Raw genomic sequence first — 72,089 nt, 5'->3', positions numbered from 1 at the left:
CTCTCCTGGGTCTCCAGCCTACAGGCTACCCTGCAGATTTTGGGCTAGCCAGCCTCCATAATTGTGTGAGCCATTTCCTTAAAAGAAACCTCCCCTTGTACCCTCTCTGTATATACACATCCTACTGGTTCTATTTTTCTGGAGAACCTGGACTAGTTTAGAGGCTTAGTTACAGCAACTCCACAGATTTCTAGTACCTCCATTCTTGGGACTACACCCAGGCAGGAGGAGAAACCAGCTGGAGCAGACAGACCTTTCAGAGCTAGTAGCCCTTGGTGAAGCCATTTTATTGCTCCTGCTTGCCATTGGTTTTGTATGCTACTAGGAAAACATGGTTTGGCTCAAGTCATAGACAATTCCAAGCATGCTAAAAATTCAGAGAGAGGTATTTGCTACATTTACAAGGGGATGTTTGAATGTTATTTAGAGAAGGCAGAGCATGATAATTACTTGCCAAGTAGGATTCCCTTGACTCAACATTAAAAATCAGATATGAAACAGAAGGCCCAGTGTTAGAACAACATTTCTCTTGAATAATGAACTTTACTCTGAAGTAGATGGTTAACCCTCAAGGATTCTAGTTTATCTTCATATTCTGGCCCAACAAAATTTCAGCCAATTGGCATTCTCGACTTGGTATAATGCAATGCATAGCTTTATGATTTGGACCATGTTTGTTAAATGCAGTAGATGTCTCAACCATTCAGACTGAGCAGGAACCATGGCCAGATCAATCAAGTAGAGAGCATAGAGTAGAGAGTAGATAGCATAAAGATTCAATGGAGAAAATAAAGCACGTCTTTCCGGCTGGAAGTCATTTCTGAGAAACAAAGAAATGTGTCCATCTGGTCCAAGATTCATTTCCATATTGGTGACTGTGAATCCCCAAAGAGTGCCAGTCATGATAAGACCCAAGGTTACCAGGGGGCCAAGAAGTGAGCTGGACCTCAGCGAATAGAAGAGGCACTGAAGGACCAGTCTTGGCTCCAACTCTTTTAGTGCTGAAAGAAAATTTTGTGCTAATTGGTTACTCTTGAATCCTGACATTTGGGCTGAGGGTTGGGGGTATTAGGAGAAGAAGATGGGAGAAGGAGGGAGACATTTCTAGCCAATTCCAGACATTTTCACTGCAATAACAGCATTAAAACACTGTCCAAATGCTCGATGTGAAAATGAAACATTGAACAGTGAGATTTTAATGGGAGGAAAGTGGACTTCGTATGACATACACCCTGTCCTTGCTAAATGACTTGCTAAACTCCTAAAATGCCATGTTCTCTCCCCATTCTGGGTCTTGCCACATATTTGCTGGAGACTACCTATTCATCCACCTAACTTCTCCTTGAGCATGAGGTCTTTATGCAGAATCACTTCTAGAAGCCTTTCTCATTCTTCCTGTGTGCCGCCATAGCCCTGCCATGTGGTAAAATAACTGCCTCCTCGACTGTATGATTCTTGAAGGCAGGGATGTGATTTGCACACAGTTATATCTACTGTGCCTTGAACAGGACATTAAGTGGACTCCTTCCTTCTTCCTAAAGTTTGGAGGAGAGCCCCGTGGATCTGATTTAATCCCAAAGCGGGGACACTATAGGGCTTACCTATTCTTATCTAGCTGATCCCATTTTTGGACCTGCTTTGACATAGAAACCCACTCTCTGCATTTATTCCTTATTATATAGTTCCTGCCTGCTACCCTAGCTCTTCTAGAATATAGATTTCCTTTCTTGAATCTCAGTTTTCCTTGACTGTACCAACTAGGTCTCCCCAGTTCTGATAATGGAGGCTGGTTGCTTCTATTAGAACTTGAGCCCATTATCAGTTTTTCCAACTTGTCTTAGCAAGCAATGATCCTAGACCTTGGGCATTGGCTATGCCATCAAAAAGTGGGAATTTCAGCCTGTTTTGGACTAACTTTAAGTGCATGTCCTTTAGTAACTGATGCTGGTTTTTTTTTCTGTTTTATTTATTTATTTATTTTTTATTTAAGGTCTTGCTATGTTGCTTAGGCTGATCTCAAACTCCTGGACTCAAGCAATCCTCCTGCCTTGGCCTCACAAAGTGCTGGGATTACAAGTGTGATCTGCCATACCGGGCTCTGTGTATTCTAATACTGGTCTCTCACCTGGCCCCGAGGGACCTCTTGGACACCATTCCTGGGCTTTCTGGATCTGTCTGTGCCTCTTGGCAGTTCCCAGATGTCAGGGATTGGCTGTGGGTACAATCTCATAAGCATAAGGATAAACAGTAATGTGTCTCGGAAACATGCTCAAAGACCTAGATTTTCTATATTTGGAGATTTAAAATTTTTTTCTGCAAATTGCAAAACAAAAACCAGCTGTACTCTCCCCCCAAAAAAGCCCTATTATACTCATGCCACGTAGAGTCCTACTTTTGTAATGAAAATGTAGGGCCTTGTCATAGGTCCAATATGGTCCCCCAAAGAAGTCCACGCCATAATGCCTGGAACTTGGGAACATGTTACCTTACATGGCCAAAGAGAGTTTGCAGATGTAAGCGGGTTACTGGTCTTAAGACAGGGAGACTCCGCAGATGGACCCAAGTGAATCATCTGAGCTCTTAAAAGCAGGGAACTCTCTCTGGGTGGAGTCAGAGAGATGCAGCAGAAAGGAAGTCAAGGAGTTTCATTGTGCAGTTCTGAGAAGGGATTCAGTATGCCGTTGCTGGTTCTGGGAAGGAGGAGACTTGTGCAAGGATTCAAGAGAGGCCTCTAGGAACTGTGCATGGCCCTCAACTGGCAGGCACAAGGAACTGAATTTGGCCAGGCATTTGGGTGAGCTTGGAAGCAGATTCTTCTCCAGAGCCCCCGCTAAGGATTGTGGTTCTGTTGATAGCTCGATTTCACCCCACAAGACTCTAAAGAGGATCCAGCCTGAGTATGGTGGCTCCCACTTGTAATCCCAGCACTTTGAGAGGCTGAGGTGGGAGGATCACTTGAGCTCAGGAGTTTGAGACCAGCCTGTACAATACAGTGAGATCCCATCTCTAAAACAAGCAAGCAAACAAACAAACACAACAACAACAACAGACAAAAATTAGCCGAGTGTGGTGGTGCCTGCCTGTAGTTCCAGCTACTCGGGTAGGCTGAGGTGGTAGCCTGGGAGTTCAAGGCTGCAACTGTAACTGCCCAGCAGGTTCACCTTGCCTGCTGCCTAGACAAAGCTGATTTATCAAGACAGGAGAATTGCAATAGAGTAATCCACGCAGAGCCAGCTGTGCAGGAGACCAGAGTTTTATGAGTATTCAAATCAGTCTCCTTTAGCATTCGGGGATCAGAGTTTTTAAGGATGATTTGGTGGGTGGGGGCTGGTGAGTTGGGAGTGCTGATTGGTAAGGTCAGAGAGAAATCATAGGGAGTCGAAGCTGTCATCTTGCTTTGAGTCAGTTCCTGGGGACCACAAGATCAGATGAGCCAGTTTATCAATCTGAGAGGTGCCAGTGGATCCATCAAGTACAGGGTCTGCAAAATATCTCAAGCACTGATGTTAGTTTTAAAAATAGTGATCTCCAGGGGCAATGTGGGGAGGGTCAGAATCTTATAGCCTCTAGTTACATGACTCTTAAACCATAATTTCTAATCTTGTGGCTAATTTGTTGGCCCTACAAAGTCAGTCTAGTCCCCAGGCAAGAAGAAGGTTTGTTTTGGGAAAGGGCTGTTTTAAACTATAAACTACAAACTAAGTTCCTCTCAAAGTTACTTTGGCCTGCTCCCAGGAATGAACAAGGACAGCTTGGAGGTTAAAAGCAAGATGGAGTTGGTTAGGTCAGATCTCTTTTGCTGTCTCAGTTATAATTTTGCAATGGTGGTTTCACAACAAGCTATGATCTTGCCACTGCACTCCAGCCTGGGCAGCAGAGTGAGCAAGATCCTATCTCTAAAAAATAAAATAATAAAAATAAAAATAAAGAAGACCCAGTTGAACCACACTACACCCAAACTTCTGAGCTACAGAACTGCAAGATAATACTTAGGTGTTGTTTTAAGCCACTGAATTTGTGGGGATTTGTTCTGGCAGCAATAGAAAATGAATGGAGACCATCACTGAGGTCAGATGGGACCTCAATGGGAAGATTTGCCATTGCCTGTGGCCATGTAAGATCCTTGGGCTGCAAAGCATCTCTCTGCTGCACTTTCCTGATTGCACAGTTAATGAAATAAAACCCCTGAGCCAAGAACACTGGGATTTTCATCTCCATCTCACAACAGCTTTCTTCCTGGGCAGAAGCTTCCCTCAGTCCGACATATTTGGAGTTCCACGGCCTTCCCTGGGAGCCAGAATGTGGTCATTTCCTTACCATGCCAGGGAGCTTGCTCAGGCTGGTACAGCCAAGCTTTACAGAAGCTGTTATCAAAACAGGAACTTCCATTTCATGTGTCTAGTACTTCCGGCTGCAAAGTGGAGGCAGACTTACTCTGCAGCAAAAGCAAAGCATCAAGTAAAACATTTCTGTGAAAGGCCTGGCAAGCAGGCACGTCAGCTCTCTGAAGACTACCTCTTGTTCAGCTAAGTGAAATAGTCTATAGAAATGGGGCTGAACAAAGGGCTCTGGTGGTTTTGTCCTGGATTCCCTATAAATGGTCGGCTTCCTTGGGTAGAGTTCAGTGGGAATGAGGCCAAGGCCAGCGATTGGCTCTGGAGGCAGGCCAATGAGCTCCAGTCTATTTTGTGGAGAAAGACTCCCTCTAATTCAAAATGCCTTTATCGAGCACCTAATATTTGCCAGGTCCTGTGCTAGGGGCTAGAAGGACAAGAAGAAACAGAGTTAGATCCTCCCACAAAAATCCACAAGATGTTGGGGAGCCATCACCAACAGGACGAAGGATGCACGGATGCTATCTAGAGGCTTATGGGAAATGGGTCATGGGCACAGAAGTAGGAGATGATAATTCTGCTTGCATATTCCCAGTGAAGTGTCACAGGAGAGAGGGCATTTGAGCCAGACTTTGACTGAGAGTCAGGGATAAAAAATAGTTGATGACAGGTACTTGGTGCTTTACATTTTATAATTTCACTTCAATAGAATTTTGGTAGGCATAGCATAGGTGAGGTGTTTTAATGTAGAAAACTGTAGGATTAGGTATACATGGGCATAAAGATGTAAAAAGTAATGATATTTATAGCAACTAGGTGTTCCCATTGATATTGGGGTATTGTGGCTTCTCGTTCTCAGTGGACAGGGAATCTATCCAGATACGTTCATGATTTACATTAGATAGATTTACTTCAGGAATATACCTAGATAAATTTACATCAGGAACATACCTACATAGATTCCATACCTATCTATATGGATTCAAATCTATGATTTTACACCAATGTCTTCAATTCCAAACAGCACCTCAAAGTTCAGTTTAGTTTTCTCATTTTCCATATATATATATATATATATATATTTTTTTTTTTTTTTGAGATTGAGTCTTGCTCTGTCGCTTAGGCTGAAGTGCAGTGATGCACTTCAGCCTAAGAATCTCGGCTCAGTGCAACCTCTGCCTCCGGGGTTTAAGCAATCCTCCTGCCTCAGCCTCCCAAGTAGCTGGGATTACAGGTACCCGCCACCACGCCCCAGCTAATTTTTGTATTTTAGTAGAGATGGTATTTCACCATGTTGGTCAGGCTCTTCTTGAACTCGTGACCTCAGGTGATTCACCTGCCTTGGCCTCCCACAGTACTGGGATTACAGGCCTTGGCCACTGCACCTGGACTCACTTTCCATATTTGTAACTCCCTTCTCCACAGTGCTCCTGGAGAATAAAATGCACTGAGATAGAGATGACAGATGTAAAGGATGGTTTGAGATCTGCCAGGGAAGCCCCTGAGTGCCATGATAAGATAAAACACTCTATCTCTGAGGTATTGGTGAGTTATTCAAAGTTTCTGAGAAGAGAGTGATAAGATTCAACCAGAAGAGTAAAGTTAACAGACATTTAAATAGAATCAAATAAGGTTTTTATGTAGAAAGGGAAGGCCTGGGGACATTTGTTGCAAAGTGGTAAAAATGATCTTGGACTGAGTTCAATTTGGTTGCTAGAGAGCTCCATATGATGCCCAGTGTGATAAGCTTAGCGTATTTCTTCACTTTCTGGAATGCTTTTTACTTGGAATCTGAAAGTCACTGTGGAGGTGCTCAAGAGGTTACACTGTGCATGTTTACCCATCATCCATGTCGTAACAAGGACCCATTACTACCCAGGAGGGAGGTTTCTACATAAGGATTTTATAAATGGATAACCTGTGTCACAGTGAGGCTGGGGTTCGTTGTCAGAGGACACTGGAATTCTTTTTTGATGATTATGTATAAGTCAGGATGTCTTTTATGGCAAATAATTGAAAACCCAACATGACAAGCTTAACCAACAAGGAATTTTAGTGACTCCTGTGGCTGACAGTCCAGAGGAATCAGGACGGGTTGATCCTGTGGCCCCAGATCTTTCCCTGTGATGCTGTTGGTTCTGCTTTCTTCTCAGGCTGGCAGTGAGACAATCACATGATTTTCTGGGTCCCATCTCAATGCCTAGGATTATCCAGAGGAGAAAAAAAGTTTCTTTCAGGAAGCTTTCAGGAGAAGGAAAAAAGGCTTTTCTAGAAGTTTTCAGTAATATTCATAGGCTCCTTGTATCTTAAGAACATTTCTATTTGTTTTATTTTCTTTCTATTTTTTGGGAAACAATCTAAAATTTAGAGAAAAGCCTCAAGAACTGTACAAAAAAGTTATTTCTCCAAATTATTTGAGAGTAATTTGCTGCCATGGAGTTCTGTGCACCAGGGTAATTTAGTGTATATATATTGCCCATGGAACAAAGACACTCTCCTACAACGCCAGAATTCTAAATCACAGACGCCATTCCAGTTTTTGTTGTTGTTGAGATGAAGTCTCATTCCGTCAACCTGGCAAGAGTGCAATGGTGCGATCTTGGCTCACTGAAACCTTCACCTCCCAGGTTCAAGCGATTCTCCTACCTCAGCCTCCTGAGTAGCTGGGATTACAGGTGCGTGCCACCATGCCTGACTAATTTTTGTATTTTTAGTAGAGCTGAGGTTTTACCCACGTTGTCCAGGCTGGTCTCAAACTCCTGACCTCAGGTGATCCACCTGCCTCAGCCTCCCAAAGTTCTGGGATTACAGGCATGAGCCACTGCGCCCGGCCTTCCATTCAAGTTTTGCCACTTGTCCAGATAATGTCCTTCACAGGATCTCCAATTTTAATTACTTTGACATTTTAAAAGACTATATAGCCCAGTTATTTTATTGAAGATCCCTTGATTTGGGTTATCTAATATTTCCTTATGATTGGATTCACATTTTGCATCTTTGGCGGGAATATCACAAAAAATAATGCAGTGTTTGTTTCATTGCATCTTATGACCTGGCACATGATTTTAATTTGTTTCATTGTGGGAGATGTTAGTTTTGACCATTTGATTAAAGCAGTATCTGCCAGGCTTCTCCACTGTCGTTAACTTATTTTTTCCTTTGTTTATTAAGTTGCAGGAAGGTACTTTGAGACACTATGAATATATACCTTCTTATCAAACATTTAATATCTTAATTTATCTATATATTTATATTAGTATGAGCTCATGAATTCCTAATTCATTTAGTGGATTATGATCTGTAACTACTGTTATTTATTTTGATACTGAGATTCTTTTTTATTTGACTGGTGGGAACCCCTTTAAGCTGGACTCCGTGTCCTTTTGAAATGTCTCTTAATTCTTTGGGCACATCCTTACTTTCTGGTAGAAGATGTTCCAGACTCATTTTGTCCTTTCTCTGCTCAAATCATGAAACCAGCCATTTTTTTGGTAAGTAGTGCTAGCTCCATTTAGTGGAGAAAGGTATTTAGGAGTCAAAATTTGGATACTGAGTATTCTCGTTGCTACTGGGTGTCATTGCTTCTAGATTCTCTCAGTGGACAAGGCTAGGAACTCTATTTTGTTATATATACACCTGCATTTACATCTACGCCTATTTCTACATTGGTTAATCTACATACTGAAATCCATGACTTCACACCAATGTTTCCAATTGCAATACAACACCACAGGGTCAAACTAGTTTCTCTCTTTCCATGTTGATGATTCCCTACTCCAAGAGTGATAAACTTGGGTACCATCATTCTCATCCTATTTGCTCATTTGACTAATCCCGTGTGTAATCAATTTTCGGTTGCTGTAGTCTTCCCCTCCCAGCATCCTGCACTCCCTTGATAGTAGCTTCCTCTTGTTTCTTATCAGCTTTCACAGCCATGTCTGAACCAGTCACTGAAAGGAGGGTGCAAATATCTTTATTTAGACCGACGAATCAAAGCTGGCTCTGGGGTGGTGTCATCTTTCATTGAGATACGCGGACTATGTGTAGGAGAGGTAGATACCTAAAAAAATTCAAAGTTCTTTTAGAAAAAAAGAAGGGAGAATGGATGTTGAGTTAGCAGTAACAGTGTCCACGAAAGAGCTGTACAAACACATTGCTGTTATTGAAAACAAACAACTCTCATCCCAGCAAGCAGGTCAAACTGAAGGCGGACCTCTTGCATCATCTTTCTAACGATGGGAAGCACAACTCCTTGGTGCTAGAGCCAAGGAACAATGTCTGACTGCCGAAAAAAGAACCAATAATGTAAACAGCCTCTATGAACAGCAAACTATTCAGACAAGAATTCTGGAGCAGAGCCCAGGGCTTAAGTCATGGCAGAATAAATATATTCTGAAATCACAGCCCAGCTTTTCCCTATCTTAACCCCCTCCCTGTTTCCTTCCCCATACAATTCTTTGGATTAAATGTATGTGAATTTAAAATGTTAAAGACATTGACAACTTTCTCTATGGAAATAAATGTTGCAGAAAGTTCCACTTTCACCGAAGGGTTGAGGAATGCAGGCTCCTCCATACCTGGGCCAACTGGGCCCCATGATGTATTAATATTACCAGACTTAGGCGTTTTTTCCATTCTGAAAATTGGCACTCATTGTTGTTTGGATTTGCATTTCTTTAATCATAAATAAAGTAAAACATGTTTTCATATGGTTAAAATATCATTTTTGGCCAGGTGCAGTGACTTATGCCTGTAATCCCAACACTTTAAGAGGCTGAGGTGGGAAGATTGCTTGATGACAGGAGTTCAAACCAGCCTGGGCAATATAGTGAGACCCCATCTCTACAAAAATATAAACAAAATTAGCTGGGTGTGGTGGTGCGTGCCTGTGGTCCCAGCTACTCAGGGGATAGGTAGCTGGGATGGGAGAACAGCTTGAGCCTGGGAGACCAAGGCTGCAGTAAGCCAAGATCATACTTCTACACTACTACACACAGCCTGGGTGGCAGAGTGAGATCCTGTCTCAAAAAAAACCCATCATTTTTATGTTTTCTGTGAAAGCCTATTTATATACTCTGTTTACTTTTTTCATTGAATGAATGATTTTTTTCTTAATGATTTGTAAGAGCTCTTTGTATATTGAGAAAATTATGATACGATTTGTGATATGATTGCAATTATTTCACCTACTTTGTTTTTGGGGTAGTTTTTTTCTGGTTAATATTTTTTGCTTTTTATGTTATAAATTGTATTAATCTTTTGCTTAAGGCCTTATGACCCGAAGAATTAAATTCTGTATAAAGCGTGTTACTGCTAAGCCCTGTCCCTCCCCGTCCACATCCATCCCAAGCAGTTTGGTTTCTACGCCAAGATCTTAGCCCTTCCTCTGTCAGGATGGACACTCAGCTGAGGCCTTTCATGATGTTCCTTTGTCATAAACTGAGAGCCCATGGTATTCTAGATGCTGTTCTAGGTGCTGGGGATACAAAGATTCAGGTGAAGAAGACCCAGCCTGTGCCTCCTAGGAACTCAGAGTCGAGTTGTGTGAACAAGAAAGTTGAATAAAGTATATAATAAAAGTCTGTACAGGGTAGAATGGATCCGAAAACAAAACAAGGTCAAGAAAGTTTTTTTTTTTTTTTTTTTTGAGATGGAGTCTCTCTGTCACCCAGGCTGGAGTACAATGGTGCGATCTCAGCTCACTGCAACCTCTGCCTTCCGGGTTCCAGCAATTCTCCTGCCTCAGCCTCCCAGGTAGCTAGGAATACAGGTGCTTGCCACCACACATGACTAATTTATATGTATATATATATATTTTTAGTAGAACAGGGTTTCACCATGTTGGCCAGGCTGGTCTCAAACACCTGACCTCTTGATCCACCTGCCTCGGCCTCCCAAAGTGCTGGGATTACAGGCATGAGCCACAGCCCCCAGCCAAGAATGTTTTTAAAAGGTGATGATTCTTGATTTGAGTCTTGCAAGTGGCACAGGTTTTTACCAGGAACATCGAGAGTGAGTAGAGAAGGGCATTCCAGGGAGAAGAAGCATCTGGGGTCCAGCTGCAGCTGCCTCAGAGGGAGGGCACATCTGCCAGCTGAAGAGGGTCCAGATCACAGAATCCTGAGGTTGGGCTTTGCTCTGAGGGTGACTGAAGGGTTTTAAGAAGAGTGAGGTAATCAGGTTTGTAATACAACACTACTCTTGACAGCACGGTAGAGGGATTAGGGAGGAATGGTAGAATTAGAGACCCAGAGACCAGACACAAAATCACAGTTAATGTGACACTTGCAGAGCGCCAGGACCTAACAGTGAGTAATAGAAGGGTGGAGAGCAGACGATGGGTGTGAAGGGGGAAGACCAGCCAAGGTTGGGTGTATTAGAAGGAGGTGGTTTGCACACTGGAGAGAAAGAAGCAGAAAGTGGGGAGTGACACGGAAGGCAGGATCGAGGAGGACTCTGAGTCCCTTTCAGTGTGGAAGATGCTACTGACACTGAGGAGGGAATGCAGGGCAAGGTGGTTTAGTTTGGTTTAGTTTGGTTTAGTTTGAGGTGTCAGTGGGACATCCCAGTAGAGATGACCCATAGGCAGCTGGGAATAAACAGCTGGGGGTCTGGAGAAAGCCTAGACTGGACACACAGATTTGAATTAGTCATCAGTGATAGGGAGGCCCTGACAGTAGATGGGATGGCCAAGTAGTGGTGTAAAGTTCTGCATCTTAAGTATATGATATAGTATAATATAATATATTTAAGGACAATTTCTCGCTCTGTCTCCCAGGCTTGAGTGCAGTGGCATGATCATGGCTCACTGCAGCCTCAACCTCCCCATGCTCAAGTGACCATTCCACCTCAGCTTCCCAAGCAGCTGGGACTACAGGCACACACCACCACGCCCAGCTAATTTCTGTATTTTTTTTTTTTTTTTTGTAGAGACGGATTAGCCATGTTACCCAGGCTGGTCTTAAACTCCTGGGCTCAAGCAACCTGCTTGCCTTGGCCTCCCAAAGTTCTGGGATTACAGGCATGAGTCACTGTGCTCAGCTTTATGTGTGTGTTTTAAATTAACAAATATTTACATAGTAGCTGCCATAGACCAGATACTCTGTGCATACTTGTTCATTTAAAACAAATACAACTTTTAGGAAGATATTATTATTGCCCTCATTTTGCAGATGTGAGAGGTGAGGCTCAGAGAGGTTCACCAACCTGCCCAAAGTCTTGCAGGCAAAATTGGCTGAGATGAGGCTTGAACCTAGGTTCTTTGGGCCTAATACCTATGCCCTCTTCCACCACACTGTGCTATGCTGCTACTTTATACAGCACATTGATCGTCAAGGAAGTTTATAGGAATGAGAATAGCTACAACTTATTTTGTCCTGGGTCCCAGGGATCTTTGTATAAAGACTCGGCTCCCTGCCCTTACATGGAGACATCTGTGAGTTCAGGAGGAGCCTTTAGTTTATGGGTGAAGGCACCTTGCTACTTGTATCTCTTCTCTATGGATGCAGGGCATTGAATGACAGTGAGCAGCTGACAGGGAGGGCTGCTGGGCCCTCTCACTCTTGCAAATTTCAGTTAATTTCCATCTACCTTTTCTACTCCTCCCCACAATGACTCTTGATTTTGTTTCACCAGGATCCAGATGGTGTTGTAAGTTCATTATTCCCACAATAAATCTTCAAAAAAAAATCACTTATCAGTGATAGATAACACAGAAAGAGAAAACAACAGATCATAGCCACATTCAAAAACAAGACAAAATTTGTATGGACTAGAAATGTAATAGAAGCACAACTTGTGGGGATGTGGACTTTTGGATTTAGGTCCTGAAACAGGCACAGTGGATGAGAGTTTATATGCTGCAAAGTCATGGGCACTAAACGTACTTCACGTTGGGGCAAGGGTCCTGGGCCAGGCTCATTACATGTACCTGGGCACTAGGATTGGGCTGTCCCTGCAAAGGAGGTTGGAAAAAGCTACTGCTGGTTGCATACTCTGTTTCAGGCCCTCTGCCTTATACAACTACCCAGGAGGGCTGGAGAAAGGAGATCTAGGACTTGAGCCAAGCTGCCTGATGTGTCAAAGGCAGAATCTGAGGCATCTCACTCACCACAACATGGAATTCCTAAGCCATCAATGTAAGATTTGGTTCAAGACTGGGAGATCTGAGAGAGGTGCACCTGGAGGTGACCACCAAACTGCTAGGCAGGGAGGGGTAAGTGGAGAAAGAGGAGAGAGATGAGGAAGAAAGAGAGGAGAGAGGCGAGAGAAGAGAGGGGGAGAGAAAGAGAGAGAGAAAAAAAGGAGGGGGAGAGAAAGAAAGTGAGAGAGAGATATTTCCACTCAATAGAAGCCTGTAAACTAAAATTGCTTTTTTTTTTTAGATGGTGGAGTCTCACTCTGTTGCCCAGGCTGGAGTGAGTGGTGCAATCTCAGCTCACTGCAACCTCTGCCTCTAGGGTTTAAGCAATTCTCCTGCCTCAGCCTCCTGAATAGCTGGGGCTACAGGTGTATCCCACCATGCCCGACTAATTTTTATATTTTTTAGTAGAGATGGAGTTTCGCCGTGTTGGCCAGGCTGGTCTCAAACTCCTGACCTCAGGTGATCTGCCCACCTTGGCCTTCCAAAGTGTTGGGATTACAAGCATGAGCCACCATACCCAGCCTACAAACTAAAATTTCTTTTCTTTTCTTTTTTTTTTTTTTGAGATAGACTCTTGCTCTGTTGCCAGGTGCCAGGCTGGAGTGCAGTGGCATGATCTTGGCTCACTGCAACCTCTGCCTCCCAGGTTCAAGCAATTCTCCTGCCTCAGCCTTCTGAGTAGCTGGGACTACAGGCATGCGCCACCAAGCCCAGCTAATTTTTGTATTTTTTAGTAGAGACAGGGTTTCACCATGTTGGCCAGGATGGTCTCAATCTCTTAACCTCGTGATCTGCCCACCTCGGCCTGCCAAAGTGCTGGGATTATAGGCATAAGCCACCGCACCTGGCTACCAACTAAAATTTCTAAACAACTTGAAAATGAACACTAAGGAAGTCTTATCAACATAGCAAATTATTGAGAGATGAATTCACTCTACATAAAATGATAATAGAAGACTAGTTAGCTAGTTACAAAAGTCATCTTTATTTTTTCTAAGCACACAGCTAAACTGTATTTCTTTATCCTTCCTTGCTAAGAAATTGAATATGGTTGAATCCTAGCTAATAAGATGTCAGTAGAAATCATTTGTCCCATTTGCATACCTGTCCCAGAAACACTTCTCACATGTGCTCTTTCAGACTCTCCATTTATAAGCTGACTGGGATAAAGATATCCATTGTAACCTTGGAAACTCATTTGAAAAAGGGCAGAGTCCCCATCAACCTGAGTCCTTCAATGACTCTTTGGAGGACAGCTGTTCACCTGCCTAGGACTGCTACATGATCAAAAATAGCTGCTGTTGTGTTGTGCCATTACATCTTTGGATGGTCAAAGGTATCAAGGAAAGAAAACTTATTTAAAAGATGAATAAGAAGTAATTTTAAAAAGGCAGAAATAAAATGTCACTAGGTGAATATGGAAAAGAATCAACTTGAAATTCTAGAAATAAGAACAATGATAAATGAAATCTGAAGATTCAATAGAGCAAATTGAATGGAAACTCTAGACCGAACACTATTGAAGAGAAAATTGATGAACTGGAAATGTCACCAGAAAGTACTACAGAGCAAAAAAGAAACAAAAAATATGAAAGAGAAGTAAAGAGTCACAGTAGGGTGTTCAAGGACCTCTAAAATCATATAATGAGGGTTCCAGAAAAAGTCAATAATTGGTTCAATGGTGGATTGTCATATGTGAAGATACAGATAATCTTTGACTTATGATATTTTAACTTATGAATTTTTTACTTTATGATGGGGTAAAAGCAATATGCTCCTTAATTTAGGGTTGGGTTTTATCTCAATAAACCCATCCTGAAACTTTATTGAGACATAACCCACTAAGTTGAAGAGCATTTGTATATTGATGAGAATTTTTAAGAGCTGAAGAAAGCCATTGGCTCTCAGGTTAAAATTGTACACTGAATCAGTAAAAATAAATCCACACATAAATGCTTTGTCATATGCAATGCTAATGTAATTAAACATTGAATATCAAGGATAAGGATAAAATATTAAAGGCTACTGGAAAAAACCAGTAAATCTATACAAGATGATAATTAGTATGACATCAGACATTTTAACGATAGATTTGAGGAGACAATAAAGTAATATCTTCAAAGTGCTGTTGAGAAAATTGGACAACCTAGAATTTTATACCCAGCAAAACTATTATTTATGAATTAGGCAAAATAAATAAATTGTCAGACAAACAAAGATTAAATGAGTTTATCATCTACAGATTCTCACAGAAAGAAGTAATAGACATGTTTCCATGAGAAGAAAAGTAAACCAAGAGAGAAAGTACAGGATCTAAGAAGCAATGATGCACACAAATAAAGTACTTGGAAATATATATTTTACAAAAATAATAAAAAAAGTCTAATTTTTGTGTGTACATTAAAAAAAGAAATTTTCAACATTTAGACAACATTCACAAGGAAGAGGATGTTGAGTGAATAGTTGAAACACACTGAGATTCTTGTCTTGTTTGAGAGGAGAATAAAAATGCTGAATAAATTTAACATAAATATTTATGGTTAATTATGATTGCTAAAAATAAAGGCGTAAAACTTAAAAAACAGAGCACAATATATCTTTCCAAAGCAGCAAAAGTTAAGAAATAAAGAAACTATTATCAAAGTTTGAGAAGTTAGAAAAGGAAAAAAGAAGAAGAAAAGGAAAAACCAAAGCCAAAACCACAGGAATAAGATGGTAGAAATGTCCCCAAATAGATCAGTAGTTAGAATAAATGTAAATTGTTGAAGGTTTTTTATTTTATTTTATTTTTTCAAGCTGCAGTCCTCAATAGATGTAGATGAAGGCCTTTTAAAAGACAGATGTTCAGATTTTATTATTTATTTATTGAGACAGGGTCTTGCTGTGTCACCCAGGCTGGAGTACAGTGGCACAATCTCACTGTAGCCTCAACTTCCCAGGCTTAAGTAATCCTCCCACCTCAGCCTCCCAAGTACCTGGGACCACAGGTGCATGTCACCATGCTTGGCTGATTTTCTGTATTTTTTGTAGAGATTAGATTTCACTATGTTGACCAGACTGGTCTCGAACTCCTGGGCACAAGCGATCCTCCTGCCTTGGCCTCCCAAAGTGCTGGGATTACAGGTGTGAGCCACTGCACCTGGCCTAGATTTGAGTTTTAAAACTGAAATTCAGCTTTGTGCTATTTACAGCAGACATAGTTAAGAAGAAATGACATAGAATAGCCAAAAAATTAAATGGAAAAAAGCTAAATCAGAAAAACAGTAATAAAAAGAAAAGTGACATAGCAAATTCAATAGCAGACCAAATAAATTTTAGGTCAGAAATTCATAAATACAGATAAAAAAGAACGTTTATGGTTGGGCGTGGTGGTTCATGCCTGTAATCTCAGAACTTTGAGAGGCCCAGGTGAGTGGATGACTTGAGGTCAGAAATTTGAGACCACCCTGGCCAACATGGTAGAAACCCATCTCTTCTAAAAAATACAAAAATTAGCCAGGCATGGTGTTGCAGACCTGTAGTCCCAGCAACTCAGGAGGCTGAGGCAGGAGAATGACTTGAACCCGGGAGGGAGAGGCTGCAGTGAGCTGAGATTGTGCCACTGCACTCCAGCCTGGGCAACAGAGGAGACTCCATCTCAAAAAAAAAAAAGAAAAAAGAGGAACATTTATAATAAGAAAAGAACAATCCTGCAAGAAGTAACAAATTTGTATGTTCTTAGCATAGCCTCAATATTTATAAAGCAAAACCAATAGAATTACAAGGAATATTTATAAGGAAATAGAAAGATTAAGCTGATAAAAAAAAATGATGTAAAGGATTTCAACAGCATAATTTAAAAGTTGGTCAAATTAGATAAATGGAGAATTCTGCATCTAACAAAGCAATTATGCATTATTTTCAAGCACACTTTGAATATTTATAAAAATTGACCCTCTTGATAAAACAATCATGTCCTCTTACTATAATGCAGTCAAACTAGAAATCCACAGTTAAAAAAAGAGTATATGACAAGAGATAAATCTATGTATTTGAAAACTATAAAACCAATTCCCCAAAATAGTTTTTGGGTTAAAGAGAAAATCACAATAGAAATTGGCAAGGGAACACTTGTGGCTTTCGACATATATTATATATATTAACTTGTTACCTTGCTAAAGTACCAGCTTATTTTGTTATCTTGATTTACGCTTGAATAGTTCCTCTTGTATTTTCATGTTACCCCTACCACCTCTCTAATTGTTGAGATTTTTGCTTTTATTTTGCTCAAAAAACATTTCTCAGAAACTCTCTTTACTTTTATAGCTCTTATATTTTTATCCTTGTTTTTTATCCTCAATACCTTCTGCTTTTACCCTGTAAACTTAGTGTCTCCACAGTTTTTGGCTTTCAATGGTTACTTTTGTATTTTTAACTTTTAAATCTCATAGACATCTAATGTTTCCTTTTATGTATCTGTTATTATCTCATTATTCCAAACTCTTAAAATAAGAATTATATTTAAGTATTTCAGTCCTTTCAGAAGTTTTCCTTCTTTAACCTTTCAAAAATCTCCAGATTTCCTACCTTGTGGATATTATTTTATCCAAGTGTTTTTCTTCTGTTAGCCCCCTTTTTTTCTTAATGTCTAGGATAAGCACATCTTTGGAAGTGTGGTCTCAAGATGGTGACATGGAGGTGACTCACACTTACAGGCAGGGAAGCTTCAGGTCTGCTGGCTCTCTCCTCCCTCCTTGCCTCCCCTCAACCTCTGGGCTGCCCACTGGGCTCATGGCAATAGATCTCAGAGCCCAAGGAGATTGGGCTTCCACTCTGGGGGACTCTGGAAGCTCCTGGGTTAACTACTCTCAGGGCTCTGGTTTCCTCCACGCAGATAAAATACTTGATTTCCTGGAACAATTTTTCTTTCTCAGTCCAAGGGCTCTGATATATACATAACCTTTGTACTTGGGCCATGTACACCATCACATGCTGTGAGGCTGGAGGGAATGGAAGGAGAGCAGGCGGTCATGACCGCAGACCCTGGCTGGACCTCAGGAAGCGGCGGGGTGGTTTTCCCATTCCCTGGGCATCACAGCACTGTTTTTCAGGCTGGGCTTCTGCACCACTTGCTGTTATACTGTATTTTCAATCGACCCACCTTTCCTTTCAGTGGGAATATGAACATTTTTTCTCTTGATGCATGATTCTCCTTAGCTTCCTCCCCTATTATGGAGTTCAAAAAGAATGTGGCTAGGGCAAAGGATTTGCTGGATTTGGGGTTAAACATCAGGCTTGCTGCAACTCCGCTGGGCAGAATGACTTTCTTCATGTGGCAAGACCCAAAGTGGGCAGCCAGGTCCACCTGGGGACAAGGGGGCCAGTCTCACCTTTCACTGGAGGCTGGGAAGTCTCAATAGGAAGGTTCTTTGCTTCTTATCTATCTCCTGAAAAAGGAAGAGGACACACTTCTGGAGAGTCTGAACCCTTGCAAGGTTCGATGCCCTTATCTTCGTGTACCTCCCTGCATCCTAACTTTCCTTTGGTTTTCTACAGCCTGCCACTCAATGCTCAAGAAAGAGTTCTTCTGGGTGCTTGGAGTTCTCAGAGCAAGTCAAATAAAGACTTTATGAAAAAAGTCTTTTTTTATAAAGACATTTCAGTCTTTATAAAAAAAATATGTCTTTAGGGTAGAATTCAATTTTAAAACCTGCCTCTTCCCATTTTCAAGGAGGTTTATATCACTTACTCCTCCAGTTATCAAGGAAAATAATTGAAAACAGAGTAAGTGCACTCTGACTTCTGTCACCTTTAAGCTCTGCAGATGACAAGAACATCTTTTTTTTCCAGTTTTGATTTGGCTCCCTGGCAAGCTTCCTGTTTTTCTTAACATATACATTCTTTAAGTCAATTTGCATGCCCTCAGCTGATACATATGATCTCTGGTGATCTTTTAATTGTCTATTCAATCTGTACATCCCAAGGCAGAATTAATCATCCCTAGTAATCTGAAAGTCAAGATTGCCTCATTTATTCATTTAACAAGTATCTATTATGTTTCCACTATGAGCCATATCGAAATATTGTTAGAAAATGGGTGAATTGCATTCCTATGAGCCATTCTTTTTGAGGCAAATGTAATAGTCTAATGGAAAATTTCTCTCCATACTTACTTAATGGACAGCTAATATATTCTGCACCTTCTCCAGGGCCCAGAGCTTCATTGTCTTCTATGCCGGGATCCATCCCAGTTAGACTCCTTTATAGGGTTGCTTTTACCACTCTTCATAGAATATGACAGCCAGCAAAATGCCTTGCAGTGGATATTGAACACATATTTGTCAAATAAATTTGCATTCCTCACTAAAAAGGCTTTGCTTCCTAAAGACTGTATTCAGTACTTTCCACAGCATCCCTCTTGCACTGTGGGTAACATTTTCAAAGTGCAATGCCAAGTCAGAGACCCCACTTTCTTAGGCATTCAAGAAGGTTGTAAAGGTGCCTTTACTGTGACTCTAGCAATTGTTGGGGGCTGGAAAAAGGAGGAGAGACTGTGCTCACCTTACTAGCAGGATGGAGAGACCAGAAGTAATTCACCAGGACAGGAGAAATGGTGGAGTTCAGCATGGTGGTGGTGGTGGCTGCCTTGTAGACTACTAAAGGATGATCCCACAAACCACCTGTGGAATGAGTAGGGAAGTCTCCAATTCCCTGCCTTAGAGAGACAGTCTTGCCCAGCCAGCTTCCTTCAGGTGATGTGGAATGCCAGTTTTGGGATTTTCATACGCTGCTGCTCCCAGCTCATCTGAGTCCTCCCTAAGAACAGGGCATCTAAGACGCACCTGCTCCCCAAAACTGCTGAATGTCTGCTCTTGAAATAATCTGTAATTTCATTCCCCATTTCTCCTAATTTTCCTCCTCTTCCTTAACTTCTCCTCTCTGAACAATGTGACACAGAGCAAACTGGGTCTCTGGAAATGGTCTAATCCTATTATGTTCCCAGAAACAGTGGTGTGCTGGTAAATGTTTAACAACCAGATCTCCAGGAGGAGAAAAGCTCTGATTTATAGTGTTTGTTGATTTCCATGGTGCCAATACTGCCACCGTGGCTGATTTCAAGCTACCACCCTCCATCACTGCACACAGAGTTGGGAAGAGACGCACATGGTTGACTCTGGAAGGCCAGTGTCAGCTGAGTACAGCACAGCACTGTGAGCTCCCTTTTTAAGAGGCCCCACGAGGCAGAGTCTTCAAGCTGGACACTGTGGGTGCTAGCGGCACCATTCAGAGTTGCACATTGGGTTCTCTGGAAGCAGGTCCTGAGATGGAGTTTGGGGAGGAAGCAGCACTGGGCAGAGGGAGAAGCCAAACTGTGACCCTCTCCTCTAAGGGCCTCGAAGCTGCCTAGTGCTGGGCTGAGACAGCTGAGCCCTTGTACTTATTCAGTCTCAGGACATGGGCTCCTCCAGGAGAGGTGCAGCTGAGGCAGACCCTGCAGGAGCTGGCAAGAGGAGGCTGCCTACTGACCACATGCCCCACACCTGGGCAAGAAGTCCTGCTTCGAAGGGAGAGCTGGATGGCACTTCACTGTTAGCCATGCCCAGATACACCCAAGTTGAGGTGTGGAGCCCCTCCCGGGGCTTTCAGCAGTAGCCCCAACCACCTGTGTCTGTCCTTCATCACCTGCAGCCTTACTCCTCATCTGGTCCCTGCCTGTCCTGGTGCTCAGCTTTGCTCGTAGTTTCCAAGTCTCCAGCTCAGCCTACCCACAGCTGAAGGTCCTGGCAGGCTCCTTCCTGAATCCTGCGCAGGTTAGACTCTGTTTTGTCTGCCCAGGCTGGACATCTCTGCCTGCGTCTTCAGGACATCTGACCTCAGTGCAGCTCGTCTTGAGCATGCCCTGCTGGGCAGACAGGCTGGGGTGCCTGGGCATGGGACTCGCTCCCCAGAGCCCCCGCTGGCTCTGGGTTGGACCCTAGCCCCAGGCAGGATGCAGGGTCTGCTCTGTGCATGGGTGGGGTAGACAAAGGCAGCTACTGCACCTCCTCAAACCAGACGGAGGAGAAGGAGCGGAGCTGATCTACCAAGCAGGAGTTGGAAGTGACCTCACCATTCCTGCAGGCTCCTCTCTTCATGTACTTACAAAAACACCACAGCGCAGAGTAAATACGCAGCTGGTTAGAGGCAGAGCTGGGAACAGAGCCCCGCCCAGAGCCCTTTTTATACATTTCTAAACACACAACTGTCTTGAGGAAGGGGAAAGAAAGGACTGTAATTCTCCATGACTGAATTACAGTCCTTTCTTTCCCCTTCCTCAAGACAGTTGTGTGTTTAGAAATGGCCTCGTTGGCAGATTTTCTATTCTCCTTGGTTAGCTACTTGGAACACTTGGCCCCATTCTGGCAGGTGGCCTCTCTGTTTAAGGAATTATCCTGCCTGCCAACTGGGTGCTGAATTTAATGCTAGCTGGGCCGCAGGGAAATCATCTGGAATAGCTAAGTGGCTCATTCATCTCAGACTTCTCAGCCTCCAGGGCAGATGTGTGTGGCGTGGATACTTTCTGCCCTCATGGAACTTGTCCTGGGGCTTCAGTCCTTGCCTCCAGGCAAGCAGACCCTCAGGGCCTTGCTGATGAGCTTCAACTCTGGCCCATGGCTCCCATGGCTTTGATTTCTACTTTATCCTCTGTGAGTACATTCTTTATTATTATTATTTTTAAAAATTTCTGGTGGGACAAGTTCTCACTGTTGCTGAGGTTGGAGTGCAGTGGTGCAATCATGGCTCACTGTAGCCTCGACCTCCTGGCCTCAGGTGATCCTCCCAACTCAGCCTCTGGAGGAGCTGGGACTACAGGTGTGCACCACCATGCTTGGCTAATTTTTTTATTTTGTAGAGATAGGGTCTTGCCGTGTTGTGTATACTGGTCTTGAACTCCTGCCTCAGCCTCCCAAAATGCTGGGATTCCAAGTGTGGGCCACCGTGCCTGACCATTGCACTCTTTCAGCAAACATTATATCTCAAAGAATTACATCACCCTGTTCTACTCTTTTAATGTGATTCTTTAGCATATATCTAGTTATTTATTTTTCAAAACTTTCTAGCTTTTATCTGTAATTGTTAGTTTCATTCTGTTTTCCCTTATTTCAGAGTACTGTTGTTTCCTTTACAATTTATTCTTTCTGCTACTTTTCATCGAATTATTGAACTGATTCCACCCCTAAATGATGAGCCAGAGGTTGGAGATGTTTCATCTGCGGGGACAGTTTCTGTCCTAAGCAAGGAGCCGGGGAGAGCCTGGGCTTCGCTCAGCTGCAGGATGCTCCTCTCTTGTCCTCTTTCATGGAATTCTCTTTCTCTCCTTGGGTGAATATTTTGATTCAAAAACAGCTAGCAAGGAAGAGTAGGCAAAGCTCCTGTAACCTACCCAGAGTGGGTATAAAATAGTTACATACCAAAATTAGGGCACGGAGGTGGCGTGTGCTATTGTCACATTTGAAGCACCGTGGAGACAAGGAAACCTGGGGGAAAGCTAGAAAGGTATTTTGTTGTGGGGGATCGTATCCAAACAGGAAGTTGCTTTCTTCCCACCAAAACACAAGGGTCATATATTTCACCTCCTGCTGCAAAATCAGAGGCCAGATCAGAGGTCAAGGCTCACAACCACAAAGCCAAGAGCATGAATAGAGAGAGAAGCCATTTCCAGCTAACGAGCAGCTGCTGCCTGAACACTGAGGAGCGGGCGGCTGGAGGGAAGGAAAAGCACTGTGTATTTCAACAGTACGCGGGGCTTGCTTTACCCAGAATCTAGAATTGTAGCTGGTGGAAACGCTGCACTGACAAACAGAGCTTTGAAGAATCGCAGACAATGGGATGAAGGATTCTATGTGACTGGTATTAAAAATCCAAAGAAGCATGAGACAGAAGGAAAGGATCGATTTATCCAAGCCAAACGAAGAGACGTTGACCTCAGCCAGGTCCACTTTCCTAGTGAGGAGGAATTGACAGTAACAGAACTCCAGCGTGCAGAAAGTGTAGCTCCATATGTGAAGAATTACGCTCGGTTAACTCTTTACTCAACTGTACATGCATAGTTTCAGTCGTTCTTAATGAATTCTTTTGCCAAAGAACCTGTATTAATTTGCTACGGTTGTCATAAGAAAGTACCACAGACAGGGCGCTTGAACAACAGAAATTTATTTTCTCACAGTGCTGGAGGCTGGAGATCAAGAAGGGGGCAGGACTGGTTTCTCCTGAGGCTTCTCTGCTTGGCTTGTAGGTGCCATCCTCTCCCTGTGTCTTCGCTGGTCTTCCCTCTCTGTGCATCTGTGCCCTCGTCTCCTCTTCTTGTAAGGACACCAGTCATATTGGATCAGGGCCCATCCTAGTGACTTCATTTTAATTTAACTACCTCTTTGAAGACCTTGTCTGCAAATACAGTCACATTCCGGAGGTTAGTTAAGACTTCAGTCTATGAATTTTGAGGGACACAATTCAGCCTCATTTCAGAACCCCTCCTAGTATTGTTAAGGATCGATGTCTGATCAGGCTATTCCCAGGCAACAATTTCTGCCACGATCCTGGAGTACAGGATGGGCACAGCAGATAGACAATGCTCCCTTAAAGAATACCACCTTATTAAGGTTTCCTCCTTTTAGGATCTAACGCCATTAAGCTGGACACATCAATGGACTTAAGTCCCAAATTCCCCACATTTGGGAAATGGTCCTGTCTTAGTGATAGCTCAATAAGACAATGGTTTTTATGCTTCCCATCATTCAGTCCCTCAGTGAGGACATACATTGGACAATGGAGACATAAAATATGTTGTCTCCATTCTCTGACCTCAAATCCATATTCTCTGTGAATGTTTGTTGCACTTAGGTGTGCCATTCTTTGCTGAGAGGCTGGGTTTTTCATGCCCAGGGCTGATGTCTGTGAGTGCAGTGGAGCACCCAGGCATAACTGGATGATGAAAATGTAGTGGCAGGTCTTGCTAGATGGAGCTCCAACATCCATTCTCTGTCACTTACTAGCAAAGCCCTAATTTTATTTGGGCTTAGGAATATGTCCAGCTGTAAAAGCTATACCTCTCATCCTCCCACTCCAGGGAAGAATGATGATGCAATACAGTTCTGACCAATAAGGTAGGAACAGAGGTGACTGGTGGGCTTCCAAGTTAAAGGAAAGTTTGTAGAGAGCTCAGGCAGTCCATTCCATTCGCTTGCTGCCCTTTCTCCTTATTCCTGTCTAGAACAGGGATGTGATGGCTGGAGTACCAGCAGCCACTTGTGAGCATGAACATGAAGATGGTACAGTGGTGATCTAGACAGAAGCTGGGCTCCTCATGACCTTGGAGGACTGTCACACTAGCTCCAGCCTGCGCTCCTCTGAATTCTCTTCACATGAGGGGGAACAACAAACCCCAGGGCCACTGGCCTCTCCAATGACTCACCCTGGAGCACAGTTGTGAATGGCCCTTCCTGGCATAGGTCACCCAGTAGCTCTGTGAACCCCTGTCTTATTTAAGCCACTATTTGGGGTTTCTGACCCCAAACATTATTATTTAACTGATGCAGGTGGGTTGCAATTATTAGAATAATTCGGGTACAGCATCTTCTGAAAATCTCTGTGAAAGCCTCCTTTAGATATAAGCCCCACCCTCCACCCTTCAGAAAAGCAGATGAAAGGACTTGGGTACACCTGGGTTCACATATGCTCTTATCATTTATCAGCTGTGTGATCTTGGACAGAATTTTTCAGCTCTCCAAGCCTTGCTGTCTTGTGTGGCATCATACAGGGTTGTTGGGAGGATTCAGAGAGAGAATGTATGTAAAGCACCTGGCTTGGACCCTTAGACTCTTGTACACAGTGCTTGGCACATGGTCCTCTGGCTATTGGGACGTTACTTACCCCTGCAGAGGAAGACTCAAGTCCAGGTGTCCGGCTTCCCCCAGGTGCAAATCTCCCTGCATTTCTCTCTGGCTGCCTGTAGGACATTTCTGGTTAACTCTTCTGTTGGCCCCTTTTAGCCTGGTCCCCAAACACCCTCTTTCTGATGATGCCACTCCTATCTCTTGTTCTCGTGCCTATTGGCTTGACTCACCATACCACACCACCGTGCGCCGTGCCATGCATGACACGCCATGCTATGCCGTGTCATGCCATGCCATCCCTTCTTCTAGTGGCTTTCAGAGCCCTGCAGAAGCAGATCATCCAGGAGACGTGAAGTTGTGTAGAGATGCGGTTGAAGCCAGCACCCTCAGGGCCAAGAGAACAGGCTAATGCAAAGCTCTGGGCTGCCTTTCTACCCTTTCACTGCGGAATCCCTCCAGAGTGGCTCGGGAGAGCGCTTTGATGTAGGGTCCTGCCCAAGGGGAGCTCCCAGCCGCAGAGGCAGCGGGGGGGCAGGAAGGTTCTCAGGCAGTGAGGACTGGACTCTGGGCAGAGTGCAGCAGAAACTCAAGTCAAATTTAGAAGCCAAATGTCATGTGTCCACCAGACAAGTGGGAAAGGATTTTTCCACACCTGAGTCTGGGAAGTGCAGGGCTACAGTGCCTTTCTTCAGTCACAGGGAACAGAACTTTCCCCAGATTCTGGGGCAGCAGCAGCTCAGGGCGGGCAGAGAGACACTTACCCCTAATTCAGTGAACCACAGTTCACCCTGTAGAGAGGAACGTCCTCAGTAAACAGGAACCCTCTCTTCAGAACTTCCTGATATATGACAAAAAGAGGATGACAGGACAGGCTCCTGGGGATTCTGGCAGCAGGCTGCTGGGTGAAGGCGCTTGTCCTGCCAAGCAACCTCCAGGAGCCCCAGGGAAAAGCAGGGGCATTCCTTTCTGGGATGGAGCAGCTGGCTGGGCCCTCTAGCCACACCCCCTTGTTCTCTGGATTGAATTGGAGCCTCTCTCTGAGCAAGGTTTCCTTCCTGGAGCTGCCAGCAAAGCACTCCAGAAGTACACTTGCAAACTGTGTGTGTGTGTGGGAGTGAGTGGGAGTGTGCATTAGTGTGAGTGCATGAGTATGAATGTGAGTGACCATGAGTGTAAGAGTGGAAGTGAGCATGTGTGAGCATGTGAATGCCAGTGGATGAGTCCAGATGTGAGTGTGAATACGAGCATGTATGAGTGTGCATGTGTGTGATTGTGCATTCTCTTATCTGCTGGGAGGCTCCCTCTGTTTTCTGGCTCTGCTGACCCTCTTGGCCTCTTCCTTCTGCATGGTGCCATTATCCAAGGGCTTCCTTTCATCCCTGGTGACGGAGTCCCTCTGTTCGCATCTACAGGTGAATTTTGGGCTGGATGTCTTTTCCCAATCCCAGCACTGCTAAGGCCTGCAGAGTTCTGGGCAGGTGCAGTGGTCTGTCCAGCCGTGTGGCTGTGGCCACCCTTTGGACTCTGGTGCCTGGTGCAATCGTCCTCCTGATGGTCTTCTTCAGGGTCCCCATGATCACTCAGTCTCCAAGGCCAATGAGCTTATTCATAACTTACGTCTACCTGCCCCCACTGCTGCCACAACCACCTTCACTTGTGATCTCTTTATCAGCTTATCTCTTGAATGAAGATGTTGCCAAAGCATTTGCCCTCATTCTTCTCTCTTTACACTGGTGCTTCTCAAGCTTTTACAAACCCATGTCTCTAATAGAAAATAAAGTAAATATGGATTTAAAAAACACATTGGATCAGTGGCTGTGGTATCAAACTATATACAGTCCCAATCCCCCCACTGCTATCTCTGCCCTGTAAAACGTACTGTGTCGTCTGAGGGGTGTGTCCTCATTTTCTTCTTCTGTGCTGTGCTACATTTCAGAATCACTGTTCAGAACTCTCCAACAGGGAAATCTTACTTGGCAATAATGGGTGTCGTAAGCCTAAGTTTGGAATAAAGTAGACTGGGGTTCATATATGCCTCTATCATTTGTCAGCTGTCTGACCTTGGACAGAGTACTCCAGCTCTCTGAGCCTCACTTTCTTGAGTGCACTATCATGGAGGTTGTTGAGAAGATTTAGGGAAAGAATGTATACGAAGTACCTACAGCCTCGTACACAGTGCTCGGCACGTCACTCATCTCTCCAGAGGAAGACTCAAGCCCACACGGCCAGGGCTTGCTCTTCCCTAGGGTGCAACTCTTTGAGTATGTCTGGCTGCTGCAGGACATTTCTGGTTAGCTCTCCCATGGTTCTTTTAGTCCGGTCCCCAAACATACTCTCTCTGATGATGCCACAGTCCATCCTATCTCTGGTTCTCCTGTCTGTCAGCTCCACTCACCATACTATGCCATGCCATGAACAATGCCACACCTTACTCCGCCACACCACATCAGACCACACTACCCTAGACAATATCATGTCATACCAGAGCACGCAACACCACACCACACTAGACTATACCACAAAACACCCTGCCACACTGTACCATGCCATGCTATGCCACAGCACAGCTGGTGCAGACATCGCTCCAGACTCACCCCTGCTCATTCTTGGGACCCTGACTCTGTCTTTCAGTGTCCATCTTGGCCTCTGTTCCCTTCGGTTGGGTTAACATATTTGAACTCCACTCTTGGCTTCTAACATAAGTATCCCAGCTCTTCTCCCTCCTTGGAGTTTGGAATCCCCCCAATATTCAGAGAAGACACCCCTCCTCAATCCCTGGTTTCCAGAACCTGGGGTCATTTTCCGCAGAACAGAGAGATAATCCCTGTTCACTTCTCCACTATCTCCACCTGGGAGAACCACTAGTTTTTGGAGGAAACAAAAATTTCCCTTCATGTTAATATCAAACTATGTGCTAATATCAAACTTTAGTATTTAAACTTAATATGTTAGAATTCAGTGTTTAATTTAAAAAACCTAATGAGTTATTACCTTGATATTTATTAATGAGGTTTTATTTATAACTACATACCAATATCTATCTATACACAGGTATACACATAAACATTTTTAAGAATCAAGGAATCAATTTCTCTATATACGTAATGCTCGTTTGCTTGTTTCCTTTGTGGAATATTTATTTTCTCAAAAAACAAAACCCAACACCAACAGAAAAGTATGATCTACAAGAAAGCTGACCTCTTGGCCACCATCTTGTCATGATTTATGTATCTAGTTTTCTTCTTCTTCTTAGTACCTACAGCATCTTGACACACACACAGTGTCCTTGACTGAATACACTTTGTAAGAGAAACCTTACAAGTCGATGGCGTCCCCCAGTTTCTTCCTGACTGCTGCAGACCAGGGGGATTGGGGAGTTACCATGATTGAGAAAAGGTTTAGCTACCACATTTGCTATTCTGTTTTCCTAGTATTTATCCAACGATGTCAACTGTGAAGTGGGCAAGCATCACAGTAGACCAAATACAATAAGATTATTTATATACGAATAGAGGGTAAATGTGTATATAGGTGTGCATTTTTATTATTTGACATGCACCCAGCATTTCATATGTTCTTTACTATATTCTATTAGCATCTAACTAGTATCTACTAAGAACAAGGGCCCAAGAGGCTGTTTCCTGGCATAATTCCCAGGAAGAGGTTCTGGTAAGGACCTTGCCCAGAAAGAGCATTGCATGTTACTATTTTCCAAGTTACCTTTTCTTGAAATCTTCAGAGTCATCTGCGACTCCTCTCTACCCTTTTCATTCATCCTTTCTTTAGTGAGAAGTTCAAAGTTGGCCAGGAAGAGATGTGCCGTGGAGAAAGTCAATAATTCCTCTTGCGGGAGATTTTGTAGAAGGGGGATAGTTGAGCTGAATCTTGAAGGATGATGGAGAGTATGATGTTAGACACTGAATATCAACTTGATTGGATTGAAGGTTGCAGAATATTGATCCTGAGTGTGTCTGTGAGGCTGCTGCCAAAGGAGAGTAACATCTGAGTCAGTGGCCTGGGAAAGGCAAACCCATCCTTAATCTGGGTGGGCACGATCTAATCAGCTGCCAGTGAGGTCAAAATAAAAAGCAGGCAGAAGAATGTGAAAAGACTAGACTGGCCGAGCCTCCCAGCCTACATCTATCTCCCGTGCTGGATGCTTCCGGCTCTCAAACATCAGACTCCAATTTCTTCAGCTTTGGGACTTGGACTGGCTTCCTTGCTCCTCAGCTTGCAGATAGCTTATTGTGGGATCTTGTGATTGTGTGAGTTAATACTCCTTAATAAACTCTCCTTTATATATACATCTATTCTATTAGTTCTGTCCCTCTAGAGAACTCTGACTAACACAGAGAGCTTGGCAAATTGGGTAGGCATAGCATGAAGAAGGCCTTCCTCATTTACGATGCAAATAGTAGTTAAAGATACCCTTCCTCTTTTTTTTCTTGGAATCGCTTCTTGGATTTATTCTATATCTTCCTTATCCGTGACTGCCCTAGTTCAGGCAGGTGGGTCATTCCTCAGCCTTGGGCTGCAGCCTCTGAAGTCACTTCCCTGCCCCTTGGTGCATCCTCCACATCCCTCAGCATCTCACACGGTCTCTTGTGCCTCACAGTGTATAGTGGATAATGTATGAGCTAAATAAGTCATCATGAAATGCTGTCCCCCTGTTTCTCTCTGTGATCTACAATGTACAGGACAACACCTATGCTCTGTGTTTCTGGCATTCAGTGTCTTCTCCCTTCTTACCCCAACCTGTGCTTCCCATTCATTACTTTTCTGAACCAGCTCTCCATCCCTGCCAAACAGATCTGCTTACTGTCTTTTCAATTCACATAGAAATTTCGGACCTTTTTTCATACACTTCTGATTCCTCTGGAACTATCCTGATCCTTTTTTGGTTTTGTTTTTTCATAAGGTTTTGGGGTCATCAATTTGTTTTGTTTTTTTTTGAGTCTCACTGTGTTGCCCAGGCTGGGGTGCAGTGTTGCGATCTGGGCTCACTGATACCTCCGCCTCCCAGGTTCAAGTGATTCTCCTGCCTCAGCCTCCCCAGTAGCTGGGATTATAGTAGCCGGCCACCATGCCTGGCTTTTTATTTTTTACATTTTTAGTAGAGACAGGTTTCACCATGTTGGCCAAGCTGGTCTAGAACTCCTGACCTCAAGTGATCTGCCTGCTTCAGCCTTCCAAAGTGCTGGGATTACAGGTGTGAGCCACTGCGCCTAGCCCATTTATATTTTTTTAAATTTACAGATAAATTATTGTATATATTTATTATGTGCAACATGTTGTTTTGAAATACTATGATGTAGCTAAATGGAGCTAACAAATGTATGCATTACCTCACCTACTTATGCTTTTTGTGGTGAGATGTAACTTCATCTTAAACAGCCTTCAAGACTCAGCTCAAGATCTGTTCCCCTCCACAGACCTGAAACCTAGTTTTCTTTCTTTCATTACTAATCTTCTGGTTTCTCCAAATGGCTTCCTTTCTTAAACTCCTAATTTGTGTTATGAATTGACTTTGGAATTTATTATTCTTGTCTTATAAGTAGATTTTATTATTGCCTTGTCTTAGAATGAACATATTTCCATGTGTATTAGTTCAATGAAAAGTTTGTAAGCTCCCTGAGAGCAAGGATTTTGTACCTATTTGTATACCCTAGAGTAGTGTTATTCATGCTGGTGTGCAGATCAGTGTCCATCAGGAAGGAAGATCTGAAATGAAAATCCAGCAAGAGAGAATAAGAGTTGAGTAATGTTCCTAGTAACAGGACATTGCCATGGTATCCACACATGTGTCATGGGCTTTCTTTTATTAAACAGGGAGTAGACCAGATTGAGTGCTGTTGAATTCTTGCAGTGAGTCCCATCTGGTGCAAACTGCATACAGGTCTCTCCTAGTAGGGCCACACATCACACTGCATGGATTGGGAATGACGGCAGCTGCACCTTCACCTTAGAGAGTTTGTTCAGCAGCACCCGTAGAATGGAACCCTGCACACTGCAAGTGCTCCCAGGGTGCCAGTAGATTGATAAACACTACAGATTTGGACACGTTAATGGCTGTGTTTTTCTTTTCTATCCTTGTATAAAAATCAGAAGCATGCAATGCAAATTCAATTCACATTAGGTATATGACCCAAATGTTACCTGGGCTACCCTAACCCTTAAGAACGAAATGAGCCTAGCTTATGATTCTCCAATGATAGAGAATTAGAGGTCTTCCTTCAGATTTTTTTTTTTTTTTTTTTTTTTTTTTGAGATGGAGTCTTGCTCTGTCACCCAGGCTGGAGTGTAGTGGCATGATCTTGGCTGACTGCAACCTCTGCCTCCAGGGTTCAAGCAATTCTCCCCGTCTCAGCCTCCTGAGTAGCTGGGACTATAGGCATCTGCCACCACACCCAGCTAATTTTTGTATTTTTGTAGAGATGGAGTTTCACCATGTTGGCCAGGCTGGTCTTGAACTCCTGACCTTAGCTGATCTGCTTGCCTTGGCCTCCTAAAGTGCTGGAATTACAGGTATGAGCCACCATACCTGACTCTTCCTCGAGATTTATGGAAGGCTTTGGCATGGGTTTTCCTGCCCATGTCTCCCACCACTCACAGGCCTTACTTTCACACCACACCATCCCATGCTCCCCATCGCCTTGACCTAGATGAGGAGTTCAGCCATTTTCTTCGTTTTCACAACTCCCCTTGCTCTGAGGTAGAAAAAAATAACCTCACTAAATCTTTTGTGTGAATAACAGGCTTTACCGAAGTCTGGAGGAGGCAGACCAATTTTTGTTCCACAAAAGTATCATATTGAAAAACTCATCACTCAAGCGTTTCACCACTTCTCATGCTTCCGGATGCTACTCAAGGGTGGAACTTCCTGGCCCTTCCCTTGTGCAGTCACCTTGATCTCCTGTGGCTGACATAATCCATTCCTCTACCCTTTCCTGAGTCAGGCCCTCCATGAATGCTTTAATTTCCTCCTCAGGATGCTAGTGCAGCCATCATCACTCACTGCCTTCATAATGAAATTCGAGGCTGTATTAGTCAACCCAAAGCTCTTGAAATCATTCCGACATTCTTTCCACATTTCAGCAATGTGTGTTGACTGCTCGTGGGACTGCGGTCCTCTAAGAAAGAATCAATCCACATCTCACACTCTTTTCTGCTTCTAGGAGCTAAAGCTGCCCGTGCAGTGATACGTGGAAGTCAAATGCAAGCATGACTGGCTTCATTTACCACCCAGAGCCCCCTTCCCCATCCCATTACATTCTTATATAATAATGGGGTAGAATGATTTCCCCCCATTATGGAAATCACCTGTCTTAAATGACTAGAAGACTCAACTGCCCCTTTCTAAGGTGGGAATTATCTTTGTTACTCACTCATTGGTGGTTACATCTGTGGGCCCACGGAGGAAGAGAGAGATGGTCCGTGGTGGCTTCATTTGCAGTATAGTCTGAAGCTTTTTGGGTGTGGAGGTCACTCTGTCTTGCTCTGTTCTGTGCTTTGAAAATGAAACTGGGTCAATGAAAATTAGACTCTCTGGGGCCTTCCCTTATTCTATGGGGGCTGCTTTTCCTGCCTATTATCCATCATATTGATTTTTTTGTTGCAAGACTCGTCTCTGTTATGCTTCCAGTAGCTAAGAGCCAGTGATGCTGCCAATTGTGGCATTGTCAGAGAATCCAGGGAGTCCAGTTGTAGTCTAACAATAGGAGAAAAACCCTTATGACACCAGGTGATGTCATGAGAGGTGGATGAAGGCCATAGAATTGATGAAGGCCATGCTTACGTCCCTAGAACTGATGAGTGATCACCCTCTTGGGGCCAGAGGTCACTGATCCAGCTAATCCTTCCCTTCCAGAGGAGGGGTGGGGGTATGGAGCCATGGTGGCAGCCATTTCCCAGGGATGGAGTGTCAGAGGGAGTCGAGGGGGCAGCAGCAGTTTGCCTCACCTTAGGGTGAACCTAAGCTGAGAAGAAAAGAGGGAGGAAGCAGAATGGGGGAAATGGCTACGTGTCACCAGGACTGCCATTTACTAGTGACCGGGGTAAGGAGCTCACTTCCCTCTCTCAGAATCAACTCTAAGCCCTGTCCCCTACCTGGCATTCGCATTTAAAAAGTCCTCAGCAGCTTCTTGGGAGTAGGTGGCTGGCACTTGTACCCAAAGTCTGAGAGAAGAGGAATGTGTGAGCCAATTTCTGTGGTTTTGTTCTTGGATTTTGTCTCATGTGATGGAGGCAGAGTTGCTGCAGCCAAGCGGGAGTAGGCTGAGGAGTTGGGACGAGGTGATTTTTGAGCTGGTGTTCAAGCTGGAATCGAAGTTTGTCAGGCAGATACAAGAGAGATGAGCAACGCTGGGCAGTGGGTACCACACATGCAGACTGACCAGCTGACCCTAGTCTCTCTCCTGCCCAAGTACAAGTTGGGAAGAACCCATTCCTTGCTGAGATTTTTGCAGAAGGAAGGAGAAATCACAGTGGCTTAGGTGAACTGAGCCAGGGCTGAGTCTTTAAGTGACTAGGATTCCTTCACTTCTGCTTTCCAGCTTGGGAGAGCCAAGCTGACCTTTTGGGGACTGGAAATGGGCTTATTGGACTGGCCCACCACCACCTTCACAGTTTCCATACTTGTACTAGACCACAAGGCATTGCCTGAAAATGATCCTGGGCTACACTGTTGGTTCATTGACTTTGCGGGAATACATGCATGTAGTTGCCAAAATCCATGACTGGCAGGATATATTTGCTTGTCTTATGGAAAAGTGCATCCGTTAGTCCCTGCAACTGAGGTGAGCCACATGTGACCCTGAGCCACTGTGCTTTGTGTTCAAAGCTCATTCATTCCTCCTCCCATTTCCTGCTGATCCCTGCCTTACCTCTGGCTGTCCCTAGAAGATGGCTGCTCGTTATCTGTGACAGCCCAGGAAGAGGCAGGAGGAGAGGCAAAGCTGGAGAGGGGCTGGGAGGGAGGAGAGGAGGGAAGCTTCTGTAAACCCACCCTTATGTACCTTGCAGTCCTGGAGGTCTATCAACAAAGCGCCATCCCCAGCTCTGCATCTCTCCCAGAAGCAGTCTCTTTGAGTGGGAGCAGCAGAATCTTTCTAAACCTCCTTAAGCATCATTATGTGGATCTGAGTAAAGAACCACCCTCTAAACCCACGGCAGAGCTATGCCATGATTCTGGCCTGTTATGGAAAATTCTATAAACTGGCTCTCTCTTGAGTCATCAGTATCATTCATTCACAAGATAGTTTGGGGCCCCTCCAGTGGTAAAGGCCCTGCAAACTCCTAGGGATAATATGAATAAGATGCTTCTGGGGGCTTTACAGGTTTGGGGAGGGTGGAAGCAGTGTAATTATTTCAATCTCTCAAAGAGCTCTGTGGAGTGGATTCTACTATTCATATTTGACAAGTGAGTAGCATGAGGCTTTGCAAGGTTGATGCACCGAAGACCACACAGCTGATAGGTAGGAGAGCCAGAATTCACACTCAGATCTTTTTCGATTTGTTCAAAGAGATATATGAAAGAGATATTTACCTTCTTGGTCTCATGTGACAAAGTCAGAGTTGATGCAGCCAACTGGAGCAGGATGAGGCGTTTGGAGGAGGTGAATTTTGAGCTGGTATTCAAGCTGGCATAGAAGTTTGTCATGCAGATACAAGAGAGATGGATACCCCAGGCGGTGGGTACCACACATGCAGAGGTGGGAAAACCAGTTTGCAAGATCTGCCTAGGGCTGCCAAAGTCCTGCCTGGTAGGCATGTGGGGTAACAATCTAAAAACAGGTACTTTCCTGAGGGTGTTGAGGAGGCATCGAAGACATTAATGCCAGGGGTTGTTAGAACAGTGTCTTTCAAACATTCCCTGCAGATGGCACCTCAGCCAGGACCCACTGGAGACCCTTGGGTGCTTCAGAAGAAGTGCTGTCCAGTTAGGTGGAGCCAGGAAGAGCCCCAGATAGGTGAAGGCAGGATTTACCAGATAGGTAGATGCAGTCCCACATGGTGGAGCCCCAGTAAGTGGAATGGTGGTGAAGGCTCATGTGGGTGGAGTCCCATATGGTGGATGGAGCCCCAGGTGGGTGGATCCCCAGATGATGGAGCCCCCAGTGGGTGGTGCCCCAAGTGGTGGATTCCAGATGGAAAGAGCCCCAGGTGGGTGGATCCCAGATGATGGAGCACCAGGTAGGTGGAGCCCCAGGTGGGTGGATCCCCAGATGATGGAACCCCAGGTAGGTGGAGCCCCAGGTGGGTGAATCCCCAGACGATGGAGCCCCCAGGTTGGTGGAGCCCCAAGTGGGTGGAGCTCCAGGTGGTGGATTCTAGATGGATAGAGCCCCAGGTGGGTGGAGCCCCAGGCGATGGAGCTCCAAATGAATGGAGCCCCAGGTGGTGGAGCCCCAGATGCTGGAGCCCAGGTGGTGGAGCCAACCTGAGCCCACAGTGTCTCGCCCTGCACTTTATGAAATTGGCAGAACCAAGCTGACTGTCCTTTGAGAAACACCACATTCACGCTTCCTGGCTTGGTCAACAAGGCTCTTCTCAATGGCTTTTCCTCCCTGAATAGCCTTTCCTGCTTGTTTCCCATAACAGACTGTGGTACACATGCCTAGCCTGGAGTACGGGCTCAAGGGTCACCTGGGTTTGTCCTTTTCAAAGTTCCTGCGCTGAGTTTCCACGCGGCTCTAGAGCGTCTCGGTGTTTCTGGGGCGGCTGGGCCGGGCCCCTGTGAACTTCAAGGCAGGGTTTCTGGACTGCACAAGGCTGAGCTTTCTCCTGCAGCCGCATCGCGTCTCGGTCTCCTTGGGCCTTGCTGAGTTCTCTGCTTGAGTGGCAGCTGGTTTGTCCCGGTTTTCTTAAGAGGTGAGGATAGCAGTGTCCCTTGCTGCATTTCAGGCGGTGCTCCAGGGACCCCACGAGCCTACTGGCCAGGCTGTCACCGTCAGGCACAGCCAGGAGTCTGTTCTCTTCTTCCTGTGTCCGTCTCTCAGGGATCCCCGAGCTGCCATCTCAGTTATTGCCTGGCAACCTTTTCCATAATGCCGCACCCAAATCCAATCCACATTAATATTATGACAAATAAAAAAAATACAGATTCCCAGCAGAAGTCCAAATGGGGCACAAATGCAAACATGTTGGTTTAGAGCCTAAAAGTTAAAGCATGGACGTCCTTGGGATGCAAAACAGGAGAGAATGAGAATCCAAATGGAAGGCCCAACTAGAGAATTGGCGTGTGAGTAAACGTAGCTCTATTTCCCGACTCCTGCGGCCCTCCCTCCCTCCCTTCTTCCCTTCTCCCTCTTCCCACCCTCACCCTGAATTATCGGGTTGGGAGAACCTTGGGTGACTGGTTTTAATGAGTAAGAGAGAATGATTGGAAATTAGCATACCAATGACTTGCATGCAAATAGGTACTTCTGAAGTGATTGCGAAATTTATTCTCTTAAACATTTTAAACCCTCTCTTACAATCTGATTTTTGACAGTAAATTCTGGCTTACAACAATAAAAATGTGACATTTTTTGCACCCCTTTTTGGTGACACTTATGAAGGAAAAATTTACCTCATCTAGGCTCAGTGATCTTTAATAAAAAATTGAGAAGAATCTTAAAAAATTAAGATTTAACTTAAAAATATTTATACAATATTTTTGCTTCTGATCACATAAATAATACATATAGAGCATGGAAATGTGGAAAATAAAGAAAAATAGAAAGATGAATCTATAATCACCTGTGTTGTAACTCTCCCTCTCTTTACATATGTATGTGTATATAATTTTTTAGTAAAAATGTATGTATTTTGAACTGATTGTTCTACAATCTGCTTTTTTTTTTTTTTAACATTTAACAACACACTGAGAACTTTTTCTCAGGCTACTAGATATTCATTGACAATATTTTTTTAATTAATTGTATATAGGCAGTGTAACACTTTATTTTACTATGCCTCATTTTTATACATTTGTTTCCAATTGTGTGATATTATAAACAGATGTTCACCCTTATAGATACACCTGTGGACATCTATGATTGCTTCTAAGGGTGAAAGGCCAAGAAGTGGAATTGTTGTGTCAGAGGGCATGTACAGATACAGTATAAGGCTCTTCATACATATTCTTACACAACCCTCCAGAAAGATCATACCAGTGTCCACTCCTGCTAGCCTTGCGTGCCTTTACAACATGGAAACTTTATACCTATTAAATTTGAGCTCCTCTTTCCTCCCTACCCCTAACTCCTGACAACCAGTATTCTCCTTTCTGTCTCTATGAGTTTGCCTATTGTAGGTACCTCATGTAAGTGGAATCATACAGTATTTGTTCTTTTATATCTGGCTTATTTCACTTAGCATAAGGTACTCACGGTTCATCTATGTTGCAGCATGTGTCAGAATTTCCTTCCTTATTAAGGCTGACTTATATTCCATTTATGGGCATACAACATTTTGCTAACCCATTCATCTGTTGATAGATACGTTTTAGCTATTGTGAATAATGCTGCTATAAATTTGGGTGTACTATTTATTTGAGACCATGCTTTCAGTTCTTTTGGGTGTATACTCAGAAGTGGAATCACTGGATCATATGGTAATTCTATTATTATTTTTTGAGGACCTGCCATACTGTTTCCCACAGTGGTGGCACTGTTTTACATTGCCACCAACAGTGCACAAGAGTTCCAACTCTGCATCCTTTCCTACACTTATTTTCTGTTTTTTGATAGTAGCCATCCTGAAGGGTGTAAGGTGGTATCTCACTGTAAATTTGATTTGCGTTTCTCTGATAATTAGTGATGCTGAGCAACTTTTTACATGCTTATTGGTCATTTGTCTATCTTCTCTGGAGAAACACCTATTCAAGTCCTTTGCCCATTTTGAATCCAGTTGTTTGCGGTTTTTTTGGTGTTGATTCAGAGTGTCATTTTTAGAGGCTCGATATTTCCCATTCTCTAATCCTCTACTCCCATCTCTTCCTTAGGGTCTGGCAAGCTGGCCATTCTATCCCCATGGATCATTTATGTCAAATTTAAACAAAGTAGGAATATGATCACAATAGGTCACTTTCATCATTCACATATTGGGTCTCATATAAGAATAGCTGTGTACTGTCAAACATACTAAGATGGGAACTTCCAGAGAAGATAAATTAGGAGGTGAACACTTAGATTACCAAAAAATTCAGGCCTTGCTAGATAATGATTTTCATGAAGAACAGCTACAGATCAAGAATTTTAAAATCAAAGTCATTATCTACAGTAGATTTGTCCAAACTTTAATCTGGTTTCTAATACTAGATAGCAAGTCGCCAAAGGCATGCATTTTGTAGAATTTTAATCTGGAAGGGCTCACCAGGTAACTCCATTACTCAAAGCCAACCATTCTTTAGGGTCTCTATTAAAATTCTTTTAAGTGGGAGATAAGTATTACTTAAAGTTTTTTCCAAGTTAAAATGACTGTGCGTTCTGAAGGCACAGAATGTCTATATTCTAGTGTTTAGACATATAACTTTTTTTCCTAGGCAAAAATTATACTTGAAAGCTATAAATGCTGTGAGCAGAGGTGCTTTTGTTGAAGCAAAGCTGAGGGAGCCTGTGTCCTGGCCCTGGGTTTCCTTTCTCCCTCCCTCCAAGTCCACACGGCTCAGGCAGCAGCCCCGAGGGTTCTGGAGCACAGCTTGAAGACGGTCAGGTAGAGAGGGTGATGGGGAAATTTAGTGCAGTCTGGATACCGCTTCAAGGCAAACCGAAAGCCCACATGACTGGGATTAGACTGTGTTTTGGGAAGAGAGGTGAGTTTGAAAGAGGAGAGGAGAAGCTGTTACTCTGAGGCATAGAGCAAATGGAATTCAGAGGCAGTGTCGTGGGCCAGGATTTGGAAACCAAAAGACAGAATAGGGAGGAAGAACCAACTCCGAGGCAAAGGCTCTGCCATGCAGCCCAGGTGGTTCTAAACAAGCAGGTTTAGGACGGGGTGCTGGGTGAACCCATAGGGGCTAAGCACCAGGAAGCAGGATGTTTGTACCAGATGCCCCCAGATATATCCATGGCAGGGGACAGAGAGTTTTTTAGCACCATCTGGTTCTGAAAGTCCGTGTGTGGCCACCATGCCCTGTGCAGGGCCATCATGCACAATTGGGCAGTTTGTGCACTGCACAATGCCACCTAGCCAAGGGATTTGGGTTGGGGTGAAATCCAATTGCCAAGCCCTGGCCCTGGAGCAGAGCTGCATCTGCCAGTAAGGAAGGAGTGTCCTCTATAATTTATACAAAGGCACTTCATGCATTTGCAGTGGCCCTGAGTGCCTGCAGTTATTTGCTGGCTAGTGTTCTGAAATTCTAGTCCTCTGCTCAAAGGATCTCAACCAGCTCAGATGGCTGTCAGTGCAATGGCTCTTAAGCAGCACTGTAACACAGCTGCACTATAGTTACTTGTCTTTATCTCATTATTCATTCATTCATTTCAATGAATATTTATTTAGCTCTTACTATGTGCCAAGCACTGTTCTACATGTTTGGGTCACATCAGAGAATGAAGTAGAGTAGGAGACAGTTAAGACAATAAACAATAAACATAAGGGATAAATTTTCTAGTATGCTGGAAGCTGGTAAGTGTTAAGGAACAAAGAGAAAGATGTAGGTAGATCAGTTCTGGAATGTGGGGAGGGTTGCAGTCTTAAATAGAAATGTCAGAGGAAAGCCTCATTGATAAGGTACAATCTGAGCAAAGTCTTGAAGGAGCTTGGAGAGCCTGGAAACAGCATTTTTGGTGGAGTCCTGGTTCCTTTTTATTGGAGATTGGTATTTAGAAACAAGATCAGGCACTGAATGTGCTCATTGCTTTCTTACTTCTGTGTCTTTTTAGTGGGACACATCTTGGAATTATACATATGTGTACTCTGCCATGCAAACACAAACATCAATATTTACTTAAAAACCAAGTTTTATAATGATACTTCTGACTCCAGTTCACACCCGAGTTTTTTTCTAACCTTCCTCTCTTATTTCGAATATCTTTTTCTAACACTGAGTGACTTAATAAAATGGAAATATAACTATTTGTTTGTTCAACCCTAGTATGCATATAAAGCAGTGTCAGAATTGCTAACCTTTGCCCTTGTGAGAAACTAATTTATTAACTAAAACACAGCATTTGTGCCATTCTTTTTGTCTTTAGTTCCACTATATATACTCAGAATGATGTTTCCCAAAGTAACTCTTTCCCATTCCCTTCAGTGTGTTGCTTTTATTCATTTGTAATATAGTTAAATTCGTTGATTACAATTTGTATTCCATTTTTGGTTTCTTCCATATTATGGCTGATTTCTTTTAAGTTTACACTCAGTAAAAATCACTGTTTGTGATGTACAGTTTTATGGGTTTTGACAAATGGATAGAGTCATGTATCCACCCTGCGTCATGACTTAGAATGGTTCTGCCGCTCACAAAATCCACTTCTATTGCCTGCTTTGTAGTTAAAGCTGCCCTCTCCCCACACCCGGCCCCCGGAGCCCTCTGATTTGTTTTCCATCCATATAGTTTTGCCTTTTCCAGATGGTCATATTAATGGAATACAGTAATATAACATGTAACCTCTGGCTTCTTTCACTTAGCAAAATTCATTTGCAATTCATCCATTGTGCTGTGTGTATTAGTAGTTTCTTCCTTTTTATTTTTGAGTAGTATTCCATTCAATGGATTTACCACAGCTTCCTAAATCATTCATTGGTAGGAAGACCTGTAGGTTGTTTCCAGTTTTTGATGGTTATAAATAAAGCTGCTATAAAAAATGCATACAGGTTTTTGTGAACCTGTGTTTTCATATCTCAAGGGCAAATACCTAGCAGTGGGACTGCCGGATCATGTGTTAAGTGTATATTTACCTTTATAAGATGCTGCCAAACTACCTTCTAGAGTGGCTTTAACGTTTTCCATTTCTACCAATATGTGAGAGATCTGTTTTATATCTTCATCAGTACTTAGCATTGCTTGTATTCTTATTTTAATCATTCTAATAAGAGCGTGGTACCTCACTGAATTTCTTTTCAAGATGGGATCGTGTTATGTTGCCCAAGCTGGCCTCAAATTCCTGGGCTCGGGTGGTCCTCCTGCCTCCTGCCTCAGCCACTTGAGTAGCAGTACATGCCGCTCTGCTGGCTTTCATTGAGGTTTTCTGCACGTCCCTAATGACTACTGATATTGGACATTTCTTCAATGCTTATTTGCCACCTTATCTGGTAAAGTGCTGTTTAGATCTTGGCCATTTTTATATAGGGATGTTTTCTCTTACTGTTTTGAGCTAAAACAATTTGTTATTTATGTAGAATTCAATTCCTTTGTCAGATACATGGTTTGTAAACATTTTCACCCAGTCTGTAGCTTGTCTTTTCATTTTATTGATGGTGCTTTATGAAGAGCAAAAGTTTTTAATTTTGATAGAGTCAGTTTATTAATGTTTAATTTATGGATGGTGTTTTTGGTATCATATCTAAAAAATATTTGCTTAACTCAAAATCACAAAGATTTACTGCTATGTTTTCTTCTAGGACTTGTAGTTCTAGCCTTTATATTTCTGTCTATGATACATTTTGGTTAATTTTTGTGTGTGAGTTGTGAGACAAGGGTCTAAGTTCATGAGTGTGTGTGGTTGTGTGTGAGATATGACATTCAGTTGTCAGAGAAGCATGAGAAAACAATGGGAACAGAAAGCATGAAAAACTTTGAAATAACTCTACTTTTCCAAACATTGCTGAATCACCTTGGCAACATAGTAAAACATTGACCATAAATGTAAAGGTTTATTTCTGCACTATATTCTGTATCTCTGCACACACACTACCCTGTCCTGATTATTGAAGTTACATAGTTAGTTTTCAAATCAATCAGGTGTAAATACTCCGACTTTTTCTTGTTCCCTTTAGAAATTGTTTTGGGCATTCTGGGTCCTTTAAACTTCTATATGAATTTTAAGATTAGCCTGTCAATCTCCACACACACAAAAAGCCAGCTGTGTTTTTTTATAATTGATAAATAAAAGTTGTATATATTTATTGTGTACAACATGATGTTTTGAAATATGTATACATTGTGGAATAGCTCAATTGAGCTAGTTAACATATACATTACTTCATATGCTTATCTTTTTTTGTGGTGAGAACACTTAAAATCTACTCTCAGCAATTTTTTTTTCTTTTTTTTTTTTCAAGACAGATTTTCACTCTCGTTGCCCAGGTTGGAGTGTAATGGTGCGGTCTTGGCTCACTGCAACTTCCACCTCCTGGGTTCAAGCCATTCTCCTGCCACAGCCTCCTGAGTAACTGGGATTACAGGCATGTGCTACCACGCCTGGCTAATTTTGTATTTTTAGTAGAGACAGGGTTTCTCCGTGTTGAGTTCAGGCTGGTCTTGAACTCCTGACCTCAGGTGATCCTCCCACCTTGGCCTCCCAAAGTGCTGGGATTATAGGCATGAGTAATTATAATACATTGCAGTATACTATAATCATGTTGTACAGTAGATCTCTTGAACTTATTCCTTCTATTATCTAATTGAAATTTTCTACCATTTGACCAGCATCTTTTCTCCCTACCCCCCCATCCCCTGGTAACCACCATTCTATTCTCTATTCTATGAATTCAACTTTTTAAGATTCCGTATGTGAGTGAGGTCATGCAGTATTTGTCTTTCTGTGCCTGGCTTATTTCACTTAACATAATGTCCTCCAGGTTCATCCATGCTGTTGTAACTGATACTCTTTCTTTCTTTATTAAGGCCAAGTAGTATTCCACTGTGTATATATACCACATTTTCTTTATGTGTTTATCTGTTGATGGAAACTTAGGTTGATTTCATGTCTTGGCTGTCGTGAATAATGCAGCAATAAACATTCGAGAGCAGATACCTCTTTGATATACAGACCTCATTTCCTTTGGATAAATATCCAGTAGTGGGATTGCTGGATCATATAGTAGTTTTAGTTTTAATTTTTTGGGAAATATCCATACCGTTTTCCATAACAAATGTAGTAATTTACATTCCCAACAATAGTGTGCAAAGATTCCCTTTTCTCCACAACCTCACCAACACTTATCTTTCACCTTTTTGATAATAGTGGGAGGTATTATCTCATTGTGGTCTTAGTTTGCATTTCTCTGATGATCAGTCCTGGTGAACATTATTTTTTTCATATGCTTGTTGGACATTTGTATGTCTTCTTTTGAGAAATGGCTATTTAGGTTTTTTTGTTCATTTTAAAAATTGGGTTATTTGTTTTTAGCTATTGAACTGAGTTCCTTATATATTTTGGATATTAATCTCTTATAAGATGTATGATTTGCAGATATTTTCTCCCATCCCGTAGGTTGTCTTTTCTCTCGTTTTCTTTGCTGTGCAGGATATTTTTTAGTTTGCTTTAATCCCATTTGTTTGTTTTTGTTTTTGTTGCTTGTGCTATTGGCCTAATTTCTTTCTTTGTATGGGAATATCCAGTTTTCCAATATCATTTATTGAAGAAATTGTTCTTTCTTCATTGTGCGTTCTTGAGACACTTTGTGAAAAATCAATGAAATGTAAATGCACGAACTGATTTCTGGGCTCTCTATGCTGTTCCATTGGTTCATGCCTATTTTTATGCCAGTACTATGATGTTTTGATTACTCTAGCTTTGTAGTGTATTTTAAAGTTGAATAATATGATGCCTCCAGAATTTTTTTTTTTTTTTAATTTCCTCAAAGTTGTTTTGGCTATTCTGGGTCTTTTGTGGTTCCAAATTTTAAGATTGTTTTTACTGTTTCTATGAAAAATGTCAATGGAATTTTGATAGATTTTGCATTGCATCTATAGATCACTTTGAGTAGTAGAGATATTTTAACAATATTAATTATTTCAAACTATCAGCATGGGATATCATACTATATACTTGTGTATTCTTAAATTTCTTTCATCAGTGTTTTATAGTTTTCACTGTAGAGACCTTTCACCCTTCCAGTTAAATTTATTCCTAAGTACTTTCTGGTAACGATTGTAAATGAGGTTGTTTTCTTTACTTCTTTTTCAAATAGTTCACTGTTAGTGTATAGAAATGTTAGTGATTTTTATATGTTGATTGTGTATCTTGAAACTTTATCCATTTATGGTTTTGACAGAGATTCCATTGAATCTCTACCGCAACTTAGAGAGTGTTGCTGTCTTAATAATATTGAGCCTTCCAGCCCAATAAATAAAATGTCTCTCCATTTATTTTTGTATTCCTTAATTTCTCTTAGCAGTGTGTCATCTTTCAGCATACAAGTCTTACATTTCTTTGTTAATATATTCTCTAAATACTTTATCCTTCTTGATGCTATTGTAAATGGCATTGTTTTCTTAATTTCATTTTTGTATAGATTGTGGTTAGAATATAGAGATACATATGACTTTTTGATCTTATAGGCTGCAATCTTGTTAAACTTTTAGTCCATTTTGCTATTACTGTAACAGAATAATGCAGACTCGGTAACTTACAAATAGAAGTTTATTTGGATCATGGATTCTGAAGGCTGGGAAGTCTGAAATCAAGGGGCTGCATCTAGTAAGGACCTTGTTGCTGTGTCACCCTATGGTGGAAGGTGGAAGGGAACAAGAGCATGTGCAAAAGAACAAGAAGGTGCTGAACTCACTTGTATAACAACCTACTTTTGAGATAACCAGTCTACTCCCATGATAATGACACTAATCCATTCATGAGGGCAGAGTCCTCTTAGTAGGCCCTAACTCCAACACTGTTGCATTGGGGGTTCAGTTTCCAACACATGAACTTTGGGGGACACATTCAAAACACAGCAACTTGTTTTTCAGTTCCAGCTGGCTTCTATTATTTTTGCAGATTCATTAGGATTTTATACATACAGGATCACGTCATATGTGAATAAAGCTTTACTTTTTCCTTTCTAATCTGTATGCCTTTGAATTCTTTTTGCCTGATCGCACTGACGAGAACCTTCAGTAAAATGTGGAATAGAAGAGGTGAGACAACTTTTTTTTCCTGTTTCAGATCATATGGGATAGCATTCAGTCTTTCCTCATTAAGTCTAATGTTAGCTATAGGACTTTCCATAGATGCATTTATAAGATTGAGGAAATTCTCATGTGTTCCTATTAAGAGCTTTTGTTTGTTTTTGTTTTTTTTGAGACGGAGTCTTACACTCTGTCACCCAGGCTGAAGTGCAGTGGCATGATCTTGGCTCACTGCAAACTCCACCTCCCAGGTTCAAGCAATTCTCCTGCCTCAGCCTCCCGAGTAGCTGGGACTACAGGCATGTGCCACCTTGCTCAGCTAATTTTTTGTATTTTTAGTAGAGACAGAGTTTCACCATGTTAGCCAAGATGGTCTCGATCTCCTGACCTTGTGATCCACCCTCCTCAGCCTCCCAAGATGCTGGGATTACAGGCATCAGCCATCACACCCGGCCAAGAGCTTTTATCATGAGTGGGAGTTGGACTTCATCAAATGCTTTATCTGTGTCTATTGATAAAATAAGCTTGTTTTGTCCTTTATTCTGTGATCATAATGTATCATATCAATTTTTGGATCTTAAATCAACCTTGAATTTGTGGGTTAAATCTCATGCTGTATACTGCTTTTCAGATGTTGGTAGATTTGGTCTGCTAATATTTTGTTAAGAATTTTTGTGTCTATATAAGTGTTGGTCTCTAATTATATTTGCTTATGATATCTTTGTCTTGTTTTAGTATCACTTAATATTGGCCTCACATAATGGATTAAATAAGGTTTTTCTCTCCTCTATTTCCCAAAAGAGTTTGTATATGATTGTCATTATTTCCAATTTAAATATTCGATAAGATTCACCAGTGAAGCCATTTTAGGGCTGGGTTTTTCTTTGCAGGAAGATTTTTTAATTATAGATTTAATTTATTCACCTTTTATAACTGTATTTAGATTTTCTACTTCTTGAGCCAGTTCTGGTGTTTGGAGTGTTTCCAGAAATTTATCCATTGTATCTAAATTGTCTAACTTGTTGGCAAAAAGTCATACATATTATTTCCTTACCAGCATCTGCATTTCTATGGGATCAGTTGTGATGCTTCCGCTTTCATTCCTGAGAGTGGCCATTTAGCTCTTCTTTCATTTTTCTTGCCCAATCTAGCTAATATTTTTTAGTTTATTTAATGTACTGTTGACTTTTTTCTTTTTGAGATTAAGATATAATTCACATACTGTGCAATTTTTCTTTTAAAATATACAGTTCAGTGGTTTTTAATATATTCACATAGCTGTGCAACCATTACAACGATCTAATTATAGAACATTTTTATCACCACACACACCCCCCAAAAACAAAAACAAATCTGCATTTATTAGCAGTTATTGTCCACTTCCCCTTCTCCTAACCCCTGGCAATCATTAAGCTACTTTCTCTCTCTTTATAATTTGCCTTTTCTGGACATTTAATATGAATGAAATCATACAATATGTGGCCTTTGTGTCTGACTTATTTCACTTAGCATAATACATTCAAGGTTTACTTAAGATAGTAAAACTTTTTGAGAAATAGAGGAGGGAAATACACTGAAGATTTGTGGCATCTATCAGTGATCCATTCTTTTTGTGGATAAATAATATTCTTTTTTATGTCTATATCATATTTTATTTATCCATTCATATCTTAATGGACATTTGGGTTGCTTTCACCTTTCAGTTATTATAAATAATGGTACTATGAACATTCACATGCAAGTTCTTGTGTGGGTGTGTTTTTAATTGTCTTGGGTGTGTACCAGGAATTGCTGGGTCATGTGGTAACTGTGTTTCACTTTTTGAGGAACTACTAAACTGTTTCCCAAAGAGGCTCCAGCATGTTACATTCCCATCAGCTGTGTATGGGATTCTTGTTTTTCCACATTATCTTCAACATTTGTTATTATATATATTTTTGATCCTAGTAGGTGTGAAGTGATAGCTCATTGTGCTTTTGAGTTGTATTTTCCTAATGACTAGTGATGCTAGGCATCTTTTCAAATGTTTATTAGCCTTATATATATTTTTGTGAGAAATGTAGATCCCAATCCTTTGCCCCTTTTAAAGCTTATTTATCTTATCTTTTTATTGTTGAGTTTTAAGTCTGTATGTTTATATGTGTTTTCATGTATCTGGATATTGTCTCTTATCAGATATATGATTTGTGAATAGTTCCCAATATTCTGTGGGTTGTGTCTTCGCTTTCTTAATAGTGCTCTTTGCAACGCAAAAGCTTTTCATTTTGATGACGTCCAATTTATCTATTTTTTCTTCAGTTGCTTATGCTTTTTGTGTCATAAGATTTACTTCTATGCATTCTTCTAAAATTTTACAGTTTTAAGCTTTACATTTAGATCTTTAATCCTTTTTGAGTTAATTTGATGCACATGATGTGAGGTAGGATTGTAACTTCATTATTGTGCATGTGAGTATCCATTTGTCCAATTACTGTTTGTTGAAAAGACAATTATTTCCTCATTGAATGTTTTTTGTACCCTTGTTGAAAATAAATTGACCACAAACATAACTGTTTATTTCTGGGTTATCAATTTTATTTCTTTGATTTATATGTCTATTTTCATTCCAGTACCAGAATCATGATTACTGTAGTTTTATAGGAATTTTTGAAATTTAGAAGTATGGCATCATAACTCTTTTTCAGAATTGTTCTGGCTATTCTGGGTCCCTTGAATTTCCATATGAATTTTTTGATTAGCTCCTCAGTCTTAAAAAAAAAAAAGCACTTGGGATTTTTGACATAGATTTCTTTGAATCTGCAGATCAGTTTGGGGAGTATTGCCATTTTAACAATATTAAATCTTCCAATCCATGAACATGGGATATGTTTCTATTTATGTCTTCTCTAATTTTATTCTTCAATGATGTTTTGTAGTTTGCAGTACACAAGTCTTGAAGTATTTTTGTTAAATGTATTTCTAAATAGTTTATTGTTTTTGATGCATTTTAAGTGGAATTATTTTCTTAATTTTATTTCAGATTATTTGTTGCTAGTGCATAGAAATATATTTGATTTTTGTATACTGATCTTTTATTTTGCAACTTTTCTAAAATTTGTTATATGCATGTGTCTGTATATATATATATAAGGAGAGAGTAGATTTTATAGGATTATCTATACAAAAATAATATTACCTGGAAACAGAGATAGTTTTACTTTTTTTTTTCAATGTTAATGCCTTTTATTTTTTTATCTCCCCTAATTGCCCTGGCTAGAACCTCCCGTAAAATGTTTTATAGAAGTGGTAGGAGCTTGCTCCTGGTCTTAGAATGAAATATTTTGACATTTTACCACTAAGAATGGTGTTAGCCTTGGGATTTTCATAGGTGTCTTTGATCAGTTAGAGAAATTTACCTTATAGTCTTAGTTTGTTGCATAGTTTTTTTTTTTAAATGAAATTATTTTGAATTTTGTCTTTTGTGGTATCTCTTTAAAATGTGGTGTTTGTTTTTCATTTTTAAAATATGGTTTGGGCTGGGCACAGTGGCTCATGCCTATAATCCTAGCACTGTGGGAGGATGAGGCAAGCAGATTGCTTGATGTCAGGAGTTGAAGACGAGCCTGGGTAACATGGTGAGACCTAGTCTCAACCAAAATTACAAAAATTAGCCAGGTATGTGGTGGCACACGCTTGTAGTCTCATCTACTTGAGGGGCTGAGGCAGAAGGATGGCCTGAACCTAGGAGGTTGAGGCTGCAGTGAGCAGAGATTGTGCCACTGCTCTCCAGCCTGGGTGAACGAGGACGACTCCATCTAGAAATAAATACATAAATAAATAATAAATAGATAGTTTGTCCATGAATTGATTTTATATGTAACTAATCTTATATTCCTGGGATAAATATCACTTGGTTATGGTGTACAATCCTTTATATGTTGCTAGATTCAGTTCGTTAGTTTTTTTATTGAGAAGTTTTATATCTATATTTATTAGAAGCATTGACATATAGTTTTTTATTCCTTGTTATGTCTTTGTCTAGTTTTGGCATCAAGGTAATACTGATCTAATGAAATGAGTTGAGAAGTGTTCCCCTCTCTTATTGTTTTTGCAAGAGTTTTTGAAGTATTGGTGACATTTTTTTCCTGAAATGTTAAAGTGAAAATTTCAGAATTTGGTCCTCAGCTTTAGTTGCAGGAAATTTTTGATTTCCCACTCAATCTCTTTACTACATATGGGTTTATTCAGGTTTTCTACTTCTTGAGTCAGTTTTGGAAGTTTGTGTTTTTCTTGGAATTTTCCCATTTTATATATGTTACCTAATTTACTATTGTATAATTATTCATATTATTCTCGTTTTTATTTCTGTAAAGTTGATAGCAATGTTCTCTCTTTAGAATTACTAAAATAATTGCTAAATGATTGCAAAATTATTCCTGATTTTAGTAATTGAGTCTTTTTTATTTGTTGGTCAGTTTAAGTAAAGATTTGTCAGTTTTGTTAATCTTTTCAAAAACCCAACCTTTGGTGTCCTTGATTTTCTTTATGTTTCTCTATTTGTATTTAATTATTGCTCTATTGAAGTTCTAATCTTTATTTTTTTCTTCCTTCTGCTTGTTTTGAATTTTGATTTTTTTCTCTTTCTAATTTCTTAAGGTATTCATTTGAGATGTTTCCTTTTCAGTGTAAGTTTTTACAGCTATGAATTTCCCTCTGCATGCTGTTTCACTGCATCCTGTAAGTGTTGGTATGTTGTTTTTGTTGTTCATCTCAAATTGTTTTCTAATTTGTCTTGTGATTCTTCTTTGACTCATTGGTTGTTTAGGACTGTATTATTTAGTTTCCACTATTTGTATTTTTTTTAAATTTCCTTCAGTTATTTATTTCTAATTTCCATTCCATTGTGTTCAGAGAACATACTTTAAATGACTTCAATCCTTTTAAATTTATTGTTTTGCAGCCTAGCATATCATCTATCCTGTAGAATGTTCTACATGCATTTGAGAATAATGCATATTTTGTTGTTGTGGAGTTTCCTAAGTTGAGTAAAGTTTCCAACTATTGTTTTTAAACTGTATATTTTTCCTTCAATTCTGTCAGTTTTTAACCTCATGCATTTTTATGTTCGGTTGTAATGTGTACATGTTTATGACTGTTATCTTTTCATAAATGGATTGACCCCTTTATTGTCATAAAGTGTCTTTTTTTTGTTTACAAAACTTTTGTCTTCAAGTCCATTTTGTGTAATACTAGTGTAACCACTCCATCTCTTTTTTTGTTATTGTTTGCATGGTATATATTTTCCTATCCTTTGACTTTCAAGCTATTTGTTTCTTTGAATCTAAAGTGTGCCTCTTTTTAAAAAAAATTTTTTTTTAATTTAAATTTCAACATACAGTTGGGGTCGTACTATATTACCCAGGCTGGTCTCAAACTCCCAGCATCAAATGATCCTCCTGATTCAGCCTCTCAAAGTGATAGGATTACAGGTGTGAGCCACAGTGCCTGGCCTTAAAGTATATATCTCTGTCTTTTTTGAATTTCTCATTTTAAATTTCTAGTACTGGAAATATCAATGTAAATCAAAGCCTGTTTTGTTCCCAGATGAAAAGACTTGAGAAACACTAATATGGTTATTTACAAATCTATTCACAGGGTATTTTTGCTTTGTTTTGTTCTTGTTTTGTTTTTTGAGATGAAGTCTTACTCACTCTGTCACCCAGGCTAGAGTGCAGTGTGTAATCTAATCTTGGCTCGCTGCAATGTCCACCTCCTGGATTCAAGTGATTCTTCTGCTTCAGCCTCCTGAGTAGCTGGGATTCCAGGCATGCACCACAATGCCTGATTAATTTTTTTTTTTTTTTTTAGTTGAGATGGGGTTTTGCCATGTTGGCCAAGCTGGTCTCTAACTCCTGACCTCAAGTGATCTGCCCACCTTGGCCTCCCACAGTGCTGGGATTACATGTGTGAGCCAGCACGCCTGGCCTATTTTTTAGGGTATGAGTGGTTTTTAGTTACATGGATGAATTGTACAGTGGTCAAGTCTGAGATTTTAGTGGGTTACCACCCAAGTAGTGTACATAGTACTTGACATGTAGTTTTTTTAATCCTTTGTCTCTCTCCCAACCTTCCCTTTTTTAGTCTCCATAGTTCATTATATCATTCTGTATGTCTTTGCATACCCATGGCTTAGCTCCCACTTATAGGTAAAAACATACAGTATTTGGTTTTTCATTCCTGAGTTATATCACTTAGAATAATGGTCACCAGCTCCATCCAAGCTGCTTGAAAAGACATTATTTCGTTCTTTTTTATGGTTGAATAGTATTACATAGTGTATATATATCACATTTTCTCATGGGTTCATGGACACTTAGGTTGGTTTCATATCTTTGCAATTGTAAATTGTGCTACCATAAACATACATGTGAAGGTGTCTTTTTGATACAATGACTTATTTTCCTTTACTTTTAGTGCTTTAAGAAATCACCATACTGTTTTCCATACAGGTTGTACAAATTTACATTCCCAGCAGCAGTGCATAGGCATTTCCTTTTCACCACATCCATGACAACATCTATTGTTTTTTGAATTTTTAATAAGGACTATTCCTTTAGGAGTAAAGTGGTATATTACTGTGATTTTAATTTGCATTTATATGTTGGTTGGCTATTTGCATGTCCTCTTTTGAGAAATGTCAGTTCATATCATTTGCCCACTTTTTGATGAGGTCATGTTTTTGTTCTTGGTGAATTATTTGAGTTCCTTATAGATTCTGAATATTAGTCATTTTTCAGATGCATAGTTTGCAAATATTTCCTCCCATTCGATGTGTTGTCTGTTTACTCTGATGATTATTTCTTTTGCTGTACAGAAGCCTTTTAGTTTAATTTGGTCTCATTTATTTATTTTTGTTTTAGTTGTATTTGCTTTTGGGGTCTTAGTCATAAATTCTTTGCCTAGATCAATGTCCAGAAGAATTTTTCCCAGGTTATCTTCTAGAAATTTTATGGTTTCAGATCTTAGATTTAAGTTATAGTTCGATGATTTTTTAAAAATACATACTGTTAGTCTCTGCCTTTTGATCAGAGTATTTAAAACAATTACATTTCATGCAATTGCCGATTAGGTATGATTTACATCTGCCATTTTGCCATTTGTTTTCTCTATGTCATTTTTATTTCTCTATGCCTTTGTTACTGCCTTCTTTTGTGTTAAACAGATATTTTCTAGTCTACTATTTTAACCCTTTTGTCATTTCCTTTGCTATATATTTTATCAGTTATTTTCTTAATGGTTGCCTAAGAGATCACAATTAACATCTTGATTTATAACAATCTATTTTGGATTAACATACATTTAAGTTCAATAGTTTAAAAAGTTTTATTCTTTGTAGTTCCATTCCCCCCTACCTGCTATTGTCCTACAATTACTTCTTTATTCATTGCATACCCATCAACACCAATTTGTAATTATCACTGAAATTTAACTCCCCATCTCATATTTAATGGGAAATTAACATTTATTAGGTACATTTACCTACACTATAATACAGGAATTAGGTCCTTTTGCCAGAACATAAAATCGTATATTTCCTTGCTATTTCTGGGTTTCAACTTGATAATTACTTAAAATTGTAAATTATATAGTACTCAGCTAAAATATTTCTTCATAAGTAGCCACAAAACCTGCCGAAACACAGAGGAAAAAATAATTTTAATCAAAAAAATGACATTTGAATGTCACACAACACAAGAAACAATGCTTAGACACGTGTTACTGTTTTCAGGAGAAAATGGTCAATAAACTGCTTAGCTGAAGACAAAAGACTACTCTTCCCCATGATCACAGTGCCAAAAACGCAAACTGTCAATTGTGTTTTAAATAAGATGAGAGAAGGAAAGAGTGACAAACAAAAAATATATTTTTACTGTCTTCTGAGTTTAAACCAATATAGTTACTTTTACCAGTGCTCTTTATTTCTTTTATGAAGATTAAGATTATTGTCTAGTATCCTTTCATTTCGGCCTGAAGGACAAATTTCTTGTTGGACAGGTCAGCTGGTGATGAATTCACTCCGTTTTTGTTTATCTGGCAACATCTTAATTTCTCCCAAATTTTGAAGGACAGTTTTTCTAGATAGAGAAATTTTAGTTGGAAACCTTTTTTTTTTTTTTCTTTAGCACTTTGAATATATCATCCAACTGATTTCCAACTTCCATGGTTTCTAATGAGAAGTCAAGTATTAATTTCATAGAGGATGACTTAAACAGGATTATTCTAGTCATATCTCTTTGGTTGTTTAAAAATTTTCCTCTGTTTTTGTCTTTCAGAGATTTGGTTATTATGTATGGTAGTATTGTAAAATATATATTTGGTCTTCATCCATGCTTCCTGGCATGAAACTCCTAAAATCCTTGGACTCTCCAAAGTGCTGTCTTTTTGCATGCTAACGTTGACTGATAAGAAAAGACAAAGGCATAATTAGAGGATTGGAAATTTCAGCCTCACACTCTAACCTCTGAGTGGGGGAGAGAGGCTGAGAATCAAATTGATCACCAATGACCAATGGTTTAAGTAATCATGCCTATGTAATGAAACCTCCACAAAAACTCAAGAGGACTGAGTTTGGAGAGCTTCTGGGTAGCTGAACATGTGGAATTTCCTGCAGAGTGGTATGCCTGGGCAGGGCATGGAAGCTCCATGCCCCTTCTCTTATGCCTTGCCCCATGCATTTCTTCATCTGTATCCTTTGTAATAGTCTTTATAATACATCAGCACATGTAAGTGTTCCCCCGAATTTCTGTGAGCTGCTCTAGCAAATTAATGAAACCCAAAGAGTTGGTTGCAGGAACTCCAACTTGAAGCTAGTCAGTCAGAAGTCCCAGAATCCTGGACTTGTGACTGATGTCTGAAGGTGGGGAAGTTTCAAGGACTGAGCCCTAAACCTGTGGGATATGACACAATCTTTAAGTAGGTTGTGTCAGAATTGAACTAGAGGACACCCAGCTAGTGTCTGCTGCAGAATGGAGAGCTTGCTTACTCGTGGGGAGAAATTCTTATATATCTTGGGGTCACAGAAGTGTTCTGCATTGATTGTTGTGTTGTGGTATAAGAGCAGAAGAAACATGATTTGAGTTTTTCCAAACGTTTGTCTAGGTGTGGATCTATTTGAGTTTATGCTACTTTGTGATGACCTTTTGGATGTACACTAATGTTTTTCATCAGATTTGTGGAGTTTTCAGCCATTAATTCTTCAAATACTCTTTCTGACCCTTTCTCTTTTTCCTTGCTCTCCTGGACTCCCATTGAGCATATGCTGGTATGCATGATGGTGTTTGACAAGTATCTGAGGCTCTTCATTTTTCTGTTTCTCAGAGTAGCTGATCTCAATTGACTTATTTTCAAGCACCCTGGTTCTTTCTTCTGCCTGCTTAGATCTGCTGTTGAGCCCCTCTAGGGAATTTTTCATTTCAATAATTGAATCGTTAAACTCCAGAATTTTTATTTGCTTCTTTTTAATAATGTCCATCTCATCTCTTCACTGTTTTTCTCTTTGGTAAGGCATTATTTTCAAACATTCCTTTAGTTTTTTAGACAGGGTTTCCTTTAGTTATTTGTTCATATGTATAAGAAAACATATATATATGTTATATATATATATGAACAAATAAAGGAATGTTTATTACACAGACTGTACATTTTGCAATTTAATCTATATAGAGTTTAACTCACAGCACTTGAAGGAGGTAACATCACATGGTACTGGGCCATCACATTTTCAAAGAAAAATTACTCTTTTTCTTTAAAAATACTTTTAAAAATGTGTGTGTGAAAATACAAATGGGTCTGCTAAATTGCAATGCATATTTTAGAATTAGAAACATGTCTTTTCTTCCTTCAAAGTGCCATATAGAAAATGATATCTTGTAACCCTGAGCCACTTTGTCTAAAATCCAATATAAAAGGACTGTTAATGAATGAAAAGTTCACACAACTCCTTGGAGAAGTTAAAGTCTGCTACATTCAACACAGGCTACAAAACACTTCAGCTTGGTAGCTTTCTGAAATTTGAGTCCCAATCTCATATTTAATGAAAATTAACATTTGTAGGTTGCATTCACATACACTATAGTACAGGAATTATATCTCTTTGCCAGAAGATGAAATTGTACATTTCCTTGCTGTTTCTGGGTTCTGACTTGCTAATTTCTTAGGATTGTAAATTATATAATACTTAGCTAAAACATTTCTTCATAAATAGCTATAAAACCTGCCAAAACACAAAGAGGAAAAAAAAAGACATTTGAACATTACACAGCATAAGAAACAATGCTCAGAGACACGTTATTGTCTCCAGAAGAAAATGGTCAGTAAACTACTTAGCTGAAGACAAAAGACTACCCTTACCCAGGGTCACAGTGCACAAAAAGCAAAATGTCAAGCAACAGTACCTAAAAGCAAAATAAAGGCCAGGATGAAACCAGCTCACTTGTAATTTGCTAAAGAAAGAGAGTCACCACTTAGGTCAAATGTACTGGGAAGATTTGCTAGCTCCAGATGGTATATTGGTAGAATTTGCTAACAATTCAACCGAGGATGCCAAAGACATTTGCCAACCAAAGCTTAATTTTCTGGAACAATTTCTATCAGAAAATTTGTAAACTGTGCCACATCTTCATGAGACCAGCTCCACTTTTCCACAAGTTCATCAAAGAGGATTGAGGGCTTTAGTCTGATGATGTCTACAGTTCTCCTTTGGGATTGAAGAATTCCCCAAAACATTTTATAGATAGAGTAAAGTGCCGGGCGATACTGCCTATCAGCTCTGTGATGTAGGTTAAACATCTTCATCTCTAGAATAGTCTGCTTAGATGCAGTCTTTAAACATGTTTAAAATAGCTGATTTAAAGTCTTTTTTAACATGCATCATCAGGTTATTTATTTGAATTTTTCTTCTCTTTTGATGTAGGCATTTATAGATACAATCTTTCCTTTTAGTACTGCTTTCTCTATATCCTGTAGATATTGGCATGTTGTATTTTCATTATTATTTGTTTCAAAAAAATTTTCAATTTTCTTTTCAATGTTTTCATTGACCTGCTGGTCACTCGGGAACGTGTTGCTAAATTTTCATGTGTTTGTATAGTTTCCAAAATTCCTCTTGTTGATCTCTAGCTTTATTCCATTGTGGTTGGAGAAGATGCTCAATATGATTTCAATTTCTTTGAGTGTTTTAAAACTTCTTTTGTGACCTAGCATATGGTCTGTCTGTGAGAATGATCCATGTGCTGAGGAGAAGAATGTGTATTCTGCAGCCTTTCAGTGAAATGTTCCGTAAATATGTATAGGTCAGTTTGGTCTATAGTGCAGATTAAGTCCAATCTTTCTTTTTTGAGTTTTTGTCTGGGATGTATCTATTTGATGCTGAAAATGGGGTGTTGAAGTATCCAGCTCTTACTGTATTGAGGTCTACCTCTGTCTTTTATCTGGGTGATTCAGTGTTGGGTGCATATATATTTACAATTATTATATTCTGTTGCTGGATTGACCCCTTTATCATTATATAATGACCTTCTTTGTCTCTTCTTACAGTTTTTGTCTTGAAATTTAGTTTCTCTGATGTAAATATAGCTACTTCTGCTCTTTCTTGGTTTCCATTAGCATGAAACATCCCTTTCTTTCTTTTTTCCTTCCTTCCTTTCTTTCTTTTTCTTTCTCTTTCTTTCTTTCTTTTTATTTTTCTTTCTCTCTTTCTTTCTTCTCTCTCTCTCTCTCTCTCTATCTCTCTGATGGAGTCTTTCTCTGTCATCCAGGCTGGAGTGCAGTGGTGCAATCTTGGCTCACTGCAACCTCTGCCTCCCAAGTTCAAGCCATTCTTCCACCTCAGCCTCCCCAGTAGTTGTGATTACATAGGCATGCACCACCACACCCGGCTAATTTTTTTGTGTTTTTGGTAGAGACAGATTTCACCATGTTGACCAGCTGGTCTTAACCTCCTGGCTTCAGGTAATCTGTCCTCCTTGGCCTCCCAAAGTGCTGAAATATGTTTTTCCATCCCTTTATTTTAAGTATACATGTATCTTTATGGGTGAATTGTTTATTGTAGGCAACAGACTATAGGGTCTTATTTCTTCATCCATTCAGCCACTCTATGTCTTCTGACTGGAGAGTTGAGTCCATTTACATTCAATGTTATTACTGATAAGTAGAGACTTGCTCCTGCCATTTTGTTGTTTATTTTCTGGTTGTATGTGGTCTTCTCTCTCTTCTTTCCTTTCTTCTTGTGTTCCTTCTAGTGAAGGTGATTCTCTGGTGGTATGATTTAATTTGTTGCTTTTTATTTTTTGTGTATCCATTGCATGTTTTTTGATTTGAAGTTACCCCGAGGGTAACAAATACTATTAATAACCCATTATTTTAAACTGATGACAACTTCACGTGATGATTACATAAACAAATGTGCAAAAAGAAAACTAGAAAACTCTACACTAACTTCATCCTTTTGCTTTTTAAGTTCTTATTGTGTCTCTTCATGTCTTATTGTACTATGTCTTGAAAAGTTGTTGTAGTTATTTTTGATTGGTTCATCATCATCTTTCTACTTAAGAAAAGTTAGCTTACACATCACAATTACAGTGTTATAATATTCTGTGTGCTTACAATTACCAGTAAGTTTTGTATCTTCAGATGATTTCTTCTTGCTCATTAACACTCTTCTTTCAAATTGAAGAACTCTCTTTAGCATTTCTTATAGAACAGGTCTGGTGTTGATGAAAACCCTCAGCTTTTGTTTGTCTTGGAAGGTCTTTATTTCTACTTCATGCTTGAAGGATATTTTCCCTAGATATACTGTTCTAGGGTAAAAGCTTTTTCCTTAAACACTTTTAACGTGTCATGCCACTCTCTCCTGGCCTGTAAGCTTTCATCTGAAAAGTCTGCTGCTGGATGTATTGGAGCTCCATTGTATATGATTTGTTTCTTTTCTCTTGGTACTTTTAGGGTCCTTTCTTTATCCTTGACCTTTGGGAGTTTAACTTTTAGATCCCTTGAAATAGTCTTCTTTGGTTTAAATCTGCTTGATGTTCTATAACCTTCTTGTACTTGAATGCTGTTACATTTTTCTAGCATTTTTTTTTTTGGAAATTTCTCTCATATCCCTTGGGATAAACTTTCTGCCCTTATCTCTTTCTCTACCTCCTATTTAAGGCCAATAATTTAGAATTGCCCTTTGGAGGTTATTTTCTAAATCTTGTAGATGTGCTTCATTATTTTTTATTCTTTTTTATTTTGTCTCTGCTGACTGTGTATTTTCTAATAGCCTGTCTTCAAGTTCCCTAATTCTTTTTTCTGCTTGATCAGTTCTGCTATTAGGTGACTCTGATGTATTTTTTAGTATGACAGTTGCATTTTCCAACTCTAGAATTTCTGCTTGATTCTTTTTAATTACTTAAATCTCTTTGTTAAATTTATCTGATAGAACCCTGAATTCCTTCTCTGTGTTATCTTGAATTTCTCTGAGTTTCCTCCACACAGCTGTTTTGAATTCTCTGTCTGAAACGTATGTCTGTGTTTCTCCATGATTGGTTCCTGGTACCTTATTTAGTTCATTTCATGAGTTCCTGTTTTCCTGGATGATCTTGATGCTTACAGATGTTCATTGGTGTTTGGGCATTGAAGAGTTAGATATTTATTGTAGCCTTTGCAGTCTGAACTTTTTTTGTGCCCATCCTTCTTGACAAGGCTTCCCAGATAGTTGAAGAGACTTGGACCCCAAGCCCAATAATGCTGTGGTTTTTTCAGATTCATAGAGGTACCAATTTTGTGGTCTTGGATAAGATCTGGAAGAATTCTCTGGATTACCAGGCAGAGACTCTTGTTCTTTTCCCTTTCTTTCACCCAAACAAATGAAGCCTCTCTCTTTCTCTGTGCTGAGCTGCCTGGAACTGAAGGTGCATGCATAGAATGATAGAATGACCACAGTGGACCCTTGAGCAATACAGGAGTTCAGGGTGCCAACCCCCAGCACAGTTGAAAAAATAAGTTTTGATTCCCCCATACTTAACTACTAATAGCCTACTACTGACCAGAAGTTTTCAGATAACATCAATGGTTGCTTAACACATATTTTGTATAGGTAGTATAGACTGTATTCTTACAATAAAGTAAGTTAGAAAAAAAGGGAAATGTTCTTAAGAAAATTATAGAGAGGTGAAACTGTATTTCCTATTCATTAAGTAGAAGTGGACCATTATAAAAGTCTTTATCCTTGTCATCTTTACATTGAATAGGCTGAGGAGGAGGAAGAGGAGGGTTGGTTTTGCTGTCTCAGGGGTGGCAGCCACAGAAGAAAATTCACATATAAGTGTACTTATACAGTTTAAACCTGTGTTGTTCATGGACCAACTGTACATATGTATAGACATAGAATGTTACAGATTTACATCATATATATATACATATGTAATAGCTATGTATGGCTTAAACCCATCAATAGACAGCAGTAATGTTACTATCTTTCATTACCTGATAAAACTACCTGACTGACCAGACTGGCAGGGTTTTGGAGCCTTCCCACAAACAAGTCTGAAGACTCTTACTCTTCCTTCCCCAAAGTTCTAGCAACTTTCCATTACTAAATACCTCTGTTGTTGTTTGCCTTTGGTAAATTTCCGGAGACAGAAAAGTATTGTTTTTTAGTAATTGTGTCCGGTTTGTTCTTGCCTTTTTGGGGAAGAGAATTTGCTGACCTCTTTACTTGTGATAGTCAGATGTCTCTCCTCCTACATTAAATTGACTTTATGTGTGAAGTGGAAGTGAGTTTCTTTCTCTCTTTTTCCATGTGGATATCCAGTTGACTTACTGTAACTTACTCTTGTAACTGGTAGCCAAGTGGCAGCCAATCCCAGCAGCCGTACTTCAACCACTCAGGTGGCTGACTGCTTGAACAATGTTCAAATAAGGCAGACTCCAGGCAGTAACCAATTCAGCTGTTGCTGTACCTCACTTCCGTTTTCTGCAATCCACTTTCCTTTTTCTGGCCATAGATCCTCTCCAACCACATAGCAGTGCCAGAGGTTCTCTGAAGCAGTTCTGGTTCTGTGGGCTGCTCAATTCATGAATTGTTCTTTGCTCAACTAAACTCTTACATTTAATCTGTCTAAAGGTTTTCTTTTAACAAAGGCATGTACCCCAGTTTGTTTATCTACTCTCCACTTGAGAGACATGTAGGTTGTTTTCAATTTGGGCAATTGTGAATAAAGCCACTAAAAAAATTTATGTGTTGGTTTTTGGGTGACTTTAAGTTTTTAATTTCAGTTGGCCAATCGTATAAAATGTCAGATTTCTTCCTAAGTACTTGATAACTTTTAATGGAGTAAATGGTATCTAACTTTTTTTCATGTTTAAACTATTCGTTGCCAGGATAGAGAAATAAAATGGAATTTTGTATACTGATAATCTATCTAAAAAAACTGTCTAAATCATCATTTATTGAAAAGATGGTCTTTTACCCATGACTCCTGTTTTCAAGCCTTACTTCTGCAAATTTGCCAATAACTATCAAAATTAATCTTCATGGTATATTCATGTTCAGGAGAGTATAATTGGATTTTTCAACCTATCTTCTTATAATTGATTGAGGAATATTTTTATTAATTTTAATTTCAAAATTTTCTTTCATACATAAAGCAACAAATATGCAAATAGTTACAGAAATTCTTTAAAAATATCCTGTAACTAATAAATAAATGTTAATAAAGCTGAACAACCTGCAAGAGGTATAATTTACGCAGCTATAAGCTATGCCACTGATGTAATGTTGCATTTTCTTAATTTTGTCTGAAGTTTTAAAACAATTCATAATTTTAAAAAGAATCAATTTCTACTTTAAAGATATCAACCACATTTTCTAAAATATTTTATGTATTGACAAAAATTTGCATTCAGCAAATACAAAAACCTTAGTTCTCATTCTTTTTCTTTTTTTTATTTATTTATTTATTTATTTATTTATTTATTGCATTTTAGGTTTTGGGGTACATGTGAAAAACATGCAAGGTTGTTGCATAGGTGCATACGTGGCAGTGTGATTTGCTGCCTTCCTCCCCTTCACCCATATCTGGCATTTCTCCCCATGCTCTCCCTCCCCAATTCCCCACCCCCCCCGCTGTCCCCCCCCACTCCCCCACAACAGACCCCCATGTATAGTGCTCCCCTCCCTGTGTCCATATGTTCTCCTTGTTCAACACCCGCCTATGAGTGAGAACATGTGGTGTTTGATTTTGTGTTCTTGTGTCAGTTTGCTGAGAATGATGGTTTCCAGGTTCATCCATGTCCCTACAAAGGACGCGAACTCCTCGTTTTTAATGGCTGCATAATATTCCATGGTGTATATGTGCCACATTTTTCCTGTCCAGTCTATCATCGATGGGCATTTGGGTTGGTTCCAGGTCTTTGCTATTGTAAACTGTGCTGCTATGAACATTCGTGTGCATGTGTCCTTATAGTAGAACGATTTATAATCCTTTGGATATATGCCCAGTAATGGGATTGCTGGGTCAAATGGAATTTCTATTTCTAGGTCCTTGAGGAATCGCCACACTGTTTTCCACAATGGTTGAACTAATTTACACTCCCACCAACAGTGTAAAAGTGTTCCTATTTCTCCACATCCTCTCCAGCATCTGTTGTCTCCAGATTTTTTAATGATTGCCATTCTAACTGGTGTGAGATGGTATCTCAATGTAGTTTTGATTTGCATTTCTCTAATGGCCAGTGATGATGAGCATTTTTTCATATGCTTGTTGGCCTCATGTATGTCTTCTTTTGTAAAGTATCTGTTCATATCCTTCGCCCACTTTTGAATGGGCTTGTTTGTTTTTTTCTTGTAAATCTTTTTTAGCTCGTTGTAAATTCTGGATATCAGCCCTTTGTCAGATGGGTAGGCTGCAAAAATTTTTTCCCATTCTGTTGGTTGCCGATTCACTCTATTGACTGTTTCTTTTGCTGTGCAGAAGCTGTGGAGTTTGATTAGGTCCCATTTGTCTATTTTGGCTTTTGTTGCCAATGCTTTTGGTGTTTTGGTCATGAAGTCCTTGCCTACGCCTATGTCCTGAATGGTTTTGCCTAGGTTTCCTTCTAGTGATTTTATGGTGTTAGGTCTTATGTTTAAGTCTTTAATCCATCTGGAGTCAATTTTAGTGTAAGGTGTCAGGAAGGGGTCCAGTTTCTGCTTTCTGCATATGGCTAGCCAGTTTTCCCAACACCACATATTGAACAGGGAATCCTTTCCCCATTGCTTGTTTTTATCAGGTTTGTCAAAGATCGGGTGGTTGTAGATATGTTGTGTTGCCTCCGACGCCTCTGTTCTGTTCCATTGGTCTATATCTCTGTTTTGGTACCAGTACCATGCTGTTTTGATTACTGTAGCCTTGTAGTAGAGTTTGATGTCCGGTAGTGTGATGCCTCCTGCTTTGTTCTTTTTGCTTAGAATTGACTTGGCTATGCGGGCTCTCTTTTGGTTCCATATGAAGTTTAAGGTGGTTTTTTCCAGTTCTGTGAAGAAGGTCATTGGTAGCTTGATGGGGATAGCATTGAATCTGTATATTACTTTGGGCAGTATGGCCATTTTCACGATATTAATTCTTCCTAACCATGAACATGGAATGTTTCTCCATCTGTTTGTGTCCTCTCTTATTTCGTTGAGCAGTGATTTGTAGTTCTCCTTGAAGAGGTCCTTTACATTCCTTGTTAGTTGTATTCCTAGGTATTTTATTCTCTTTGTAGCAATTGTGAATGGCAGTTCATTCTTGATTTGGCTCTCTTTAAGTCTGTTATTGGTGTATAGGAATGCCTGTGATTTTTGCACATTGATTTTGTATCCTGAGACTTTGCTGAAGTTGCTTATCAGTTTCAGGAGCTTTTGGGCTGAGATGAGGGGGTCTTCTAGATATACAATCATGTCGTCTGCAAATAGAGACAATTTGACTTCCTCCTTTCCTAATTGAATACCCTTTATTTCTTTTTCTTGCCTGATTGCTTTGGCTAGAACTTCCAGTACTATATTGAATAGGAGTGGTGAGAGAGGGCATCCTTGTCTAGTGCCAGATTTCAAAGGGAATGCTTCCAGTTTTTGCCCGTTCAGTATGATATTGGCTGTCGGTTTGTCGTAAATAGCTTTTATTATTTTGAGATACGTTCCATCGATACCTAGTTTATTGAGGGTTTTTAGCATAAAGGGCTGTTGAATTTTGTCGAAGGCCTTCTCTGCATCGATTGAGATAATCATGTGGTTTTTTTCTTTGGTTCTGTTTATGTGGTGAATTACATTTATAGACTTGCGTATATTGAACCAGCCTTGCATCCCCGGGATGAATCCTACTTGATCATGGTGGATAAGCTTTTTGATGTGCTGTTGTAATCGGCTTGCCATTATTTTATTGAAGATTTTTGCATCTATGTTCATCATGGATATTGGCCTGTAGTTTTCTTTTCTTGTTGAGTCTCTGCCAGGTTTTGGTATTAGGATGATGTTGGTCTCATAAAATGATTTGGGAAGGATTCCCTCTTTTTGGATTATTTGGAATAGTTTCAGTAGGAATGGTATCAGTTCCTCTTTGTATGTCTGGTAGAATTCGGCTGTGAACCCATCTGGACCTGGGCTTTTTTTGGGTGGTAGGCTCTTAATTGCTGCCTCGACTTCAGACCTTGTTATTGGTCTATTCAGGGTTTCGGCTTCTTCCTGGTTTAGGCTTGGGAGGAGGCAGCTGTCCAGGAATTTATCCATTTCCTCCAGGTTTTCTAATTTATGTGCATAGAGTTGTTTGTAATAATCTCTGATGATGGTTTGAATTTCTGTGGAATCTGTGGTGATATCCCCTTTGTCATTTTTTATTGCATCTATTTGATTATTCTCTCTTTTCTTTTTTATTAGTCTGGCTAGTGGTCTGTCTATTTTGTTGATCTTTTCAAAAAACCAGCTCCTGGATTTATTGATTTTTTGAAGGGTTTTTCGTGTCTCTATCTCCTTCAATTCTGCTTTGATCTTAGTTATTTCTTGTCTTCTGCTAGGTTTTGAGTTTTTTTGATCTTGCTCCTCTAGCTCTTTCAATTTTGACGATAGGGTGTCAATTTTAGATCTCTCCCTTCTTCTCATGTGGGCACTTATTGCTATATATTTTCCTCTAGAGACTGCTTTAAATGTGTCCCAGAGATTCTGGTATGTGGTGTCTTCATTCTCGTTGGTTTCGAAGAACGTCTTTATTTCTGCCTTCATTTCATTGTTTATCCAGTCAACATTCAGGAGAAAGTTGTTCATTTTCCATGAGGCTGTGCAGTTCTGGGTTGGTTTCTGAATTCTGAGTTCTAACTTGATTGCACTGTGGTCTGAGAGACTGTTTGTTATGGTTTCCGTTCTTTTGCATTTGCTGAGGAGTGATTTACTTCCAATTATGTGGTCAATTTTAGAGTAGGTGTGATGTGGTGCTGAGAAGAATGTATATTCTGTGGATTTGGGGTGGAGAGTTCTGTAAATGTCTATTAGGTTTGCTTGTTCCAGGTCTGAGTTCAAGTCCTGGATATCCTTGTTAATTTTCTGTCTCGTTGATCTGTCTAATATTGACAATGGTGTGTTGAAGTCTCCCACTATTATTGTGTGGGAGTCTAAGTCTCTTTGTAAGTCTTTAAGAACTTGCCTTATGTATCTGGGTGCTCCTGTATTAGGTGCATATATATTTAGGATCGTTAGCTCTTCTTGCTGCATTGATCCTTTTACCATTATCTCATTCTTTTTCTTACTGTTTTAAAAATTTAAACACTGATCTAAATTTTTAAGTGATCTCATAGAAAGATAAAATTTAAATAATGTAAGTTCTGTTTCTTTGTCCTACAATCATCATATTATCATTGTTTATTTTGAATCTACTGTTTAAACACAGAGATTTGTAATACTACAGGAAATATAAATAGCAATTTTGAATGGTTAAAAATTTACCCTTGAAACAACTCTATTACTGAGATTTTTTTGGAATTAATTTCCATACAGTATACAACGGTTCTTTTATCTTTCTTCAAATTTTTAAAATTAAAGTTTAATCTACATGCAGTAAAATTCCCTCTTTATATAATACTGGTGTGTGAATTTTGACGAACACATTCTGTTGTGTACCCACCATCACCACCATCAAGATACAGAACAGCCCTATCGATCCCCTGTCCTATTTGTTAGAAAACTTTCCTCCCAACTCTGTCCTGCCAATCTCTGATCTGTCTTCTGCTCCTATAATTTTTCTTTCTCCAGAACGTCATATAATTGGGCTCATACAGCATGTAGCCTTTTGAATCTGGCTTCTTTAGAGTGCATGTTAGTTTATCTGTTTTGTGTGTGTGCCACTAGTTCATTCCTCTGTGTTGCTCAGTAATATTCCACTAACGGTGTTAAATTAAGTTTACCTGAAGCTGCCTCCTTATAAGTTCACCCTAGAGGTTTCCCTCTACATAGTGAAGTATAAGCTAACTGGATGTGTAAACAGCCTGTAACTTACTCTCGTAACAAGTGGCCAAGTGGCAGCCAATCCCAGCAGCTGTACTTCAATCACTCACAGGTGGCCGACTGCTTGAACAGTGTTCAAATAAGGCAGACTCCAGGCAGTAACCAATTCAGTTGTTGCTGTACCTCACTTCCGTTTTCTGTAATTCACTTTCCTTTTTTTCTGGCCATAAATCCTCCCCAACCATGTGGCAGTGCCAGAGGTTCTCTGAAGCAATTCTGGTTCTGTGGACTGCTCAATGCATGAAGTGTGCTTTGCTCAACTAAACTCTGTTAAATTTAATCTGTCTAAAGGTTTTCTTTTAACAAAGGCATGTACCCCAGTTTGTTTATCTACTCTCCACTTGAGAGACATGTACGTTGTTTTCAGTTTGGGCAATTGTGAATAAAGCCACGAAAAAATTTTATGTGTTGGTTTTTGGGTGACTTTAAGTTTTTAATTTCAGTTGGCCAATCGTATAAAATGTCAGATTTCTTCCTAAGTACTTGATAACTTTTAATGAAGTAAATGGTATCTAACCTTTTTTTTTTTCATATTTAAACTATTTGTTGCCAGGATAGAGAAATAAAATTGAGTTTTGTATAGTGACAATCTATTGAAACTTGCTAAATTTGGGCTGGGTGTTGTGGCTCATGCCTGTCACCCCAGCGCTTTGGGAGGCCAAGGCTGGCAGATTGCTTGAGCTCGGGAGTTCTAGACCAGACTGGGCAACACAGGGAGACATTATAATCTTATGATACTGCTGTAGGAAATGCAGTGCATGGTTGGCTCAAATGTGGCTATGTGGCATATGACTGTACTTAATTCTAATAGTTTAAAGAGGATTTATTTGTAATTTTTATGTGCACAAGTATTTGCTGCAAATTCCATTTTTCTATTAAGGAAGTTCCCTTCCATTTTTAGTTTGCTAAAAATAATTTTAATGGACATGAAGAGTATTGCTTTCTCCCGGCAAGAACTGCTCAGAAGTCTCAGCATAGACATGGAGAAGCAGAACAGTTGGATTGGTTTAGATTGAGGTATTTGGAGTAGTTGTTACAGAAGCACAACAGAGCAAGGGAGTTAAGGATACTGGTGAAGGGGCGGCGGAGGCGATGAGGCATGGAATTGAAACTGGGCAGGGAGTCGGAAAGCATGAAAGGGAAAAAGAGGAGAGGCTGGATGGATATGAGCAAAGGAGAGGGTCTCTGAATTAGAGGACCCCAGGCAATTGAAAAGCAGTCACAGCTGGAGTGAAGGAAGGAAACAGAAAGACTGGTCGGGGACTTAACAGTAGTCTTCAACTCTGGTTGCATACTGAAAACAGCTGGGGGTCTTTAAAAATGGACAGATGCCGGGGCCCCAATTGGGGTCAATTAAGTTAGGCTTTGGAAGGGTTGCGGGGAGGGGGTGCCAGACACTGGAATTCAGAGACCAGTGGTGCTAGTGTGGAGTCAGGGTGGAGAGCCTGCACTGGGCCCTCTCCACTGGTGATTCCAGCAGGGCAATGTGAAGATGCAGGGTGCAGAGAGCACAGCAGACAGCTGGGGGGAATGGAGCCAAGAGATGGTCTGGAAACAACCGTGACCGTGGAGGATGACACTGACTCTGAGGCATCCTGCTGTAGGTGGGAATGGGAGAGAGAGCAGCCTTCCAGTGAGGGGGCCGAGGGAAGTGGGGTCTCAGAGGGATCTAGGATCACCTTACGGTCAGGAGGTATGGGAAACACGCAGCAAACAGGAACCAGTTTGGTGGCTTTGATTTTCTAAAATTGTGTAGACGCCTACAATTGTGTAACTGATCATGCTTCCCTTTAGGTGCCGGGGCTGGAGACAGCTTGCAGCTAAATTTGGGGCCCACCTCTGCGAAGTACATAGACCTTCATGGGTTTCCTGCACTCATTTTCCTCCTGTCCTTTTCTTTTCTATCATTATTTTCCATTTGCTTGGAATTCATTACTTACTTTCAACATTTATTTTATCTGGGATTATATGTATCTTTCTAAGTTGCCTGAAACATGTGTTTCAGGGTAGATTATAAATACATTCACATAAAAGAATGCTTTGCATTACAAAATGATTCGTTATAACCTTCTCTCCAATAACTAGTTTTCTGAGTGCATTGAAGATATTATCCTGTTTATATGCCACATTCCCAAAACACATTTATTATATGAGAGAAACGTAGTTTTGATTTGATCTTATTTTTGTTATGTAAGTAACAGAAAATTTTAAAGCAAGGAAAAAGAAATAAAATTTTATGTAATCTCCTTCTGTTAAATTGAACAATCTAATGTTGGGTAACTTAGAACGACTTGCTTCCCTCTCATTTCTGGTGAGGGCATTTGGTGAGTTTTAGGTTTACTATATCCAACTGACAAAGAAGGGCTGTTTATACGAGCTGGCCTCAAACAACAGAGATGACACTTTTGGCACCTGGTTTTTAGCACAGTTGCATGTAGAGCCGTCTGATAGATGATAGAAAAAATTAGTAGATTTGGGGAGTTTGGTTTTGGTGTTGATTGAGGACTGGGTAAAGATTCAAGGCCTGACAAAGTGTGGCTTGTAGATTCACAGCTCTGATTGTTAACGTGTATCAGATTGAATGCTCAGGAAATCTGAGCGTCCTTCTGATGGTTAAGAGCTGAGCTCTGGACTTTGTAGTTACCTAATCTCTTTAAGCTTCTGTTTTATCACTTGTGAAATGGGAACAGCAATAGCATGTACTTCATAGACGTAGGGTGAGAATTCAATAAGACAATGCATTGAAAGCATTAAGCATTGTGCCTGGCACATATTGAAAACTGTTTATAGATGTTAATTTGAAAAGAAATTCAAAGGCTTTCACTCTGATTTTGTTCTCTACAGGAGGTTATTCTATTTGTTGTAATGCATCTGCATGTATCTCTCTTAAAAGACTAATTTTTTTTTTTTTTTTTTGCTTTAAGTTCTGGGATAAATAGCAGAATGTACAGATTTATTGCATAAGTATACGTGTGCCATGGTGGTTTGCTGCACCTATCAACCCATCATCTAGGTTTTAAGCCACGCATGCATTAGGTATTTGTCCTAATGCTCTCCCTCACCTTGCTCCCCACCCCCCGACAGGACTCAGTGTGTGATGTTTGCCTCCCTGTGTCCATGTGTTCTCATTGTTCAACTCCCACTTATAAGTAAGAACATGTGGTGTTTGGCTTTCTGTTCCTGTGTTAGTTTGCTGAGAATGATGGCTTCCAGCTTTATCCATGTCCCTGCAAAAGACATGAACTCATTCTTTTTTATGGCTGCATAGTATTCCATGGTGTATATGTGCCACATTTTCTTTATCCAGTCCATCAATGATGTACATTTGGGTTGATTCCAAATGTAAAAGACTAATTTCTTAAAAATAGAGAGTCTCTCTGTTATGTTCTACAATGCCAAGTACAGAAGACTCCAGCCAGTGAATTGGCTTCTCTAGATCTATATCTTAACACATGTCACTGTCATGTTTGAGCCAACATGCTTAAAGAAATTTACTTGGAAGCACTGGGCGTGGCAGCTCACACCTGTAATCACAGCACTTGGGAGGCTGAGGTGGGCAGATCACAATGTCAGGAGTTTGAGACCATCCTGGCCAATATGGCGAAACCTCATCTCTACTAAAAATACAAGAATTAGCTGGGCATGGTGGCAGGCACCTGTAGTCCCACCTACTCAAGAGGCTGAGGCAGGAAAATTGCTTGAACCCGGGAGGCGGAGGTTGCAGTGAGCTGAGATCACACCTCTGAACTCCAGCCTGGGTGACAGAATCTATCTCAAAAAAAAAAAAAAAAGAAAGAAATTTACTAGGAAGCTACCTGGAATGTGGAATTTACTGTCTGATTTTGTAGACCTGTATGCCTTCAAATGTTTGTCAGTTGCCTTTTTGTGTTCTCTGTTGCCTTTTTATTTCACCAATTTATTTAGTACTTTCATGATGTCTGGAGGACATGGGTATTTTGGATGTTCATAGTTATTTCAAAGCCAGTTTTTTTTTTCTCCCCTCAGTTTAATTTTAGTTGTGTAATCTTTGGTGAAGCAGAGTATTGCTACATAATTTCTCCAGGAGTACTTTTTCTTACTGTTCTCAACATCTGGGAATTGATGGTGTCTGGCTGGTCAAGATGTGAGGTTTTAAAAATTTGTTTCTTCACCCTCCTTTGTAATTTCCACTGGGAAATTTTCTTATTTTCAGGACTTGAGGGGCTTTCGTTTTGCTTTACTTCAGCAACAAATGTAATCACCAAATCCCCAAAGCAGAAACATGAGGAACTGAGCAAAAACTGAATGGTCTCTAAGTTAAAGTTCTGCTGATCAGGTCTGTGAATATGCAGCATTCAAACGTATACAACTCATGTCCTACAACTTTGGACTTTGACCTGTCTTAATACTCATCACTCCATACTAGCTGGGAAACCCCTATTTATAAGGAACAAAGCAGCTGGTGCCTGCAGAAATCATTCTCAGGCTTAGAACTGAAGGCAGGCATGGTGGGGTGGGGCGGGGGCGAATTTGACTAATGAAGAACACAACTTCTGAAACCCTGTCTTGTTGTTCAAAAATAGGTATGGAAACATGGTGGATGTTCTTTCTAAGATAAAAACCTACGTCATTAGGAAAACCAGATCAAGCATTGGGGTCTTTCCTCTCCATTTTCCTGGCTCTTCAGTCCTCTATAATGATACTTTATATCACAGAATTTAACGTGAATTCTGGATCCTAGCAAAATATTTTGACTGGGGGTTTTATTCATGGCATCATTTTTCTGCTAACGGTGGTCTCTCATTAGTCTTTTAAGAATTATGTCCCACGCTGTTGGTTTTACCAAAAGACTTCAACGCTCACTGAATTTTTTCATGCTATCTTTTCTGAACTATTTTTTAAATTGAAAAAGTGATACATACGTACAGTTTAAAAAATTGACAGAATAAAAGAATATGAGTAAAGAAGCAGAAGCAAAGCTTTTTCTTTCACTCCAGATTTCCAATCCTCCAAGCTACCTCCTCAGAGTTAGCCATTCCTCCCAGTTTGCTTTGTGTCTTTCTGCAATTTTCCATGTATGTAGAAACATATGTATGGATATCCATTCTATGCATACTGATTTCTATTGTGCATTTTCCGTTTTCTGTTTCTTTCTATATCAGCTCATAGATCTCCACCTCATTCTTTTTCAAAGCTGTTAGGCTTGGCTTTTGCATTCTAATTTAATTTTAAAAAGAATAAGAAACCTATTTTTCATTTTTGCCTCCTGCTTGGACCGGCCACATACTGCCACACCTGGGACAGGCCTAGCGTGATCTAATTACAGTGGCCCTGGGAACATCCCCTAGTTACACAATATTTTTTCCTTCCTGGTATTCCTGAGCCCATAATTCCCTAATTAACCTGTATCCCTTTGATTTTTGCTTTGCCCATCTGCTCAGATCAAATATTCCTGGGAATCTTGTGTTGTTTTTTTTCCATCCAGTCTTAGTGTCAGTGAATTTCTCAGCTCCTTTTCAGGGAATGCATTTAGATGAAATGGGAAGATGACCAAATTGAGGGTTCTGGGTACTAGGGGTGAGGGTAGGAGGAGGGAATAAAGGAGAGACTGGGGCCCCCCTCAGCTTGCTTCCCATTTTTTCCCCATGGTTGAGCCTCTTTGCCCAAGTTCCAGCATGGCATGTGATACCATGCAAGGAAGGGATGGTGGTGTATGGAAGCTTTCTTGTCAATTTTTTCTTTGTTACAGAGTCTATGCACTTAGGGGAGTCCCAACAGAGGTATACGGGATATACATTCCAGGCTGAGGAAGAGTTCCTTTTTGTCTGGGAAAACACCGAGCAGCATCACAGCAAACATGATGATTATCTTGACAGAAACATTAACAAATATATAGTAATTTGTATACAGTTGTATACCCACAAAGTGGGTCTTTTTTTGGTATGTTTATGCCACCATTTATTGAGCACCTACTGTGTGTTGGGCATTGGGTGGAACAGCTCTGCATACTTACTTATGTATGTATGAATTTTAATTTAAGCTTTACAATGGCCCTATGAGGTAGATAGTGTTACCCTCATTTTACTGATTAAAAAAAAAAAAAACAAAAAAAAACTAAGGCTCAGAATGTTTAAAGTGTACAAGGTAGTAAAAGACAGAGTTGGGATTTTAACCTGTCTCAGGATGAAGCATCCCTGTTCTAAGGCACCCCCCGGACCCGCTGAGGTTGATGGGGTATCTGGCCTGGGAGGTGTCCTGCGCGGGAAGGTGCTGCTGGCAGACAGAGGAGCAGAACACCTCTGGAAAGCCGGCAGTCTTGCTGGGCAAGAGAGTGACCTGATTTTTTTTGCTCTCCATTTGCTTGGTAAATCTTCCTCCATCCCTTTACTTTGAGCCTTTGTGTATCCTTGCATGTGAGTTGCAATTCTCATCTCTGATAAAATAGACTTTAAAGAGACAAAGAAGGACATTACATAATGGTAAAAGGATCAATGCAACAAGAAGAGCTAACGATCCTAAATATATATGCACCCAATACGGGAGCACCCAGATGCATAACGCAAGTTCTTAAAGACTTACAAAGAGACTTAGACTCCCACACAATAATAGTGGGAGACTTCAACACACCATTGTCAATATTAGACAGATCAACGAGACAGAAAATTAACAAGGATATCCAGGACTTGAACTCAGACCTGGACCAAGCAAACCTAATAGACATTTATAGAACTCTCCACCCCAAATCCACAGAATATACATTCTTCTCAGCACCACATCACACCTACTCTAAAATTGACCAATAATTGGAAGTAAATCACCCCTCAGTAAATGCAAAAGAACGGAAACCATAACAAACAGTCTCTCAGACCACAGTGCAATCAAGTTAGAACTCAGAATTCAGAAACCAACCCAAAACCACACAGCTTCATGGAAACTGAACAACTTTCTCCTGAATGTTGACTGGATAAACAATGAAATGAAGGCAGAAATAAAGATGTTCTTTGAAACCAACGAGAACGAAGACACCACATACCAGAATCTCTGGGACACATTTAAAGCAGTCTCTAGAGGAAAATATATAGCAATAAGTGCCCACATGAGAAGAAAGGAGAGATCTAAAACTGACACCCTATCATCAAAATTGAAAGAGCTAGAGGAGCAAGATCAAAAATACTCAAAACCTAGCAGAAGACAAGAAATAACTAAGATAAAAGCAGAATTGAAGGAGATGGAGACACGAAAAACCCTACAAAAA

The sequence above is a fragment of the Aotus nancymaae genome, unplaced genomic scaffold (assembly GCF_030222135.1).
Source record: "Aotus nancymaae isolate 86718 unplaced genomic scaffold, 86718_ANA_hifiasm-v0.15.2.pri h1tg000051l, whole genome shotgun sequence".
Classification (NCBI taxonomy): domain Eukaryota; kingdom Metazoa; phylum Chordata; class Mammalia; order Primates; family Aotidae; genus Aotus; species Aotus nancymaae.
The sequence above is the reverse complement of the archived record's forward strand: the minus strand, read 5'-3'. Positions refer to the sequence as shown.